The following is a 72,089-nucleotide window of genomic DNA, read 5'->3' on the forward strand; positions in this document are numbered from 1 at the left end:
CTGAAGATCCGATTCATCAAATCCATAAATACCGCAGGGGCATTAGTGAGCCCAAACGGCATCACTAAGAACTCGTAGTGGCCGTATCTCGTTCTGAAAGCAATTTTGGGTATATCCAAATCGCGAATTCGCAACTGATAATAACCCGATCTCAAATCTATCTTTGAAAACACTGAAGCTCCCTTTAGTTGATCAAACAAATCATCAATACGCAGTAACGGATATTTATTCTTTATCGTCATTTTATTCAGCTGACGATAGTCAATGCACAACCTCATGGTTCCGTCCTTCTTTTTCACAAACAATACTGGTGCACCCCAAGGTGAGAAACTTGGTCGAGCGAAACCTCTATCCGTCAACTCTTGCAACTGAGCTTTCAATTCTTTTAACTCGGTTGGTGCCATACGATACGGAGCTATCGAAATTGGCGTAGTTCCAGGTACAAGCTCAATACCAAACTCTACCTCCCGAACAGGTGGTAAACCCGGTAATTCTCCAGGAAAAACATCCGGGTATTCACAAACCACCGGCACAGATTCGGGTTTCTTTTCTAATTCTTTGTCATCAAGTACATACGCAAGGTATGCTTCGCACCTTTTTCTTACATATTTCTGGGCCAACATTGCTGATATTACAGCTGGCAACCCCTTTAAGTCCGTAGACTCAACTCGGATTATCTCGTTATTTGCGCACCTCAAATCAATAGTCTTGCTTTTGCAATTCACAACCGCTTCATGCGCGGTCAACCAATCCAAACCAAGAATAACATCAAATTCATCAAACAGAAAAAGCATCAAGTCCGCCGGAAAACAGGAATCTCGAATTACTAGGGGGCATTTCTTACACACTTTGTCGACAAGCACGTAACGACCCAAGGGATTTGACACCCGAATTACGAACTCAGTAGACTCAATAGGTAAAGTCTTACTGGATGCTAAGGTTTCGCATATATAAGAATGAGTAGAACCAGGGTCAATCAAAGCAATCACATTAGTATCGAAGAGAGTAAAAGTACCGGTAATAACATCTGGCGAGGAAGCATCCTCGCGTGCGCGTATAGCATAAGCCCTAGCAGGAGCACGAGCCTCAGATCTGGTCGCAGCATCTCTAGATCCTCTCTGACCACCACTAGCATTTCTCGTGTTTCTAGATGGTCTACCTCGAGCAGTGGTAGCACTCGGTTTCCCACTCTGATTTACATTCTGTTTAGACAATCTCGGGCAATCTTTGATAAAGTGGTCAACTGACCCGCACTTGTAGCAGGAGCGGTCATGGAATCTACAACTTCCAGAATACCATTTGCCACAATACTGGCACTCCGTTCTATCTCGACGATCATTTCCCACACTAGCGACCGAAGTGACTCGTGCACTCGAAAGGGGTCGATCGCGATCTCGTCTAGAAAAGCCCGAAGTGTCTCTAGACCGGCCTAAGCCATCTCTAAATTTCTTCGATGACTGTGGGAAGGGCTTCCCCGAAGACCTCTTACAAAACTCCCTTGCTCCCGCCTCAGCTTTTCTTTTCTCCATACTGAGCTCCTCGGCTTTGCAAGCTCGTTCGACAAGTGCCACAAATTCTCAGATTTCCAAAATGCCAACATACAGCTTTATATCATCATTCAATCCATCCTCGAAACGTTTACACATTACGGCTTCTGAGGAAATGTATTCTCGTGCGTACCGGCTAAGCCTTACAAACTTTCGTTCATAGTCGGTAACCGACATGGAACCTTGTTTAAGTTCAAGAAATTCCTTCCGTTTTTGGTCAATGAATCTCTGACTGATATACTTCTTTCGAAACTCGGTTTGGAAGAATTCCCAAGTTACTTGCTCTCTAGGCACAACAGAAGTCAATGTATTCCACCAATAGTAGGCAAAATCACGTAGCAAGGAGATAGTACACTTTAGGCACTCATCGGGTGTGCAAGATGGCTCGTCGAGTACCCGGATAGTGTTGTCCAACCAAAATTCAGCTTGCTCGGCATCATCGCTGTCCGTAGCTTTAAATTCAGTAGCCCCGTGTTTTCGGATTCTATCAACTGGGGGCTTATTTGACCTTATTTGGTCTGTTACCAGAGGTATTGTAGGTGCGGGAGTGGTATTTGTCGGGAATGGAGGTTGTGGAACAGCCGTATTAGTTCGAATGTATTGGTTGAACCAATCATTCATCACGCTATAGAAAGCTTGTCTAGCCTCATCATTCGGATTACTAGCATTAGGTTGAGAGTCCGCCGGCACTGTCCCTTGTGCGGGAGCAGGCGCTACACTCTCAAGATCATCAGCTATCGCTCGGTCGGGATCGGGATCCATTACTATATAAAAAAAATAGATTTGCAAATGTCAGAAATCACCAAACTATCAAATAATCACCTAAAATGGCATGTATAGCTAAACCCAACGCATTACGGTAGTCCAAGAATCGACTAAACCGTAGCTCTGATACTAATAAAATTGTAACACCCCGTACCCGAGTCCGTCGCCGGAGTCGGACACGAGGGGTTTGCAGACTTAAATCACTTCTTTGCACAATCCATTTTAAAATTTTCCAGGCAAGCTGGCTAACTGCATCACTGTCACCTTAAAAATCATATCTTGAGTTTCACAACTCGAAAATCAGTTTCGTGATTTTTCCCTGAAACTAGACTCATATATGAATCTACAAATTTTTTCTAGAATTTTTGATCAGGCCAATTAGTACAGTTTATTAGTCAAATTCTCCCCTGTTACAGGGATCCACTACACTGTCCTTTGCGCATTACGACTTGGATATATCCCTGTACAGGGCTTCAATACTGATGCCGTTTGTTTATATAGAAACTAGACTCAAAGAGGAATCTATACATATATGGCATGACTTCTAAATGTCTCTGGCTAATTTATAATGAATTTCTAAAGTCAGATCAGGGGATCCAGAAACCGTTCTGGCCCTGTCTCACGAGAACTTTAACATCTCATAATATACTATTCATATGAACGTTTCGTTACTTTCCTATGAAAATAGATTCATCAAGGTTCGATTACATAATTTATTCACTATTTAATTCCATTCCTACTATTTTTAGTGATTTTTCACATCCACATCACTACTGCTGCCAGCATCTATTTTTAAGGTAAACTTTACCTATTTCATGATCCTCCATGGATCAACTAGAGTTTGTCATACATATTCCAAAAATGATCATGAATAACCATTCCCATGGCTAACCGTTACCAACATTTCCATACCTCTCGACGGACAACATACAAAACGATTATAAAGCTATGATCAAAGTATATTTAAGTCATTTTCGCATGGCTATCCAAATTTACACAAAACCGAAGGGTACATGACCAACAACAAAAGGGTAGTCCTATACATGCCATTTCAAAGTTCAACCAAAAGTATACCAAAAGGAGCTTTGATAGTGTGGGCGACTTCGACTTCAAAATCCCGAGTCCGATAGCTGAAAAACCAAAATCTATAAAACAGAGAATCAAAGAAACGGAGTAAGCATTAAATGCTTAGTAAGTTTTGAGCAAAGAATTTAGACACAACCAAAGTATAGCATTCATGTAGCTAAACGGATAATTTCATATGCACAAATTTTCAATATCATACTTACTTCACATTACCAACCCTTTTATTCATACACAAAGATCAACTTAGCCAAAGGCCGGTAGCTCATTTATCAACTGAGCGAATACTTATTTGTAAGGGCTCAACTAATTCAAAGCACATACGAAACATACCTCAATGTTGGGATGTTACAAGCGTATTAACTGAAATTTTTACAGCAAGATCATTCATTCCCAAATCACGTACCTTCGGAATTTAACCGGATATAGCTACTCGTTCAAATGCCTTCGGGACATAGCCCGGTTATAGTAACTCGCACAAATGCCTTCGGGACTTAACCCGGATTTAGTAACTCGTACCAATGCCTTCGGGCTTAGCCCGAAATTAGTATCTCGCACAAATGCCTTCGGATCTTAGTCCGGATATGGTCACTTAGCACAAAGCCTTCGGGACTTAGCCCGGACATCATTCGAATAACCATGCACATTTAACAATAAATCATGACACATTCGTATTTCATTTTCATTAGCAAAACTCAAACACAAGACACTTATCACTCTTGCAATTTCGGCTCAATAGCCACACACAAAGAGCATGATTTTGATTTGCTTAAAACATGATCTAATCAAATCATAATTTAAGCTCTATTACTCAAGAACTTACCTCAGATGTGGTCGAACGTTTTCAGCGACTATTCGATAACTTTTTCCTTTCCCTTATCCAACTGTGGTCCTCTAAGCTCTTGAGCTAATTCAAACAAATTTAACTTTTTAAAGTCTCATTATGCTAGCTTATGGCCGAATATGACAAGGAGTTTGATTGGTCATATGGCCTCCTTCTAGCTCAACTACACAATGGTCATATGCATTTTTAATCACATCAAGCAATTTAATACAATTCATTCGAACATCAAAAGAAAACCTCAAGGTACTTAGCCCATATATACTTTAGGCATTAGAGTCACATATATATATGGAATCATGAATCAAACTGAACATTTTAGCTAATATTCCCCCTTGGCCGAATTTTCTAAGCCAAGACAAAAGCATCAATATGCTTGCCTCTAACCGAATACATGCAACACCAATCTTCTTCCTATGGCCGAATATGCATGTCTATGTTGAGGCTGATTATATACTTAATACCACGCATAAATGGCATACATTTTACTAACTAATGCATTACATATTATAACTCAATACGCATCCATCATTTAATCCATAACCGAAGCACCATCATGTGTAAGTATATACCTTGAGATAATATATAGGTCATACCAATACATCATGTGCAATCATATATATATATGTGCAAGAGCCGAATCACAAATTTGATTATAACCAAATTTAAACATATATCCAAAACATAAATCTTACCTACCATGCAATAAGCATAAATCACACTTATGGATATACCATGGCCGATACTTCCAACAACACCAAATAAAAATATACTTCATGGATCTAAGGTAGAACCAAGAAAGAAACTCATAATCATCAAGATGTAAGCAACTACCATTTTTCATCTAGATTTAGCATGAAACACAACCATCACCCTTATTAATCTCCATAGCCGAAAACCTTACTTATTCCAAAATCACAATTTCAACATGGGTTACCAACAATAACTTGATATCTCACTCAAAATCAACTAGGATTTCAAGAACTAGTATCAACTTCCTTACCTTAATATCGACCTAAGATGACCGATTGCTTCACTCCTTCCTTCCTCCTCTAAATCCGGCCAAGAAGAACCAAAGAACACAACTTGTTTCCTTTCTTCCTTAGAACATTCGGCCAAGAGAAATGAAAAAAAGATGGACACTTTTTTTTTTGTTTTCTTTCTTACATTCACGGCAATGGGGAGGGGGGAGAAACAATCACACACCTTCTTTCTTTTTTTCCATTTCTTTATTACTAACTTTATTTTATTGTTTCCTCCCATGATGCACCAACACAACATGTCTATGACATGTTTTGCCCATCACCCTTTGTCCATCCTAATATCATGGCCAGCAACTACTAGATGGGGGGAAAAATTGACATGCAAGTCCCCCGTTTTTCAACATGCACTAATAGGTCCTTATGTTTTGATCTATCACATTTCAAAAATGTCACACATAAGTCCTATTGACTAAATTCACATGCAACTTACTAAATCGAAGCTTAAAATTTTCACACATTTATTTTAGACAATAAATATCATATTCAAACAATTTGGTGACTCGGTTTAGCGGTCCCGAAACTGCTTTCCTACTAGGGTCGCTTTAGGGCTGTCACAGGAAGTGTGAGTAAATGGCATAATAATAACTAAGGCATGAATGTATGTAATGGAAATAAATTTGATATTTCATATTGCATGTGAATTTGGTAAGCTAGGTCTAAATAAAATATGAAGTCTTAAGTAAGTATAAGTTGACAAGAAGTTGATATGCATGAGCCTTGTTATGAATGTGTAAGTGCTCAATTATGCTATGTAGGATGTCATTGAGATGTGTAATTGTGCATGTGTTATTAATGGTGACAAAAGGCATGGAAAATAGCCTCAAAGTTGTCCACATGAGTAGGTACACGGGCATGCATCTAGACTATGTGTGACGCACAATTTGCCCATGAGGCGTGTGATCTGGCCGTGTGTCCCCTGCACTCTAATTAGGTAAAATAGAATGCCCTGTAGTAAACACATTGGTAGAGACACGGCCGTGTGTCTAAGCCGTGTGAAGGACACAGCTGCAAGACATGGGCGTGTGACTTGGCCATGTGACCTTAATTATGTTGATGACGTCATAAACAGAGAGTTACACAAGCTGAGGACATGGGCGTGTCCCAAGCCACACAGGCGTGTGCAACCACACGGCCTACTCACACGGGCATGTAACTCCCCAAATTAAGAAAATTTTCTAAGTGTTGTAAAAGTTCTGAAAGTTCTTGGTTTATTCTTGAACCAGACCCAATGTATGTTTTAGGCCTCGTGGGCCCGTATAAAGGATGATATGCTTGCGTATGAATGGTTTTAAATTGAATGAAATTTTATGGCCTTATTTTGTGTGAATGTTTATGTTTTAGTCCGATAACGCATTGAACCCTGTCCTGGCATCGGATAAGGGTAATGGGTGTTACATTGGAGGTGTTTAAGACTCAAAATAGACCCAAAAAGTGAAAACAAGCCAAACTAATGTAGTGGCTTGGATCTAGGGCACTTGGTGTTGCACAAGTCCCCAGTTTTGCCGATACAAGTCCCTTGAACTGTTTGATTTTGGTGCCCGGAGTGTAGTATATTCATTTGTAATTTTTTCAAATAGCTTGGTTAATAAAAAAAATTCATTGATTACATTGATGTACTTGTACAATTGCCCTTACATTGTTTTTGCACACAAAGCAAAACAGAAGTAAACATTGCTCTTTATTTGTCTAAATATTTAACTATTACTAAGCGATATTATATGGTTGAATCTTAGTATGGGAAGACAAGTTGTATTAGTAGACGGACTTAAACATGTCCTTAGTCTAATTGGAAAAGAGCAAACTGATTAAAAGACTAATGCGTTGTCTATCAAGTTCAATTGGGAAAATGTCTTGTCTTGGGCAATGGAGCGAATGACTCACAAAATATAGAGAGATAGATGTGACTGACTGGACTAATAGTACGTTGGACTAGACCTAAGCATAATAGATCCTGAATCCATTTACAGATTTATTCATTTGTGACGTTTATAGTGTGACATACCTAAATTTTGAGTGGATGGACGAGCTATGTATGCATGACTCTACACTTTGATGTAAGTAAAAGCTTGAGTTCAAATAGATAAGGAACTAAACGTTGATGCGTTGGGTGTACGACTTCTGTAGTCTATAGTGTCATTTACAACAGTGGAATTCATAACCCAAAACATGGGTAAATGATATGCTCTCATTGGCATTACATGGTTGATGAAAAGTAAATGTGGCCACCGGTTGTTCATCTTTGTAATAGATGAAGTGATCACTATTTGATAGTGATTGACTTTTCATGAATGAAGATGTAATGGTTACCATGAGATAAAAGAAGATCATGTTGAGAGAATGGATATTATCCTAAATAGATCAAGGATATCCTATAAGAGTAGCACACTTATGACAAGGTCATTGGATTAGCACTGAGTAGTTGTTTTCGTAATGCATGTCATTGGGGAGAGCTCAATCACGATACTGTAATGGAATGACTTAGTGACTAAATGAGATTATAAATTATTTAAGTCTCAACTACATATGTCCAATCTAGCAATGAATTGCATGGTTGAATAAAAATGAATGAAATGAATAGGAAAAAAGAAATGAGAAACATTTAGTAATGATTATGGATTTCTTAGAAATGGAGAATTGGAACCATTTGGAAATGAATGTATGTTTTCAAAAATGAAAATGGAAATGATATCGATTAGTTAAAAAATGATTGAAAGAATGAGTTTATATTTGTGGATTGGTTTGAAGCTCGAAAATGAAAATAAACCATTCAATCATAGTGAACATGTTGAGTTATGAAATATTGGACATACTTTCTTAAAATTTTACCAGGGGTAATAGGGAAAAGAAATTTGTTTTATATATAAATATTAAATTTTATTTTGGAGATAGAAAAACTAAATCTGGTTGGATCACTTTATAAAGTACTGGGTCAAAAAGGCCTAGGAAGTACTCGTAATTGAACTTAATGTGAAAGAGGCCCAAAAACCCATCATGGACATGATGGAGGCGGCAACCTTAGTAGGAATAATGGGGTGTGCCGTCCACTCTAGTCCTATTATAAGTAAGATGTTTTTTATTTGAAATAAACCACTACAACTAAACAAGGGTTTTCCTTTACTTCCTATAAATAGATGACACCGGTAGAGCTATTAACACAACTTTCAGATATTTTTATTCTACCAAAAAATAAAGAGAATTTATTCTCAACCGCTATATATATATTTTTAGAATAACAATTCTAATAGTTTTTATTAAGAAGAGAGAATTTTCATTTTCACTCCAAAATGAGAGAAAACTTTTTCTAGTTTTATGTTTCAATTCAATTGGTTCAAGCCCACCCTTGGAGCAGTTAGTGGTACAAGAATAACATAGAAGATCACTTGGTTGAAAGTTGGGAACAACAAATGCCCGTTAAGCTGAAAACACAGTACGAATTTGGTTAAGGTTTATTGTTATAAATATCACAAATTGGGTCGATTTTGAAAATTTTATTTTTCTGCTATACAAGAAAATCATTTTCAAAACAGGATTTTTCCAACAATTGGTATCAGAGTATTAGTCTATGCTATGTTTATGGTGTAAATCGAGATCGAATCTCTCTTTATCTTGTTTGATTAATATTTGATAAGATGTGGCATTCTTGTAATTATTCGCATGTTTAAGGGAATGTGTGTGAATGAATGCAATATTATATATATTTTTTATATAATTATTATTTTTTGCCAAAGTTGTGGTTATTAGGAAATAAAATGTGAACTATCATCTCCTATAGGATTAATTTTTATTTATAGAATTCTTGTGAATTGGAAACAGACATAGAACATAAATATAATTTTTCCAAAAAGGGGTCATGACGAGAAGAAGATGGAGCAATGACAGTCAAAGACACAAGGAATGCCTTGTAGTGAAAAACTATGTAATTTTTTTTGTTTTTCATTTATTTCCTAGAAATAGAACTGACAATTTTATTTTATTACTCATATCTTTATATATCCGTTTAATAATTATTTATGATATAATTGTGATATATATGTATAAGATGATTCACAATTGATCTATTAAAGATAAAAAAAAGGTGTGGTAACGAGAAAGTGTATGTTTAGGATTGGATTTGGCAGGAAAAGGTTTGGTTTTTAAGCGGTATAATACGACTCACCTCCCTTTCCTGGAAACCTACCTGGTGCATAGTTCAAATTCACTTCTTCAACTTTTCCCATAAAAGAAAAATTGTTCATAATCAAAATTGTTTAATTGACTATTGTAAATAATATAAAATTGTCATAGTATATCATACATATATAAGATAAGCATGCCATATAGTTTAAGAAAGAATGCCACATGTACTTGTCATGCATATATTGATCATACATGATTGAAATGAAAAATTATAAAAACCTTGCATGTTTTTTAAAATATTGAGTGGAAGAAGGTCCCTAAACAAGGCCTACTGTAACGCTCCAAATCCCGAAAACCCTGTTAAAATTAGTTTTGTGTGTTGTGTGCATAAATGGATGCTTGCTTTCGTGGTTGAGTGTCCTGAGGAGTGTTGGAGAGGTCGTGAGTTCAAGCTTTGGCTTGAATAAACCCTGTCTCTTGTCAGTAGGGATCTTAAATAAAAATGGTAAGAATATGTCATAAGAAGCCTGTTGATAGTGGCGTGTTACTAATGGTAAAGGGACTTGAGTTCAAGTCTTTCTACGCGCAAGGGGTGTCTTTTTGCTTCTGTGCCATGTAGGAGGTTGTTTGTCAGTAGGATTCTGATGCTCTTGGGGAGTATTGAGGGGAGTGGGGAGTGTGCAGCCAAATTCTAGGAGTGTTGTGGGGAGAAAAGTTAGGAGTTTTGAAGGGATATGGATAGTGTTTAGTTGGAGAGATTTAAGGAGTCAAGTGAGGAGTGTGTTTGTGCTGAATTTGGGACTCTCACTTTTGGCATTTTCGGCTTTTGAGCTAAAGCTGAGAGGTTGGTCATTTTTTATTTTTGACTTTTTTCTCCTTGGTGTGAATTTCAACATTTTTTTATCTTTCTGAGTTTGTTCTCTTTTAACGTTTTTGTCACCGATTTCTCTTGCTCCTTTTCTCTTTAATATATTTTTTTCTTCCTCTTCCTCACTCTAACATTTCCCCTTTTAACCGAATATACTTTTTTCCTTCACCCTTCTTATTTTCTTCTCTTTGGACTGAATATAACATCTCTTCTCTTTGACTTTCGAGTTCATCAAAGTTTCTTCCTGTTCATTTGGCTATTCAGACCGAATACACCATCTCTATCGGTTGCGGTTTGGGGTTGTTCTTCAACAAGTCGGTACGTACTCTTGCACTGGTAAAAGCCGAACACTTTTTCCCTTCTTGTCTATTCTTACCCTCATTTTCCTAGGTGTGGTGTTCCTTTCGGCATCTAAAGTTTCTTGGTGAGTGAAGGAGTTGCTAGTGAATACTGAGCTTTCGAACCTTTCTCTCTTTACTTGATCAAGGTAATTCTGATTACAATTATGGTATTCAATTGGTGCATAACTTGTTTAGGAAGGTGTTGGCCGATTGCCTATTTCCTTTTATCCTTGGGTTGTGCTTTCTATAAGCTGTATTTTAGTCTCACGTCATGTGCTTTTGTGTGATCATCATTAATGAGTTTCGCTATTAAAGCAGCTATTCGGTTAGGAGAGTAAACCAGCCTTCATTAACAGTTCTAGCAGGGCTAATCACTTTTAGGTCAAGGCAAGTATCAGATGTTATTTTAAGTTGGGAATAAAGAAGGGTGATTAACCCTAGTATTAATTGACTAACGGATTTTCGTGACTGAATGTAGGTTTGGGGAACTCTTGGGCTAGACGCACGTTGCGCAACAAGTGTGTAATCACATTATTATTAGCATAGATTAGCAAAAGCCAGAAATGTACGACTGTTGACTCTACACGAGCGTCCGCTCGCTCGTGTGGTGAGCCGAATGCAAAAAGCTCAGGCGTTTGACCGTAGAGGCCACCATGAGCGATCTCATGGGCTAGGGCCAATTTTGGTCACGTTGGGCCGAAGTGGGCATGTGGGCCCTACGAGTTCGTAGGCCCAGACGGGTAAAACCACACGGACTTGTGGAGATTATTGGGCCAGGCTATGTAGTCTGCACAGCCAAGGCCACTATTGGGCTTACTAGGCCACAAGAGTGTGTGGGCCCTCGTGGGCCGTGCTATGGGCTTTGGGCCTATTTTTACTATTTGACCATTAAGGTTGTATGGGTCTCTCGAGACTCCTGTGGACCAACTGTTGGGTCAGTAAGTACACTCAGACCTCTTACTGATGAAATGACTGATATACTGTATGCTATATTTGACTATATTCGAGCATGACATTTTACTGTATACACATATATATTATGTTGCATTGCATGGGATGGGATATTTGATATTGGAGGAAGTGTATTGAAAGGCTTTAAGCCTATTACTGCAGCTCTGCTGTAAATACTGCTTAAGTGTCGTAACCGGTACTATTTGGTGTGTAGGGATAGGTGGGTCGATTTTATCCCCACATGATTTGTAGGGTTGGTACAGAGATGGTGTGTAGAGGATGGATTGGGTAGGACTCTTTGTTTGCATACTAGACTGAAATGTTAAACGGGCTTCGTCCCAGACTGCTACTATTACTGAAATAGGCTAAGGCTTATCTGATATTGCATGGGCTAGGCCTAAATTATGTTTACTCTGGCTGTATGCTTTTATGGGATTTCGCATATTGAGTTTCGTAAACCCACCCATTTGCTAATTGTGCAGGAAATCTCGAGGCTTAGATGGATCAAGGCGACGGAGGACTCAGAGGTGGCCAATCGACGAAGTTTCTTTTAATATTATAATTAGGATTTTATTTTGGGTTTTCATTTTGTAATAAAGCCTCTTTAATTTTATTTTTATTTTAATTTAGGGATTTAATTTCTTAAATTTCAATTTGGTAGTAGATCTCGAATTTTTCAAGAAATTATAAAAAAATGTTTTTCTGGAAACACCTCGTGTACACAATACATTTTGAAAGCTTTCGCAACAAACATTATTTTAAAATTTAATAACAAACTAAGATAATTAATGTTTTGCTAAGATAACTTGAGTTTTCATGATGAACTAGACCCCCTAAACTTTGGTTAAGATCCTAAAGGAGTTTTATGAAGAACGAATTTTCACGCAATTTATGTTTTGGAAAAACACTTCAATGTGACATTATAGATTCAGCCATAATGTCTAGTCCAAGTTTAGGGTGTTACATTTAGTAGTATCAGAGCCAAGTTGCAAAATTCAGCTGTGGGTTTGGAAACATAGAAATTTCAACAACATTTTTTTAAAACTGGTTAAAAAAATGAATGATTTGAAAATGTTTTACTGAAAGAGTGGTACATCGAGTCTCTACGCCGATCCTGTATGTTTTCTGATTGTTTATTTTTGAAAGGATAATATTGAAATGTTATTACTAAGACTACTTTAGGTAGTATAACTATACAGAAATTCTTTAGTTAGAGTAAAACTACGAACCGTAGTAGGAATACGAACTGCGAAAACAAAACTCTGGGATAATATTGTTCATAAAATGTCGGCAATAAACACTGGAACAATAAATTGACTGACATAAAATTTTAATACAAATAAAAGTGTGATTGGATAATGAGCACTAGAGGTACTCGTGGTAGAGGCCGTGGCAGAGGCAGTGGGGGTGCTCGGGCTGGGTCTTTGTCTTCTGGACACCAGCCTAATGAGAAAGTTAGAGAGGCACCAGCTTCACCTATGGCTGAGACAGGGTCTCAAAATCGAGCAGCTGAGGACGACACACTATCCCAAGCAATGTTGAGGATTTTGGAAAGGGTCACTAGGCCTGGTGCTAGTAATGTGGGCCGTAGGTCGGTTAGGGAACGACTCAGGTCTAATGGGGTATTGTTGGAGTTGCCCCTAATATGGCAGAATATTGGGTTGAGGCCACAGAAAGGATCATGGATGACCTTGAGTGCACCCCTGATCAGAAGTTAAAAGGTGCGGTATCACTGCTGAGAGTCGAGGCATACTAGTGGTAGCTTACTATCAAAGAGGGCACTCAAGCCAATCAGTTGACCTGGGAGTTTTTCAAGACTACTTTCTAGGCTAAGTATGTGGGTGCTAGCTCAGTGGATGCCCGTAGGAGGGAATTCCTGAATTTAACGCACGGAGAAAGGATAGTGACTGAATATGGGGCTGAATTTTTACGATTGAGCCGCTATGCACGTGGGATGGTGACAACAGAATACGAGATGTGTGTTCATTTTGAGGATGACCTCAAGGATGGTTTAAGGGTTTTAATAGCTCCTTAGAGGGAGCAGGATTTTGTAGCACTGGTGGACAAGGTAAAAATCGCTGAGGATGTGACGCGTGCAAAGCGTCAGAACAGAGAAAAAGGCAGAGGTAAGAGGGATCCTGAGCCCTTAAATTCTTTTCAAAGCCTTAAGAAAAAGCCCAGAGTTATGGGCCAATCAGAGTCAGGGCTCCTGCTGCTACTACTGGACCACAGTTTTGTGATGGTTATGGAAAACGCCATCAGGGTGAATGTTAGAAAAAGATGGGTGCATGTCTGAGATGCGGATCATTGGAGCACCGTATCAAGGATTGTCCTCAAAGGCCCGAGCAGATGCAAGCTACTAGTTTTGGTAACATTCAGCGGGGTGGTTAGCAGCCATCGAGAAGCTGTAGTTAGGCCAAGGGTGGAAATGGTATGGGTCGTGGTTGTGGAGCACTAGGCAGAGGTGTTGGTCATTTTAAGGTAAAGTAGCTAGCGTTGGTTTATGCTGTACATCGCTGAGAGGATGGGGATGCTCCAAATGTTATTATAGGTACATTCTTTATCCATAATGTACCTTATACTGCATTGATTGATGTGGGGTCTACTTATTCATACATAGCATGCTCTGTGTCTAAGATATTGGGTTTTATGGCTGAAAGCACTATGAGTGAGATTACTGTTCTAAGCCCGTTGGGGTAGTCTGTTTGGATTAATAAGATGTTGAGAGATGTTCCTTTGGAAATGCAAGGAGTTGTCTTTCTTGTCGATCTTATGGAGATGCCTTTCAGAGAATTCAACCTAATACTGGGCAAGGATTGGTTAGTTAAACATTGGGTAAGCTTGGATTGTGCCACTAAATGGGTAGTACTAAGAACTGAGGCGGATGAGGAGGTAGTGGTAATTGGAGGATGACAGAACTACTTGAGTAATGTAATTTCAGTAGTAAGGGTTGAGAAATTTGTTCGCAAGGGTTGTGAGGCGTTCTTGGCCTACGTCAGTGTTTCAGATGACGAGGACTCTTCGCCAAAGGATATCAGGACTGTTAGGGATTTTTAGACGTCTTTCTGGAAGAGTTACCGGGGTTACCTCCAGAATATGAGGTGGACTTTGGGATTGAGCTTCTTCCTGGTACAGCTCCGGTGTCCATCGCCCTTATTGAATGGCGTCGAAAGAGCTTGTAGAGCTTAAGGCCCAAATACTACTGAACCATAGGTTTATCAGACCTAGTGTGTCTCCGTGGGGAGCACCAGTCTTATTTGTAAAAAAGAAGGATGGATCCATGCGTATGTTCATCGACTACAGGCAACTGAATAAGCTGACCAATAGGAACAAATGCCTTTTGCCAAGGATTGATGATTTGTTCGACCAATTGCAGGGAGCATCATTTTTTTGTAAGATTGACCTCCGATTGGGGTACCACCAACTAATTTTTAGGAGACTGATGTTTACAAGACAGCATTTAGGACTCGATACGGTCATTACGAGTTCTTAGTGATGCCGTTTGGACTGACAAATGCACCAATGACTTTTATGGATTTGATGAACCGAGTGTTCTAGCCTATCTGGATCAGTTCGTGGTGGTGTTTATAGATGACATTTTGGTGTATTTGAGGACTGAGGATGAGCATGATGCACATCTCTGAATTTTTCTGCAGATTTTGAGAGAGAAACAACTATATGCTAAATTCAGCAAATGTGAATTCTAGCTGTGAAAAGTAACTTTTCTGGGTCATGTGGTAACTGTTGAGGGGATTAGAGTTGATCCTTGAAAAATTGAGGCTGTTCTAGATTGGAAGCAGCTTAAGACTGTGTCAGAAATTCATAGTTTTCTGGGATTGGCTGGGTACTACCGAAGACCTGTAGAAAGGTTTTCCCTGATTGTCGCGCCCTAAACTAAGCTGCTACGTAAGAACATCCCCTTTAATTGGACTGATGCTCAGCAAGAGAGTTTTGAAAAGCTCAAGAAAGTTCTGACTGAGGCCCCTATCTTGATTCAACCAGAGTCTGGGAAAAAAATTGTTGTTTATAGCGATGCATCACATATTGGTTTGGGTTGTGTGTTGATGCAAGAGGGTAAGGTAGTAGCTTATGCTTCTCGCTAGCTTAAGACTCATGAGGCGAATTACCCAATGCATGACTTAGAGTTGGCCGTAGTGGTATTTGCCTTGAAAATTTAGGGGCATTACTTGTACGGTGAGAAGTGTATCATTTACACGGATCACAAGAGCCTCAAATATCTTCTCACTCAGAAGGAGTTAAACCTTAGGCAGCGTAGATGGATCGAGCTACTTAAGGACTATGACTGTTTAATTGAATACCACCCTAGAAAGGCAATGTGGTGGCCGACGCACTAAGCCGTAGGGCTATGGGTGATCTAAGAGTGATGTTTGCTCATTTTAGCTTATTTGATAATGGTAGCTTTTTGGCTTAACTCCAAATTAAATCAGTGTGGATTGAGCAGATTAAGAGTAAATAGTTGGAAGATGAAAAATTGGGTCTTCGATTCCGTCAGATCGAGAATGGTAATACTATGGATTTTGGGTTGAATAGCAAAGGGGTACTCTGTTTCTGAGGCAGAATTTGTGTACCTAAGGATACTGATTTGAGGCAGACTTTACTGTGAGAGGCGCATAATAGCCCCTATGCTATGCACCTAGGTGGAAATAAGATGTATAGAGATCTCTGTAAGACATATTGGTAGTTGGGTCTTAAGCACGAGATTACCAACTTTGTGGGGAAATGTCTGACTTGCCAACAGGTTAAAGGGAAACACCAGTTGCCTTCTGGGTTGCTTCAGCCAGTTAAGATTCTGCTGTGGAAGTGGGAAAGGGTAACTATGGGCTTTGCGAGTGGGCTACCCCTAACGCCTTCCAAGAAAGACTCAGTGTAGATCATCATGGATCAATTGACCAAATTTGCCCATTTCATACCAGTTCGCGCGGATTGTTCGTTACAGAAACCAGCTAAGTTGTATGTATCTGAGATAGTGAGACTGCATGGGGTACCAGTTTCCATAATATCTGACAGAGATCCCCGCTTCACGTCTCGGCTCTCGAAAAAGTTATATGAAGCTCTGGGTACACGATTGGACTTCAGTATTGCATTTCATCCCCAGACAGATGGTCAGTCAGAGAGGGTGATTCAGATACTGAAGACATGTTAAGGAGTTATGTAATTCACTTCTGAGGCAGTTGGGAATATTATTTGCCGCTAGTGGAATTTGCTTACAAAAATAGCTACTAGTCTAGCATACATATGGCACCTTACGAAACACTATATGGTTGTAGGTGTCGCACTCCATCATGTTGGATTGAGTTGGGTGAGCGGCATGCTGTGGGTCCTGAATTGATTTCTGATACTAAAGATAAAATTAGATTGATTCGGGATTGACTGAAAGCAGCATCCAACAGGCAGAAGTCTTATGCAGATCTGAAGCGTAAGGAGATTGAGTATTCTGTGGGGGACTTGGTGTTTCTTAAGGTCTCGCCATGGAAGAAGATACTAAGGTTTGGTTAGAAGGGTAAGTTAAGCCCAAGGTTCATTGGGCATTACTGTGTACTAAAACGTGTGGGAACGGTTGCCTATCAGCTTGAGTTACCACCAGAGTTGGACTGGATTCATGATGTGTTCCAAGTCTCTATGTTGAGGCGATATAGCTCTGATCTTGCGCACATCGTCTCGACTGAGGAGGTTGAGGTTAGACCAGATCTGACTTTTGAGGAGGAGCCAGTTCAGATTTTAGATATTGATGTGAAAGTTCTGAGGAAGAAGTTTGTTCAATTGATTAAAGTTCTTTGGCGGAAGCACAGTTCTGAGGAGGCTACGTGAGAACCCGAGGAGGCAATGCGACAACAAAACCCTCACCTTTTCTAACCAGGTAAATTTCAAGGCCAAAATTTTCTTTAAGGAGGGTAGAATTGTAATGCCCCAAATCCAAAAAACCCTGTTAAAATTATTTTTGTTTGTTGTGTGTGTAATTGTATGCTTGCTTCCATGGTTAAGTGTCCTGAGGAGTGCTGGAGAGTTCGTGAGTTCGAGCTTTGGCTTGTACATAATTTTGATCTTGGCTTGAATAAACCCTGTCTCTTGTCAGTAGGGCTCTTAAATAAAAATGGTGAGAATATGTCATAAGAAGCCTATTGGTCTAAGGGATAGTTGCGTGTTACTAATGGTAAAGGGACTTGAGTTCGAGTCCTTTTATGCACAAGGGGTGTCTTTTTGTTGCTGTACCATGTAGGAGGTTGTTTGTCAGTAGGATTCTGATGCTCTTGGACAGTTGAGAGTATTGAGGGGAGTGGGGAGTGTGTAGCTGAATTCTAGGAGTGTTGTGAGGAGAAAAGTTAAGAGTTTTGATGGGATATGGATAGTGTTTAGCTGGAGAGATTTAAGGAGTCAAGTGAGGATTGTGTTTGTGGCAAATTTGGGACTCTCACTTTTGGCATTTTCAGCTTTTGAGCAAAAGTTAGGAGGTTGGTCATCGTTTCTTTTCGGATCTTTTCTCTTTGGTGTGAATTTCAACATTTTTTGTCTTTCTCGGTTTGTTCTCTTTTAATGTTTTGGTCATCAATTTCCCTTGCTCCTCTTCTCTCTAGTATCAAATTATTTGGCCGAATATCCTTCTTTCTTCCTCTCCCTCACTCCAACATTTCCCCTCTTGATCGAATACACTTTCTTCCTTCACCCTTCCTCTTTTCTTCTCCCTTGACCGAATATAACATCTCTTCTTTTTGACTCTCAAGTTCATCAAAGTTTCTTCATGTCCATCTGGCTATTGAGACCGAATACTCCATCCTTGTTGGCTGCGGTTTGGGGTTGTTCTTCAACAAGTCAGTAATTACTCTTGCATTGCTAAAAGCCAAATATTTTTTCCCTTCTTGTCGATTCTTACCCTCCTTTTCCTAGGTGTGGTGTTCTTTTTGGTTTCTAAAGTTTCTTGGTGAGTGAAGGATTTGCTAGTTAATACTGAGCTTTCGAAGCTTTCCTTCTTTACTCGATCAAGGTAATTCTGTTTACAATTATGGTATTCAATAGGTGCATGACTTGTTTAGGAAGGTGTTGGCCGATTGCCTATTTCCTCTTATCCTAGGGTCGTGTTTTCTATAAGCTATATTTTAGTCTCACATCATGTGTTTTTATGTGATCATCATTAATGCGTTTCGCTGTCAACGCAGCTATTCGGTTAGCAGAGTAAACCAGCATTCATCAACGGTTCTAGCAGGGCTAATCACTCTTACGATCAAGGCAAGTATTAGATGTTATTTTATGTTGGGAATAAAGAAGGGTGATTACCCCTAGTATTAATCGACTAACAGATTATCGTGACTGAATGTAGGTTTGGGAAACTCTTGGGCTAGACGCACGTTTCGCAATAGGTGTGTAATCACACTGTTATTAGCATAGATCGACAAAAGTTGGAAATGTATGACTATTGACTCTACACGAGCGTACGCTAGCTCGTGTAGTGAGCCAAATGCACAAAAATGTAGGCGTTCGATCATAGAGGCCACCATGAGCGATCTAATAGGCTAAGGCCATTTTGGTCACGTTGGGCCAAAATGGGCGTGCTGGCCCCACGAGTTCCCAGGCCCGGTCGTGTAAACCCACATGAACGTGTGGAGATTGTTAGGCCAGGCTGTGTAGTTTGCACGGCTAAGGCCACTATTGAGCTTACTGGGCCACTCGAGTGTGTGGGCCCTCGTGGGTCGCGCTATGGGATTCAGGCCCATTTTCACTGTTTGACCATTAAGGCTGCGCGGGTCGCCCGAGACAACTATAGACCTACAGTTGGATCGGTAAGTACACTCAAACCCCTTACTGATGAAATGACTGTTATACCCTATGCTATATTTGACTGTATTCGAGCATGACATTGTATTGTATACACATATATATTATGTTGCATTGCATGGGATAGGATATTTGATATTGGAGGAAGTGTACTGAAAGACTATAAGCCTATTACTGGCAGCTCTGCTGCAAATACTGCTTAAGTACCGTAACCGGTACTATTTGGTGTGTAAGGATGGATGGGTCGATTTTATCCCTACATGGTATGTAGGGTTGGTACGGAGATGGTGTGTAGAGGATGGATTGGGTAGGACTCTTTCTTTGCATACTATACTGAAATGTTAAATGGGCTTAGGCCTAGACTGCTACTGTTACTGGAACGGGCTCAGGCCCAGACTGTTACTATTACCGAAATAGGCTAAGGCCTATCTGATATTGCATGTGCTTAGGACCAAATTGTGTTTACTTTGGTTGTATGCTTTTGTGGGATTTCACACACTAAGTTTCGTAAACTCACCCATCTGCTAACTGTGCAGGAAATCCCTAGGCTTTGATGGATTGAGGCGACAGAGGACTCAGAGGTGGCCACTCAACGAAATTTCTTTTAATATTATAATTAAGATTTTATTTTGGGTTTTTATTTTGTAATAAGGCCTCTTTAATTTTTTTATTTTTATTTAGGGATTTAATTACTTAAATTTCAATCTGGTAGTAGTAGGTCTCAGATTTTTCAAGAAATTATAAACAAACGTTTTTCTAGAAACACCATGTGTACGCAACACATTTTGAAAGCTTCCGCAAAAAACACTGTTTTAAATTTTAATAACAAACTAAGATAATTAATGTTTTGCTAGGATAACTTGAGTTTTCATGATGAACTGGACACCCTTACTTTGGTTAAGATCCTAAAGGAGTTTCATGAAGAACAAATTTTCACGCAATTTATGTTTTGGAAAAACACTTCAATGTGACATCACAAATTCGGCCATAACGTCTGGGCCGGGTTTGGGGTGTTACACCTACGATCTCCATCAATGGTCCCTTGTGATGGCATGGGAAGTGCACTACCCTACAGTAGGATTGCTATGTGGATTTCTGTAACGCTAGGGTTTGTGCAAGTGTACACAGTCATTATCAAGTAATAAGTAAGTATCGAGTTATCGTCACCATAGGGATTGTATTTGTGCTAAGTCAATTAATTTGTAAAATTATATTAACAATTTGATAAATAAAAACAATATAATTGAGAAGTGATGATTAAAATACATTAAACTAAATGCAATGATCCCTGATGTGATTTATCCTAACATGTAACTATATGAATGAAATAGATTTTAGCAAAATTAACACAATAAACAACAATTATAACATAAATAAGCTAAGACAATTACTTTAGTTAAACTCAAATTATTATCAACATGCTTTTCAATATTCGGAAAAACATTCCATACCAACTCGATCTTTCATGAGTTTGGAAACCACATTAGGTCCTTTCGGAAAGCTTTACTTAGTAAATACGCATTTTACTGATCCTTATTTACTAAGGGTTTCTTATTATTCATGCGAGGTAACAGGGACGTGTTAGGTTTGAAACTGTTCAATCACACAAATCTACAAACTATGCAGATAACAGAGCCTGGTTAGGGTTGTTATGTAACCTGCAATTTAATTGGGTTAGGATCTAAATTGAGCATGCACATTTCAATTATGTGTCCATTAGCCGTCGTCTGGTTAGGATCGCTTAGCTAATTCAGGTGCATTTCAATCACGTATGAATGAAATAAAGACTTGATTTTAATTGAAAACATGATCGATTAAGGCACAAACATTAAAGCATCAATCAAATAAATATTATTCAATCAAAATAATCATCCTAGCTTAAATAAAATTAAGCTATCATTGCTGTAAATAAGAATAGTAAACACATAGCAAAAATTCCTGAATTAAGTTAAAGAAAAGAAAGATTAAACCCAATTCAAAGTGGCTATCACCTAAGACTCTGACTGACGAGGGCTCCTTCGTTCCTTTGCTTCACTCATTTGCTGATCGCTCTCCGAGATGGCTAACCAAGGGCTCTTTAAGAGGCTAATTTGCTAAAAATCTTTATGCAAAGATAATGATAGGGGTGAGGGCTAAGAGAGTTGAGAGAGGAGAGAAGATGAACGAGTGAGGGATGATTGAGGGATGAGGGATGTTTACAAAAGTGAGAAATGGGGTCTTATTTATAAGTGAGGCAAGGGAGCTAGTTTGCTAAAAATAGGAGTGTCTACCTTTTGCAAATTCATCCAAGGGTGGCGGGCCATGATTTGTGGAAATGTGGCTGATTTTTGCTTGATTTAAGTGCCATAACATCATCAGGATCAGGACTCGGTCAATTGCAAATCTCCGGGTAAATCTCTGATTTCTTCAACTCTTCAAGGACCTTGTGTAATTAAACCAAAATTTGGTTTATGAACATCCAAATGCAGCCAAATTTTGGGTTGACATGGTCCTCCATTTGGATGGTTTTGTAATCAACATAAAGTCAGACTTGTCCAGCAATAGTAGATAATTTAGAGGACCAAAGAATGTAATTTAACCACTTTAATTAATCAATTTACTTAATTAATTAAAACCCAATTTATTAATGAAACATTTAAAATAAATTATTAAATATAACTTTATATTTTATTATTTAATTTAATCATGCATGATGGCCCACTTTATAGCTTGAAAATATAATATGCTCAAATTAATATAAAAGAAGCCATTTTTTTGCATGAAAACTATATAATAAAGCATAAAATCACATTTTAATAATTTACATGTCCCAATTTCATATTTTCATATATTTCAGTAATTTATTAAGCAACTACTTTGTTTTAACAACAAATTTAAGTAAAAAAGGTGATGAATTATATAAGAAAAATCCTATATATTTTTCAGTTTACACACTCCGAAACTTAAATAATTGCTCGTCCCAAGTAATGTTTATGCACAGCACAAGGTTTCCCTAAAGCAAAATTACTAAAAGTGTAAGCAGCATCAATCCTTGCCCCATAATCATGTATTAATAAATTCATGCTCATTGATCTTCTTTATTAACAAGTAAATCATACGCAAACATTTTTGGAAATTTTATACTAAGTTTCAAGATATGCCAACATAAATCATAGTATGTATTTATGTCATAGCCATAGATAACATTCTTCATTCAACATAATTTCTCCTCAATAAGAAAAATAATCATAAAGCTTATTTATGATCTTCATATGTTGAAATTAGAACTCCCTCTCCACTAATATAGGCGACATAATCATCAAATCTGTAGGCCTTTTATAAGGTTGTAATGGGGCTCGGGTAAAGGTAGGGATTTTAAGAGATGAGACATTTCAGTTTCAAAATCTTAACCTTTAACTTTGTCTTGGATTTCTCAAAATTCAACCTTTTTCTTTAAGTGATCGTTTGGAATACCCCCAAACTTATTTTGAACTCATGCTCATATGTTTTTCTTTGTGGAAACTGAGCAAACTTTTCTTCGCTCTTTCTTTTTTCTTTTCTTTTTTTTAGCATGAACATGTACATCCTTTGAAAATTTCCTCAAATGTCATTTACCAAGACAACTTTAGTTAAGACGGGTGCACAAAATTAGGATAACATCAAAAGATGGATATATGGCTTGTAATGTAGGTTTATTACAATAAACAGGCCTTTTAAGCTCAAAATTATAGTTTCAAGGTGGGCTTGAAAAGCCTCAAACGATCCAAAGAAATAGTGCTTATATCATTTTAGATTTTTATGTCTCTTAGGATTTCACCTTAAGAAAGTTACTAAGTCAATTCTAAAGATATAAACCTTCATGCATGTCTAATCTCAAAAGAAACTAAGTTTTCATGGAAAACATTACCTAAGACTAAGATTATACAATCATTCCATTCTTCATGATAACATACAATCACTCAGATAAAATCATCATTCATGCTCGCATACAAGCTATCTCATTAACAAAGAATTTCTCTAAACATTCATTTATTAAAACAAACTCATGAAAGAAATGATTGAAACGTACTTAAAAATTTTAAAGATTTTGAGCAATTATTTGCCTTACCCCCATTTAAAAAGAAGCAATGTCCTTATTGCAAGAACAAAGTAATGAATGAAAACTAAACACCAGGTAGGGTTAAAAAGAAAAAGAAGTGAGTAATTAAAACTGCTTAAATACCAAGTCTTTCCTCATAATCCAATCCTAGACATGTTTATTGCCATTACCACATCACTTAGTCTTTTTCTTTTTAAAGAAGCATTTATTCATGCTTGTTATGTTTTATTTTGTAGAAATTAGATTCTAGTGACTAAAGAAACAAATTCCTAAAGACCTAAAATAAATAAATAAAAAGACAAGAATCCTCCCTTTTTATTTTTCTGACTTATTCCCCTTGTCTTCTTTAGCTCCTTCTCTGCTTGTATAATTAGTATCTTCTGTCCATGTCTCAAAGATGGCATCTGGGAACTCAGGAACAAAAATGTTAGAGATATTCTTAAAAGTATTTTGAATCGAATCATCTCTAACTTTTGCATATTTCTAATAAGTTTGTTGTTGTTTGTGCATGAACTTGCACATATCCATCAACATTGAAAAATCTGATTTCCTTGAAGTACTTGCAAAATTTGGCATGGGAGTTGTATATTCAGGTTCAACACTTAGCTTGACTGGTTTTTTTACTGGCTCAACCCTTAGTTCAGGGTTTTCAAATCCTTCAACTAGTTTAGGACTGTTTGGATCCTTCTTAGATTCTTCTTCTTCAGTGGTTGTAACTGATTTAGTTTCAGTTTCATTTGTTGACTCCTCAGTATCTAGCTTAGTTGGTTTTTCTTGCTCATTTTGATTCAGCTTATGCACCTTCTCTACTAACCTTTCAATATCATGACTTGTAATGCACCCTTGGACATATTGCCCTTAAAATTTGCTTGTGTTTTAACACAGGCCCTTAAGCAAAGTGAAGTGATTAATGATGGGAAATAAGCACTTCCTGTCTTGTTTTTATCAAAGTCATAAATCTCCTTGAGAATAATTTTCCCAACATTAATGGACTTTTCTATCAAGATGGCATATAACAAGAGCATTCGTTCCATCGAGATGGTGGAACTATGTGAGATAGGCATACAACAGCAGCGAACAAACTAAAACCATACCTTTGCTACTAGTTTTAGGTATTCCCTTCGGCAAGAATGGCTTCCATACTTTCTTATAATCCATTGGGATCCTAGATTTGTCACAACATCAAGTACTTATGTGACAGCCCTAATTTGACCCTAGTCTGAAAGTGGTTTCAAGATCACAAAACCGAGTCACAAAAATAATTAAATGTTATATTATGTGATTATAACATGTGAAAGTGCATGTGTGAAAATCTCATGCTTTGATTTTGCCATTTGTGAGTGAAATTATGAAATAGGACCTATGTGAAAATTTTTGAAAATGCTATAGGCAAATTTGTAATGGCCAAATAAATGGTAGTACAAAATAGGAGGATTTGCATGTCAAACTCCCTATTTTTTTGTGTAGTGGTCGGCCATGATGTTAATGGTAGACAACATGTGAAATTTTTTTTATTGAAGTTATGGCATAGGTATGGCACAAATTAATATATGCCATTTTGTGTCATAAAATGTTTAGGAATAAAGAATAATAAGAATACCAAAATGAAAAATAACGGGGAAGGTTTGTTCATTCTTGTTCTTCATAGCCGAAATTTAGAGAAAAAGAGAGGAGGAAGCTCTTGAAAAATTAGATCACTAAGGAGGGAGAAGATGCAAGCTCAAGAGCATAGAGGGGCAAATTCGAATAAGGAAAAAAGAGAAAGTAATCGAATAGCTGTTGTAATCGTTCGACAACATTCAAGGTAAGTTCTTAAGTGTTTAAGCTTGATTCCCTTTTAAATGCCTAAGAGTTAAATTAATATGGTAAGGAGAATGTAAATTTTATTTAGTTAATGTGCCGAATATGTAATGATTTAAGGCTATAAGCCGATTATGACTATTATGCTTAAGTTGAATTGGATTTGGAAATTTGATGCACTAAATGAGTGTTACAATGAATGAACTATGCCGTATATGTGTTGGTACAGATATTACGATTTGTGATTATTAAATATCTAAAGGAAACCATGATGTTTATAAAATTATTATTAGTCCTTTGTGGTAGCCGAGTATGGCTCGGCACTGAAGTGATTAAATGTGAACTTCGTTGAGGTAAACTGTTAAGAGTGTGGTGCTATAAGACTATGGGCTAATACGATATGTGGATTCGTTCCGTAAAGTAAATTATTCAGGTACGAACAACCTAATTAAGTACATGTGAATTAAATGAATTTGATGATTGATGTGAATCGAACATATAAGAAATGGTTTAATGGTTACGTTCAACTATGAGACCTTGTGTTAAATCGACAATCGATTTCGTTCAATACGTTAAGTTGGTTAGGTATGCGATATATACTTATGCATATTAAATCGGTTGGAATTGAATCATGAATGTGAATTGAGAAGCATAGGTAAAAATGCCTATGTCATATATGTGAGTAAGGGTAAAACCATCGTAAATCATCGATAAGGATGGGCTATGTGCGGAACCATCTTATAATTACTAATTTGAAAGGTTGTGTGCGAATTAGTGAGCAATATGTATATATTAGACGAATTGTGACCTTTTGGTTCTACTTGAATTAAGTTATGCGATAAATAATTTATGTATATGACTTATAGTCGAATGGTCACTATGGGTTAAGTTTGAATGGTGAAATGGATATGTGATATTTATGTATAAACTTTGAACCGAAATGTAAATGATGGTGTTCATATGGAGCTTATATCCGAATGTAGCAAATGACTACTAATGTGATATGTTGAATGAGATATGTTAATATATGATTAAATATGCATGATATTTGATGTGAATTCGGGCTTAAAGACCTGCAGGCTTCGTGCTGGTAATATATCCGGGTTAAAGACCTGCAGGCTTTGTGCTGGTAATATATCCGGGATAAATCTCGCAGGCCTAGTGCTGGTATTATATTCGGGCCTTCGTGCCTAGCAGGCTTCGTGCCGGTGATGTGTATTCGGGCCTTCGTGCCTAGGAGGCTTCGTGCCGGTGATGTGTATTCCGGCCTTCGTGCCTAGCAGGCTTCATGCCGGTGGTGTGTATTCGGGTCTTCGTGCCTAACAGGCTTCGTGCTGATGATGTGTATTCGGGCCTTCGTGCCTAGCAGGCGTAATGCCGGTGAAATGATATGTTACGTGAATTCGGCGTTCCTTGTAAGATAAGGGTTTAGCCGAATGTTAAAGATGAAATGATAGTGTATTGTATCATGCTTATATGGCCTAATGGCAAGTATAACATGTTGGTAAATATGCAATGTGCTTTTATAATCGAACGATAAGTTTGAAATGAATGTGAGTGAAATGTTATGCATAAGCTATCAAATGCTAAGTGTGAAAATGAGATGAAAGAAAAGTGTTTGAGATGTATAATTACATACGTTCGAATGATGTTAGTACTTAATTGATATGAATATGTTATATGGAACTTGTTGATTTCATTATTCGAGCCTTTGAGCTTAGCAGACTATAATGTCGGTGAGATACTAATCGGGCTTTCGAGCCTAGCAGACTATAATGCCGGTGAAATGATATCGGGCCTCGAGCCTAGCAGGCGAAATACCGGTGATTTGAGAAAAGCCTATGACTAAGGTACCTCATGTTAGATTGTCAAATGAATACATTTAATACGTTAAGTGGGCCAGGTACACAGTAGGTACTCATATGTGAGTTTGATTTGAAGTGAATCATAAGTGAGTAATATGATACGTACGTGAATAAATGTTAAAACTATACCTATGATCATGATACACCAGGTCAGGGTGTGAAAGTATGTGAAAGTATTTGATTTAATTATGTTATATGAATTCAGATTAAGTGTGATAAGAATGCTAAATGTGCATTATGTGCTTGTGTATATTCGGCCAGATGGCAATATCCCTAGAATTTGGCCTCTTAAGAAATTGAATAATCAAAGTATAATTGCGTTTATTTGTTTGCATTGCTTAAGACTTACTAAGCTTATGAAAGCTTACTCCGTTGTTACATTCCTCTGTTTTATAGATTGTTGACTTCAGTTACCTGCTCGGGTTGGAGTTCGGCGGAGATATTATCACACTGTCGAGCTCACGCTATTGGTGTAAGTAAATCCTAGTATTTTGAGTTTATGGCATGTATAGGGTTTTAATATTGAGTATGTGATATTATAATTTAGCCAAAGGTGTTGGCTAGTGATGTTTGGGCCTCGTAAGCCCATATATGAGACAGATTGCATGTGAAAAGAAAAGTTTTAAATTGATTAAATTTTTTTTTGGCACGGTTTTTGTGTGATTGACTGAGTTTAAGTCGAGTAACGCCTCGAACCCTATTCCGGCGAGGGATACGGGCGAGGGGTGTTACAACTTATTGAAGAAAATCTCAATTTATGTTGTTCATCACAGGGTAGTACTCATCTTCTTCAACATCATAAGTTAAACAAATCATTGATGGACTTAGAATTAAGAGGTACCTTTTCCTTCCGAACGATGACCTCAGTAGCATCTTGTGTGGTCAAACTTGCATAGAACTCTCGAACTAGTTCATCATCGGGAAGCGAATGAGTATCACAAAATCGTTCCCATTTAAGAGCATTGATTGTCTTTCTAATTGGAACAGGGACAACCATCAAATCATTACTCTTCAAGTTAAAACATTTTTCCAGTATCATAGGTTGATGCTTGAAAATTGAATCAAATCTCTCTTTCACTTCTTCATCGATCACAATCGGGTTTTTAGGAGTAGTCTTCGATGATCTAGCTCTTTTGCGAGACATGGTATTTTTCCAAAAATTCAGCAAAGTTCTGCTTACAAGGGAAGAAGAGAAATAGGCAAGTAGGTAGGAACTGCTTCGGCAAACCTTACAACGGCGAAGAAGTTGCGGCGGTGAAGGCAGCATGCGACAGCGACATTGATGCTCCGGTGATCTATTTACGATGGTTATAGGAGATTTCAAAAAAATGGAAGGAGAACTAGGGTTTCTTTCTGGATTTGAGGTTGACGGCACAAGAGAAAAGTTTAAGGATTTTTGGGGTTTAAGCAAATAGCTTTGAGTGATATGAAAAATAGTAGAATGGAGAGGGGTTTATATAAGGAAAAAATAGGGCAACATATAGCAAAAAATTAGCTAGATTAGGGTTACTTGGGAGGCAAGCAATTGAAGTGGTGGCAATAGGTGTGGAGTTTTCCTTCAATTTTGCCGTCTTGGGCCTCAAATTCATACTGTATCTTACTAAAAAAATTGTTTAGTAGTTGGGCCAAATTTGACCCCCTTTTTTAACATAAAAATTAAAAATTAAAAAAAACAAATGAAACTAAAAAATTTTAAATCTTAATTAGAAAATTTCTTCTCAATAAATCACATTAAATTAATTCCTAGAAAAGGTTGGAGGGGTCACAGTGGTCCCGCTTAAGTTCCAGTCTCCTTAGATAGAATTAATTAAATGTACTAAATTAAGAAAATAAATCCTAATTATTTATTTATTTACAAAACAAGTCTATGAAAAATCAAGTCTGTTAATTTGAACGAGGATTCAACTCGCTCAACGTCACCATCCCAATAATGTTTGAGACGTTGACTATTGACTTTAAACGTACCTTCGTAATTGTTTTATAATTCAACAGCTCCATAAGAATAAACTCAATAGATGGTATAAGGTCCTTTTCGTCGGGATTTCAGCTTCCCAGGGAATAACTACAACCTTGAATTAAACAATAAAACCTTCTGACCTTCTTTAAACTCACGAGGTCGTATATGACTATCATGCCGTCTTTTTTTATCTTTCTTTATACATTTTGGCATTCTCATAGGAAAACAACCTCAGCTATTCCAACTCATCCAATTGTAACATCCTTCTCTCACCGGCTTGCTGAATATCAAAATTCAACTTCTTCAAAGCCTAGTGAGCTCTATTCTCCAACTCTAATGGCAAATGACATGCCTTCCCAAAAACCAACCAATAAAGAGTCATTCCTAACGGTGTCTTAAATGTTGTTCGATAGGCCCATAATGCATCATCGAGCCTTCGAGACCAATCTTTTCTACTGAGGCATACTACCTTTTCCAAGATACCTTTTATTTCACGGTTCACTTTTTAAACTTGCTTATTGGACTGAGGGTGATAAGCAGTAGTAATCTTGTGTTTGACCTCATATTTGTCAAGCAACCACTTAGGCCACTTGTTTACAAAATGAGAACCTTCATCACTAATAATAGCTCTTGGTGTCCTAAATCATGTAAACACATGCTTATGTAGGAATCACATGACTATCTTAGCATCATTTGTAGGGTATGCTTCAGCTTCAACCCACTTGGATACATAGTCCACAGCAACTAAGATGTATTTGTTCCCATACGAAGAAGGAAACGGGCCTAAAAAGGCAATGCCCCATACATCGAATAATTCAATCTCCAAAATATTTGTTAAGGGCATTTCATTCCTCCTTGATATGTTTCTGCTCCTTTGGCATCTATCATAGTTTTTCACATAGGCATAAGCATCTTTAAATAGTGTAGGCCAAAAGAAACTACTTGCAAAACCTTAGCTACAGTATGTGCACCACCAAAGTGTCTGCCACTTGGAGATGAACGGAAATGATATAAGATCTCAGCAATCTCAATTTCAGCTACACACTTTCGGATTATATTATCTGCACCCTATTTAAAAAAGAACGGGTCTTCACAGAAATAATACCGACTATCATAAAGGAATTTCTTCCTTTGTTGGTATGTCATTTCTTGGGGAATTATTCCACATACAAGATAATTGGCAAAATCAGCAAACCAAGGTGTTTCATGAATTCGACTCACCTCAAATAAGTATTCATCTGGGAAATTCTCGTTGATAGGAACATGTGATCGAGTTACTTCATTTGCTCCAACCTCGACAGATGATCAGCTACTTTATTTTCAACACCTTTTCTATCTTGGATCTCAAGGTCAAATTCTTGGAGTAAAAGTATCCAACGAATTAGTCTCGATTTTGCATCTTTCTTCGTGAGCAAGTATTTAATGGTGGCATGATCAGTAAATATTGTAACTTTGGTACCTATAAGATATGAGCGGAATTTGTCAGAAGCAAATAATATAGCAAATAGTTCCTTTTCAGTTACAGTATAATTGAGTTGGGCTCCGTCAAGGTTCTACTTACATAGTAAATAGGGTGGAACACTTTATTTTTTCTTTGACCCATCACAACTCCAACAGCATAAGCACTTGCATCGCATATCAACTCAAAAGGTGTGCTCCAATCGGGTGATGATTATTGGGGCTGAGATTAACCATTTTTTTAGCTCTTCAAAAGCTTCTAAACATGCTTTGTTAAAATCAAACACTGCATCTTTCTTTAACAACAAACACAACAGTTTATAAAATTTCAAAAAATCTTTGATAAACCTTCGGTAAAAACCGGTATGGCCTAAGAACCTTTGACTCCTTTCACATTCATTGGGGCTGGTAATCTTTCAATTACGTCCACCTTTGCTTTGTTGACTTCAACTCCTTTCTTTGAAATTTTATGCCCTAAGATAATCCCTTCCTTAACCATAAAATGACATTTCTCCCAATTAAGGACAAGATTCATCTCTTCGTATCTCTTCAGTACCTTAGCAAAATTACTCAAACAAATATCATAAGTGTTACCAAAAACAGAAAAATCATCCATGAAGACCTCAACAAAATTTTCAACCATATCAGCGAATATTGCCATCATGCATCGGTGAAAGGTTGCATGTGCATTGCATAAACCAAAAGGCATTCGCATTAAAGAAAATGTACCATACGGACAAGTAAAGGTTGTTTTAAGTTGGTCATTTGGGGCTACAACTATTTGGTTATATCCTGAATAACCATCTAAAAAATAATAGAATTCACTACCTGCCAGTCAATCTAACATCTAATCCATAAAAGGCAACGAAAAATGGTCCTTCCGAGTGGTTTTATTTAGCTTTCTATAGTCAACACAAATTCTCTAACCAGTAATAGTTCTTGTTAGGATCAATTCGTTACACTCATTCTCAACAATCGTAATTCCACCTTTCTTCGGCACACACTGCACCAGACTTACCCACAAACTATCTGAAATAGGATAGATGATTCCTACATCTAACCATTTGATCACTTCCTTTCTCACAACTTCTTTCATAATAGGATTGAGCCTCCTTTGCCCATCAATTCGAGCTTTTTCACCTTCCTCTAGAATAATTTTGTGCTTGCAAAATGAAGGGCTTATACCTTGAATATCAGCTATTGTCCAACCAATTGCTTTCTTAAATTTCTTTAGAACAGCAATTAGTTGCTTCTCTTGATCTTTTGTCAGTTTGCTGAAATAATCACAAGCAAAGTGGAACAATCACCGAAATAAACATATTTCAAATGGGAAGGAAGTACCTTTAGTTCGAGCGTAGGTGTTTCTTCGATTGACAATTTGTGCTGCACAAATTCTCTGACTTCTAACTCCAACGGTTGAAACCATGTGGATTGAATAAAATTTCTTGGATTGGCTTCTACCAGAACCATGTTTTCTTCACTTTCTTCATCCTCCAAAGGGTCAAACCCTAAAGCTTTCTCCAATGGATCTTCCTTAAAATTGTTTTCCATAGAAATCAAGGTTTCTAACTTTTCCACAAATGAACACTCTTATGTCGGATCGGGAAATTTCATCGCTTTAAGAAGGTTAAAAGTTACCTGATCATCTTGAACTCTCATGGTGAGTTTGCCTTTCTGCACATCAATTAATGTTCTTCCCGTTGCTAGGAAAGGTCTCCCAAGGATAATTTGCACTTCCTTATATGCTTCAGAATCTAGAATAATGAAATCAACAGGAAAAATAAATTTATCGACTCTTACCAAAACATCCTTGATCTTTCCTTCAGGATATGCTAAAGATCAACCCGCTAGTTAGAGTGTCACAGTTGCAGGTCTTACTTCTTCTATCCCTAGCATCTTGAAAATAGACTTAGGCATCAAGCTGATACTTTCTCCTAAATCACACAAAGCTTTACCATAGTAAGATTCACCAATGTTACAGGGTATCGTAAAGCTTCCTGGGTCTTTCAATTTTGGTGGCAATTTGTTCTGTAGGAACGCAATGCACTCCTTTGTCAAGGTGACAGTCTCATACTCACTCAGTCGTTTCTTCTTGGATAGTACATCCTTCATAAACTTCACGTAATTCAGCATTTGTTCTAAAGCCTCCACCAATGGAATATTGATGTGTAATTGCTTCAGAACATCCAAAAACTTCTTGAATTGAACCTTCTGTTTCTACTTGTGTTGTTGCAATCTTTGCGGATATGGAGGTAATGGAACTTTCGGTTGAATCAAAGAACTCTTCTGAGTAGGTAAATCTACATCTAGAGAAGATGTTAAAGTATCTAAATTCACTAAGTTAGGGTTTACCTTGTCAGTCTTTGCAGATTCTGATTCCTTTGGTGCAGGAATTTCAACAACTGGCTGACTTTCTTCCTTTTCAACAAGCTTATCTTTGACAGCAATCAATTGGGGTTCCAGAATTTTACCACTTCGCAATGCCACTACCTTGATATGCTCTTTACCCAAGTTTATTGGATTCTCAGTATTGCTCAGCAAGGTTCCGTGCGGTCTATTACGAAGCTCCATAGCTAAATGGCCCATTTGGTTTTCCAAATTTTTCAGTGTTGCTGCTTGGCTCTGGATCAAAGTGTTATTCTTTGACATATACGCTTTCAACAAGTTCTCCAAACTGTTTGATGCCTCAGCTTGAGGTGGTTTTGGAGCCTGCTGATTAAACCCTTGAGATTGGTTTGGTTTATGCTGCATAAAGTTGTTGTTTGGTCCATTTCCTTGGTTCCTCCAAGATACGTTTGGATGATTATGCCATAAAGGATTATAGAAATTGGACTGGGGTCCTTGTCCACTCTTATTTTGATTTTGGTTACCCACATAGTACACTGACTTGGGATTCAATGGGCAATTCTCGAAAGAATGACCTTCCCCACAATACACATAGGAAACTACTTGACTTGGTAGCTGAGTTGCAAAATTATTAGCACTATTAGCGGTAAACTATTTTAACGTAAAGGAAATAGACGATACCTGAGCTGATAACGAAGTGAGAGCATCAACTTCATGAACTCCAGCTATACGTCTTCCTGAAGCTGTTTGATTTGTTGGCCATTGATAGTTATTACTCGCGATCGTCTCGATGATCTCATAAGGCTCACTATAAGACTTAGACAAAATTGCACCATTCGCAGAAGCATCTACCATCAATCTTGTATGTGCATTGAGACCATTATAGAATGTCTTCAGCTGAATACAATGAGGAATCACATGATGAGAACACTTAGGAAGTAACTCCTTGAATCGCTTCCAAGCCTTATACAAAGACTCGTCACCCAATTGTTGGAAGTTGTGATCTCGTTCCTCAACTTAGCGTTCTTGCTAGGCGGGAAATACTTAACCAAAAATTTCTCTTCTAATTCTTGCCATGTAGATATGGAACTTAGTGGCAATGAATTGAGCTATGCTCGTGCTCGATCTCACAATGAGTACGGAAATAACTTCAACCTTAGTGCGTCTTCAGTCACACCAGCTATCTTGAATGAATCACTTACCTCCATAAACATTTGAAGGTGGAGATGTGGATCTTTCATGGGCATACCACTAAATTGGCCCACCGTTTGTAGCATTTGAAACATCACTGTTTCAATTCGAATTGGGTTGCCTCAATATCTGGCCTTCTAATTCCTAGATTTAACTCACTGAAAAGTCGCACAACATATTGTCTGATGCATTGATCCCTATCATCAGCAATGGGGATGGGATTTCATACATGATTGGCTTCATTACCTTAGTTTTGATTCTGATTTCCAAGGTCTATTTTGTTCTGTCTTTGAGCTATTCATTCACATCTTCTTTGTCTGAAAGTTCACTCAATTTCAAGGTCTACTGAGAGTAAATCGATAATCTAATCTATGCTCATAAACACCTAGAAAAAGAATCACAAAATTAAAAAAAAAAGTTAGTAATGTTAGAAATAACCAAATTGAAAATAAATAATTTCACAAAAAATGACTATGGCAACAGTTGACAATCCCCAACAATGGGGCCAAAAACTTGTAATGCCCGGGTTTGTGCAAGTGTACACAGTCGTTATCAAGTAATAAGTAAGTATCGAGTTATCGTCTACACATCGATTGTATTTGTGGTAAGTCAATTAATTTGTAAAATTATATTAACAATTTGATAAATAAAAACAATATAATTGAGAAGTGATAATTAAAATATATTAAACTAAATGCAATGATCCCTGATGTTATTTATCCTAACATGCAACTATATGAATGAAATAGATTTTAGTAGAATTAACATAATAAGCAACAATTATAACATAAATAATCTAGGACAATTACTTTAATTAAACTCAAATTATTATCAACATGCTTATCAATATTCGGTAAAACATTCTATGGCAACTCGATCTTTCATGAGTTTGGAAACCAGATTAGGCCCTTTCAGAATCCTTTACTTAGTAAATACACATTTTACTGATCCTTATTTACTAAGGGTTTCTTAGTATACGTGCGAGGTAACAGGGACGTGTTAGGTTTGAAACTATTTAATCACACAAATCTAAAAACTATGCAGATAATAGAGCCTGGTTAGGGTTGTTATGTAACCTACAATTTAATCGAGTTAGGATCTAAATTGAGCATGCACATTTCAATTATGTGTCCATTAGCCATCGTCTGGTTAGGATCACTCAGCTAATTTAGGTGAATTTCAATCACATATGATCGAAATATGGACTTGATTTTAATTGAAAACATGATCGATTGTGGCACAAACATTATAAGCATGAATCAAATAAATATTATTCAATCAAAATAATCATCCTAGCTTAAATAAAATTAAGCTATCATTGTTGTAAATAAGAACAATAAACACATAGCAAAAATTCTTGAATTAAGTTAATGAAAAGAAAGATTAAACCCAATTCAAAGTGGCTATCACCTAAGACTCTGACTGACGAGGGCTCTTTCTTTCCTTTGCTTTTCTCCTTTGCTGGTGGCTTTCCAATGAGGCTGACCAAGGGCTCTTTAAGAGGCTAATTTACTAAAAATATTTATGCAAAGATGATGATAGGCGTGAGGGCTAAGAGAGTTGAGAGAGGAGAGAAGGATGAACGAGTGAGGGATGATTGAGGGATGAGGGATGTTTAGAAAAGTAAGAAATAGGGTCTTATTTATAGGTGAGGCAAGGGAGCTAGTTTGCTAAAAATAGGAGTGTCCACCTTTTGCAAATTCATCCAAGGGTGGCGGGCCATGATTTGTGGAAATGTGGCTGATTTTGGCTTGATTTAAGTGCCACAACATCATCAGGATCAGGACCCTGTCAATCGCAAATCTCCAGGTAAATCTCTGATTTATTCAACTCTTCAAGGACCTTGTGCAATTAAACCAAAATTTGATTTATGAACATCCACATGCAGCTGAATTTTGGGTTGACTTGGGCCTCCATTTGGATGGTTCTGTAATCAACATAGAGCTCTCAGACCTGTCCAGCAATAGTATATAATTTAAAGGACCAAAAAATGTAATTTAACCACTTTAATTACTCAATTTACTTAATTAATTAAAATCCAATTTATTAATGAAACATATTAAAATAAATTATTAAATATAACTTTATATTTTATTATTTAATTTAATCATGCATGACCCACTTTATAGCTTGAAAATATAATATGCTCAAATTAATATAAATGAAGCCATTTTTTGCATGAAAACTATATAATAAAGCATAAAATCACATTTTAATAATTTCCATGTCCCAATTTCATATTTTCATATATTTCATTAATTTATTAAGAAATTACTTGGTTTTAACAACAATTTAAGTAAAAAGGTGACGAATTATATAGGAAAAATCCTATATATTTTTTAGTTTACAATTTCACTGAGGAGATTTCCTGAAAGTAAGAATAATTCTCTTATGATCAAATGATAATTGAAATGACCCTTGTGGTAGGCATTATCATGATCATGCAATAGGTCAAGAAATTCTATCTTCAAAAGAGGACAACTAGTCAAAGCATGCTACTCGGTAAGATTTCCCACAATGACTGATTTGTAGTGCATGATGCGATAGGTGTTGAGTTGATGATTATACACTCAAGATCTTGTAGTTAAGTAACTCCCCATGGAGCTTTACTTAAGTTAGAATGATGGAAAAATGTTATATGATTATTAGTACGTATGAATGCCTAAGAAATTAGGTTCACATACTAATTGGATGGAAACCCATTTTCTTACTTGTTCATCTTGATCACCCTACGGTGGCTTGATTCAACAAGTGTAGGAATTGTCGTTGCAATAACTTTAAAATGTTTTCAAGGTTTAATGTAAGACACGTGCATCATCTTAATGCATATCAAAATGTGTTTTTAAAACATTTTAAAACATTTTCTTAATACAAATATATTAATATATGAATGTTTTTTATTTTCAGTTTAAAAATGACACCACCTCCCTTATTGAACATACTCACTAAAATCAAACTGAATGGAAATAACTATAAGAAATAGAAAAGGAACTTCATAATTGTCCTCTACTGTGAGAAACTTAAAGTAGTTCTTGATACTAAATGCCCTCCGGCCACTCAAGCTAAGGCTTGAAAATATTGGGAAGAGTTTGATGAGATAGCTTATTGTTATATGCTGGCAAGCGTGACCAACACTCTATATAAGCAATTGAAGAGCTGTAAGATTGCTAAAATGATTCTAGATAAGCTAGAAGACATGTTCGGAGGCCAAGCTGCCTTGGATTGACAACATGCTATAACTAGCTTAATGAATGTCGAGCAAAAACCTGACACTCTAATTAAATGCCATATGATCACTCTTATGGGCTACTTTGTCGAGGCCATGGAAAATAAGGCCAATTTGGACCAAAACACCTAAATAGAGATGGTATTCAAAATTTTGTCCTAGGATTTTGTTGGTTTTTGGGTCGCATATAACCTTGGGCAACAAAAACCTGATGTTTACACAACTTATGAAGGAGTTACAATCATATAAGTTGATGTTGTAACAGCTCGTTTTTTAGTGGTGTCAGAAACAGCAGTTTCTGGGCAACCAAATCTGATGAGTAAGTTCGTAGATATTATTATTTAATATTTAAGAGTCAAATGTGGTTTTAAAAAGGTTTTTGATTTAGTTGATTTTGTTATAAATGATTTATTAAGTTCAAGTGGTAAGACCCTAAGGTCAAGTGGTTTTAGAAAATAAGGTATTGGGACCTCGTTTTTAGAAACCGAGCTGTAAATATTTGTATAAATACTTATAGAGTGTCATTAAAGGTGGTATTAAAGTTTCATTGAAAAATTTTAATGTTTCGATAGTTAATTAATTAAAAAGGACTAAATTGTAAAATATGTAAAATTTGATCACTATTTTATATGAGTGATTAAATTGTTAATTGAATGAAAAAAAAGGGACTTACATGGTAATTAGACCATTCATGGAGTTAGTGGACAATTATGGGCATGAAATTGATGTTGAGATGAAGCTTTCCGCCATGGAAAATTTTCTTGCATGGTATGGGATTTTGGCTCCATTTTTAATTATTTTATGTTTTTGAGATCATTGGAATTAGGTCCAGCTAGCTTGTACCTTTGTTTTTGAAACTGTTAAAGATTGTGAGTTTTGCCATTGCTGAACTTTGTGATTTTTAGATGTTAAATGATAAATTTGAGATATTATCTATTATTTAAAAGTATTTTATTAATTGATTTTTGAAGAATTTATTGATTAAGGACTAAATTATTGAAATAGTAAAATACAAGGATTTGATATCAAATTTTTTCAACGATTGGCTATATTGGATGCCCTAAGTATTCGACTAGGTTCAATTTTGGATAAAAATGATTAGTTTGCATGTTTTAAGTTCAGGGACTAAATTGAATAAAAGTAAAACATTAGGGGTAATTTTGTAAAATTTTCAAAAATAATTAAATTGCATAAAATACATTGTTTTATTGTCTAAATTAATAGTTTGAATAAAATTATTAATTTAGATCAAGATCGGGTGGAAAATCGAGGAGAATAGAAAGTTACCAAAATGCCCCTGTACTTTGACATTTCTTCAATTTTGCCAGGTAAGTTCATTATACGATTATTATTAATTGTATTGAATATTTCATACTATTTCATTATTGGTTAAATGTTGAATGTCATTTAGTTATGTTTTAAGAAATAGAAACGTAACGTTACTTGGGCTCTATGTCTAGCAGGGTTCATGCTGGTGTATTATATTAGGCTTTGTGCCTAGCAGGCTTCGTGCTAGTGTATTATATCAGGCTTCGAGCTTGGCATTTTTTGTGCCAATGTATTGTATCAAGTAAGTTGTACTGGAAATATTATTTTCATTGTTTGATGTTATTTCATTTCATTCAACGGGTATAAAAAGGAAGGGATCGGTAAATATTCAAAAGACTTATGTCATGAATCTATAAAAAGGAATAAAAAGGTAATGTTCAATGGAAATATGTTTATGTTCATGAAATTGATGATTTCAAGTGATGTTATTCATGTATATGACTTACCTTATGATATTTCGAGTGAATCATGAGTATGTGCACTAACTTGTGTATTGATGATGATATATAGACTTCTGTAATTGGTCGATGTTTACGTTATGTCTTGTGTTATGCAAATGATACGAGTAAGGAAATGTAATAAAACGGTAAGTTCATAATTGAGATGTAATGTGATAATGTGTTTAAGTGTTCACTTATATGTGAGAAATTTACTTAAGTTATGGATGAATTTAGCTAGGTTGTGGATAAATACACTAACTTGTGAGTTGATAATGTCATTTAAGCTAAAGTAAGTAAATGGAATGGAAAGCAAGTAAATGGAAGGTTTCAAAGTCTTATGAAAAGGGTTAATGATTGTGTAAAATGTTTTATAAATCTTACTATGTTAGGGATGATAAATATATGTGGTGTTGATGGACTTACTCATTTGTGTGTCGATGATTTGGGTTCGATAAATCTTGTGGCACTGGTTAGGTTTATGTTTACCTTATAAAGTTCATTATTGAAATGGAAGGTTATGTTTAAAATTTATACAAGCTTACTAAGAATTTATTGCTTATGTGGTTATTTTCCTTTAGTTTTCAGATTATCTGAAGCTCGACCGATTTTGAAGCTTGTCGGAGATCTATCACACTATCCAACGATTATAGCGGTAGTTTTTAATATTTTAGCAAAGGTTATAATGACATGTATAAGTGGACTTGTAACAACCTGATTTTCAATGGTGTCAAAAAAAAAGGTTCAAGTCCGCTAAATTCGACGAGTAAGCTCATAAATTTTATTATTTAGTATTTATGAGTCAATTGTGGTTTTAGAAAGATTTTTGAATTGGCAATTTAAGTTTTATAATGAATTATTAGGTTCGAATAGTAAAATTCTAGGTCAAGTGGTTTTAGAAAATGAGGTTTGATACTCGATTCTATAAATCGAGCAGTAAATATTTATAAAAATATTTACGGACTGTCATTAATGTAGTATTAAAATTTTGTTAGAAAATTTTAATGTTTTGATAGTTATTAATTAAAAAAAAACTAAATTGAAAATGGTGCAAAACTTGTGAATTATAAGAAATAGTGATTAAATGGCTTAAATGGTAAATAAAGGAAGACTTAAAGAGTAATTAAGCCTAAATGAGGTGGTTAAGGCGGCATAAGCAAAGAAAAATAATAAAATAATGTAATTTAAGGGAAAAATTGTAAATAAAATGAAAAAAACCCAAATTGGATTTTAATGGTTTCTAGACAATTTCTTCTCCAGTTTTCTATCAAAAAACACCATCGAAGAGCTCTTAAAGTTGGTTTTCATATTTTAGCTCCATATCAAGATCCTATAGATACTCGTGAAAAAGAAAAATTAGCAAAATAGTCCCTGATCTCTTGCAAATATTACAAATTAACCCAGCTAAGTTCGTACGGTTAAACTTTAATATTTATATTGAATTGATGAATGGTATTATGTATTTATTCTATTGCTGAAAATAAAATAATGTTAAAGTTATAAATTTGAATTGAATATTCGGATTAAATGGAACGTGAGATTTGAGTACATTCGACATTCGGCGAATTGACGGCATTAGAGGAAAATGACAACAAATTACCAAAGTAAACTAAGGTTCAACATTTGTTGTGGACTTTCCAGTTTACTTTCTGTTTAGCTCTCATGACCTTCTATTTAACTCATAAGAGTTTCCGTTCTGTAACACCCTTTACCTGTGTCCGATGCTGGAACAAGGTACAAGACATTACTAGACTTAATAGTTCACAACATGCAAAAAGCGGGCTACAAAGTTTCTTTTAATTCAAAACTTTTCATACACATGCATAATGTCCCATACACAGGCCTACGAAGCCCGAAACATGCATTGAAGGTAGTTTGGGACTAAACTGAGAAACTTAGAAAGTTCTGGGAAAACTTAGAAATTTTTTTCCATGCAACAGGATCACACGCCCCTGTAAACATAGAGACACGCCCGTGTCCTCAGGCCGTGTAACTCTTTGTTTATGACGTCAGCATGCAAATCGTACCACACGGTCGGGCCACATGCCCGTGTCTCCAGGCCGTTTCCTTTACATGGTTGAGACACACGACCGTGTCTCAGCCCATGTAGTCAACACTTAGGCTATTTTCCTAGTCTTCATGTTACCCATAAACCCTTACAACCTTATACATATTAAAACCACAATTCATGGCATCATTTTAGTGATTAAACACTCTTTATTAAGACATATTCATAACATTAACATGTCCTCTTACAAGAAATGCATCTACTCATGCAATACCAAGTCTAGATTCCTTAATTCACATTCATAAGACTTGTCATTTTGATGATCTCTTTTACCATTATACTATGGTTACCAACTTATCCATTAAGAACTCATGTCCAACCATTATCGCGTTGTTTTTATAACATGCAATTACTACATGGCTATGACCACCTCAATTGGTCATAGAGCATACATCCAACACACATGTCATATTACCAACCATGCATGGAAAACAAACATAATCGCATCATAAACATTAGAAATGACATGAATAGCTAAGTTTACAAGCCATAATCAATATAAGCCACATCTCATGGCCATATATGTATAACTCAATATAAGCCAATACATTTGGCCAAAGCATAATAATACATGTCAATAAACTAGATCCCCATACAGGCCACTCACTTGAAATTTCTAATATATGCTTCATTATTCCAATTGTAGTGACTTGATAGTGTGATGCTGCCTCCGATGATCTCCAACCCCGAGCTAACCTGACAAAGCTAAAAGAAATGGAAAGGAGGGAGTAAGCTTCATGCTTAGTAAGTCCATATGAAAATAATAAGCAACTTATCAACATGCTTCCACCAATTCTCACAACATGCTCTCAAAGTAATACTATCATAATTGCCTTTTTACCTATGTTCAGGTTAAGTTGTTTTCTCGAGTCATAGTCACTAAATTATTTATATTTGGAGTTACAAAACTCAAAATTAAGATCCGTTAATTTTACCAGAAACTTGACTCACATATCTTCTTACCGTAAAATTTTTAGAATTTTTGGCTTATCCAATTAGTACATTTTATTCCTTAAATTTATCCTTTTTTTGCTATCTGACAATTGTGACCCCTCTTCACTAAAAATTAATTATATTATAATACGAGACTCGGATAATGTTCCTGTCTATTTCTATTGAAAATAGACTAATTCCTAATTCTAGGAATATAAATTATAACCCATAAATATTTTTTTTATAATTTTCAATGATTTTCTCAAATCAAAATAGGGGATTTCAAAATTCATCCTGACTCCATCTCACAACAATTTAAATATCTCGTAATATGAAATTCTTTTGCTCATATCGTTTCCTTTATAAGAAACTAGACTTGATAAGATTCAATTCAATATTTAATTCAATCTCTAACTCACTTTTTACTATTTTTGGTGGATTTTCAAACTTGAACTATTGTTGCTGTCAAAAACTATTTTAATGCAATATAATGATCACTAAGTTAATAACACCTTTACAAATCTTTTCTACCATCATGGTAAAAATACATATTTATACATAAGCATGAATCCATAATCTCAAGGTCATCGTAACATGACATAATAAACATGAATTTTCATGTCACTCAAGCCTCCTTAACTTACTCTTTACATATTCTCATTCTTGCCAAAAACATGTATCAAGGCCATTACACATGAGTTTAATGTACATACCTGTACGACATGAAATGTAACTTACAACTATTCTCACCATTAACTTACCTCAATGGGACCATCATCAAATCATACCTCGAATTACCTATTGAACACTCGGAATACTATTGGATACATGGAAATGTTATACATAAGTGTCATATACGCAGCTAGAATCAACTCATAGCGCACCAAGTATGTAGCCAAAGCTACCACATATTATGTAATGCCTGCATTTGAGCTAATCATGGGTTTGTACACAGAGACAACACCTGGACCCCAAAGCATTATCATATAATGCCCGCTCATTGAGCTACTCACGGGACTAATCACAAAATCAGTACCTGGACCCACGTACATATATCACTTATCATGAACTAAAACCACAATTCATGAGTTCAGATCACATTGTTTCACATGACATATCACATGTATCCTAGACTATTCCTAAGGTTCAAATGGGATTTCTTGCTTAACACATTTTCATCGCACTTACTTGTAATGTCATTTACACTACCAACATACATTTCATACTTTCATAATAATCAAATAAGTATATATGTATATTCTTAATAACAATAAAACATCTCAATACTTATATTATCAAAACAGTAACGTTTGCAATCACTTTTTCATACATAATATCACCAACATATAACTCAATTCAATCTTAGAAAGATAAGTTTCAAATATATTAGCAATAATATGGATATCATGTTTAAATTTGTCACACGGACTTACCTTGAATGCAATTTCGGCTAATTACGCCATTTTAGTCCATAACCTTGTACTTTCCTATTTAAGCCCAAATCTCGATTTTCTTGATCTATCATGATAAAATTCACAATTTTTCAAAATGATCGTTTTGCCCTTAGAGTTTACAAAAATTATGATTTTGCCCTTAGGCTCGTAAATCATTTTTTATTGAATTTCCTCCTTTACCAAGCCTAGCCGAATTCTTTTTATAACTATAGCAACTCATAATTTCAATTATTACACACATTACTCTCTATTGTACAACCTTTATAAAATGGTACTTTTAGGTGTTTTCATGCTAACACATTTCACAAAAGTTGTTTATTTCACAACTAAGATTCATTTTCTTCCATAAAAGTGCAGAAAATAACATGAATATTTTCATGGTAAAACCCTAGACTTTCAACCATTTGCAAAATAATCCCCCCATTATCTAAATTAAGCTACAAGGGTTCCAAAAATTCAAAAATTATCAAAAATAAGCATCTAAATCACTTACTTACAAGGGATAATAATGGCTGATATTTTTTGAGTCTTCAAAACCTCTTCTTTGCTGGAAATTTCGGTGGGGATAAAATGAGGAAAAAGATGATATCTTTTTCTCTCTCTTTTATTTCTATTTTATTTAATTTTAAGTCACCAACCAACCTAACATTGACAACTTGGTCAAAACTTGTCCCTATGGCCAGCCAAGCTTCTTTTAAGGACCTATTTGCACTTTAAACACCTCCAATTTTGGTTCCCTGGCAATCAACACCTTTGGCCAGTAAAACAAAACTTTTTCCCTTTATGCGATTTAGTCCTTTTTCAAAATTAAGCTCATAAGCGCTAAAATTATTTCACCAAAATTTTCATGCACTCATATAATCATGCTAGACCACATAAAATAATATTAAAAATAAGTTCTCTAGCCTCAGAATAGTGATTTTGAAACCACTTTTCAAATTAGACCCAAAATTGGGATGTTACACGTTCAGCTCTATTGAGCTTTTGTTTAACCCTTATGGGTTTTTGTTCAGCTCTTAAGAGCTTCCATTCAACCCTTATGGGTTTCTGTTTAGTTCTCATGAGCTTCTGTTCAACCTTCAGGCTTTTGAAAATGATGTACTCTTATCCGTAAATAGTTCTCCGATTTGGGAAGATTTGGTAGTGATTTATGAAATTGAAATTGAAAGATATATTGTTTGTTATTAGTATTGATCTAAAATAAGTGTATTCATCAATTGAAGTTTGTGATTGGTAGGGAGTTTACATTGAATGAATTAATTTAAATCGATGTGTTATAGTAGGTTTGGTCAGATTTATGTTTAACCCATCGAACTTACTAAGCTTCATTAAGTTTACTCGTGTTGTTTAATGTCTTTGTAGATTTTCAAGAGGTCAGAAGATCAGATCAGCACATGAAGTCACATTATCCAGCTTATTCCGGTAGTTTTTGAAATGTTTAATATGATTTATATGACAGGTATAGGGATTGATGTGGATTAGATTAAAGTTGACATATATAGTTGTTATCAATGATGTTTTGTTTACATATTCAACCTAGATATATATTTTGGTTTGGAAATAAAGTAAATTGTGATATGGTAATGGTGGATATATGCTTATAGGTATTTAATTAGTAGTAAACCTTAGTAAAATTTGTTAAATAGACTAAATAGGTAGTTTGAGTATTTAAGGTATAAGTGATGATATATTGTATATAATACATGAATTTGGCTTGTTTTGAATGCTTTGTTGCGGTATATTGATGTGTTAAAATGTTGTGATCAGGTTGATACCTAATGGGTGAGAAATGTGGACTTGAAATGGCCCTCTTTCATTCACACGGAAAGAGACACGGGCGTGTGTCTTTGCCGTGTGTAACACACGGCCTAGCACATGGGCGTGTGGTTTGGCCATGTGTCCCCTGCATCTTTAAATTTGAGAAACAGAATGCTCAAAATATTTACACGGCCTCACACTTGAGCTAGGACATGGTCGTGTGCCCCTATTTTGAATGCCCACACAGCCCAAGACACGGGCTTGTCTCCTGACCGTGTGAGCCACACCGGTGTGTGTCCCCTACACCTTTTGAAATTTTTTGATGTTTTCGAAAAGTTTTCTAAATACCCGATTTAGTCCTGATTTATTTCTAATGTGTAATTTGGGCCTCGAGGGCTCATATAAGGGACTTTATGAATGATTTAAGATATGTTTTCTAGAGAATATTAAATGTCTATTATTCAATTTGTAAATTTGGTAATGCTCCGTAACCCTGTTTCGGTTACGGACACAGGTTAGGGGTGTTACATTTAGTGGTATTGTAGCTACAATTTAGTCGATTCTCAGACTAAACGTAGTGTGTGAAATGTCTAGAAATATTTTCCATATAAATTGTGATTGTGTGATGTGTATGATCCGATCTAACCTTTGTTTTCTTATAGATTGTAAAGATGTCAGACGGATCAGAATGTGCTGATAATGATGAGGTTAATAATAGAGCACAAACTTCTGAACATGGGACGAGTAGTAATGTCCTGATTCCTTTGGCTCAAGAACAAGAACTTAGAAAGTATGGGCCTGAAGAATTTTGGGGTAGGTCAGGGGATAAAGTTGAGTACTGGCTTCAAAATACAATAAGAGTTTTTGAAGAAATGGCTTGTTCCCTTGATGATTATCTTAGATGTGTCGTTTCATTATTGAAAGAAGAAGCATATAACTGGTGGTCAACAGTAATGGCTATAGTTGTAACACCCCAAACTCAGCTTGGACGTAATGGTCGAATCTGGCAATGTCACATTGAAGTATTTTTCGTAAAATGTGATCTCGTTCGAAAATTCCTATCTTTATATAGCCCCTTTATGTGATCTAAAAGATGATTTTAAAACTTGCGTCATTATCAAAAAAAGTATTTACTTGGAAACGTTAATAATTTTAAAACAGTTACGTACTTGCGTTTACTTTGTAAAAATGTTGTTTCTTTTTAATACTCGAGTTCCTAGTACTAGCAGTAATAACCAAACCAAACTAAAACCCTAAATTATAAATAAAATCCAAAGAGGCCTTATTACATAAAAAATACCCAAACTAAAATTACTTATAATTTAAAAATTAAATACGAAAGTACGTGTGGTTGTGTGGCCACCATCGAGTCCCTCCCAGCACCGATCTGCCTAAGGATTACCTACACAATTAAATAGAAGGGTGAGTTTACGAAAACTCAATGTGTAGTCCCTTAAAACCAGACAGTCAAATATATAGTGGGGAAATACAGTCTGGGCCTAAGCCCTTTGTAGTAACAGTGGGAATATCAGTTTGGGCTTTAGCCCATATCAATACAAAAACAATCATATGTTTGGGCCTTGGCCCATTGCAATAATAGTAAACAGTGCAGTAACAGAAAACAGTATGCAAGTCCTACCTATCCAGCCTCTAGACTCCATCTCCGTCCAACCCTACACTCCATGTGGGGATATAATCAACCCACCCATCCCTACACTCCAGAATTAGCAATGGTTGCAGCACTAAATAGTATTTACAGCAGAGCTACCAGTATAATAGGCTTAGAGCCATTAGTGATTTGCAGCAGAGTTGCCAGTACAGTACATTTCCTTCAATCATATAAAAATCCACCCCTATGCAATGCATCATGCCACATGTCATGTCATATCATAATATTATACATATACTCGACACAGTTACAATAACATGTTAAAAAATAAACATATATCACATAGGGCCAAAACAGTTATTTTACCACATAAGGGCAAAATAGTAATTTTATCACATAAGGGTAAAGCATTCATCTTACCACATGAGAGAAAAACACTTATTTTGCCACGTAAGGGCAAAATAGTCATTTTACCACATAAGGGCAAAACAGTCATTTTACCACATGAGGGCAAAATAGTCATTTTACCATATAAAGGCAAAATAGTCATCTTATCACATAAGGGGCTTTAGTCTACTTACCGACCCCACAGTAGGTCCACAGTCATCTTGGTTGACCTGTGCAAACTACAATAGTCAAATAGTGAAAATGGGCCTAAGTCCCATATTGCGGACCCACACGCCCGTGTGGCCCACAAAGCCCAAAAATGGCCTTGGCTGTGTGGATCACATAGCCTGACCCAGTATTATTCACATATCAGCATGGTTTACCCGTGTGGGGCCAAAAGAAAGGAAGTTGTTTAGTCCTAGAAGAAAGAAGAGAAGAGCAGAGAACATTCGGCTAAGGAGATAAGTGAGAACCAAAAAGAATAATCAAGGATGAAAGCTACTGCCAAACTCCCTAGCACTATTCGCCTCTAAAGAAAAAGATAAGAACCAAGATAGGTCAACACGAAAAGATCCCAAATTGGTGATAGCAATATTCGACCACCCAAAATCCAGAGCGAAAGAAACCCCATACAATTGATAGAAACCGAAAATGAGGAGAGAGAGCAACCAAAGTCGAATTCTTGTGTGCCTACAGTTGAATTTTGGCACAACTCTACTTCTCCCCTCAACTCCCCACGTTTTTCTCCTATAATCTCTCCTAAAATCCCTCCATCCGAGGACTATCCACATTCCAACATTCCCCCCTACAATCCCTCCATGACCAATTCAAACTCCACTCCACTCCACTCAGTAGTGTTTCAGTCAAACTCTACTACCCACACACAAGTGTAGCAAAATAAAACACTACACTGCTCAAAGTAGGATTTGAACCTTAGACCTTAAGTAACCATAGCACGCCACTTATCCCTTAGACCAGCAGGCCCTTTCTGTCATGTTTTACCCACATTTAATTAAAAGCCTACTACTGCCTAGAGACAGTGCTTATTCCTTTAAAAAACAAAACTTTTTGCTCCTGCCTAGGCTTGAACCCCAAGACTTCTTAGACTCTCCCAGAACACATAACCACTAAATTAGATACAAAATTGTGTCACTTTCTTGCACAACTAAATATTTATGTGCAACTTCCTAACTGTTCCCATGCTCAAGACCTAATACTTCTAGGCCCACAATTCGGGGCGTTACAGTAGTGCCAAAGGAGAAACTTTAATTGTAATTTTTATAAATTGAATTTAAGAGGAAATATGTTGGTAACAAGTATTTAGACAAGAAAAAGAGAATTTTTTGAGTTGCGTCAAGGAAATAGATCAGTAGTTAAGTATGAGACAAAATTTGTATACCTTAGTAAATATGCCCAGGAATTGTGCCAACTGAAGAAGAAATGTGCATTTAGTTTGAACATGGTTTGAATGATGAAATTTGAATAATGATCGGAGGAAATAAAATACGAGAATTTATTGTTTTGTTTGATCGTGCACAAAAAATGGAAAAGGTGTACAACTGAAAAATGCAACAGGATAGACGAAATCGAGAACTTCACAAAAGAGGCTCTTCTAAGTTATTTGTGGCATCTCCGACTGAAAAGACTAAAGATTATTTTAGTCGAGCTACCTTATTGTCTAATGTTTGAATAAAAACAAGATGATTCAACATGAATTCGAGGTATCTACTAGACCTGCTATTAGTATGGTAGTGTGCAAAAGACTCCTAAGCCTAAATGCAGAAATTGTGGGAAATATCACCCTGGCGAGTGTAGAAGTAAAGTGGGGGCTTGTTATAAATGTGGATCAACTGATCATTTTATCCGTAATTGTCTTCAATTGCAAAAAGAAGAGGAAGAGCAGAAAGAAAAGCAATTACCTACTTCACAGGGATGTAGATGTTCGGGTCAAAATAGTGCCCCTAGAACTACTCATTAGGGAATGAAAAATACTGCTGCTCGGTCAAAGGCTAGAGCATCTGCACGTACCTATGCCATTCGAGCTAGAGAGGAAGCTATATTCTACCTCTTCGGTGTAACTCTGTATGTATTGATTGACCTTGGGTCCACCCATTCTTTTATTTGTACTGCATTAGTAGTGAAAAAGAAGTTACCTGTTGAATCTACTGATTATGATATTTAAGTTACTAATCCATTAGGTCAAAGTGTGATAGTTAATTTGGTATGTCATAATTGTCCACTGAAAGTGAAAAGCTGTGAATTCCCTGCTAATTTGATGTTGTTACCCTTTTGGGAATTTGATGTTATTCTTGGAATAGATTGGTTATGTTTACATGATGCTATAGTAAATTGCAGACAGAAACGGATTGATTTGAAATTTCAGATAGGAGAGATGATTTCAGTTGAGTTTGAGAATCTGAAAGATATTGTTCGAATCATTTCAGCCATTTGTGCTCAGAGATTGATGCAAAAAGGGAATGAAGCATTTTTAGCATTCATCCTTGATACTCGAGATTTAGAATAGAAGCTAGATCAATTACCAGTTGTTAGTGAGTTTGTTGATGTATTTCCTGAAGAATTGTCAAGATTACCACCTGATCGTGAAGTTGAGTTTGTAATTGATGTGATTCCTGGAACTGCTTTGACATCAGTCACACCATACCGTATGGCACCAGCTAAATTAAAGGAATTAAAGGCACAGTTATAAGAGTTATTAGATTGAGGGTTTATCAGACCAAGTATGTCTCCTTGGGTGTACCTATTTTACTTGTGAAAAAGAAAGACGGTTCTTTGAGATTGTACATAGACTGCAAACAGTTGAACAAAGTCACAATTAAAAACAAATACCCTTTGCCACGTATCAATGATTTATTTGATCAATTGAAAGGTGCCGCAATGTTCTCGAAGATAGACCTCAGATTCGGGTATTATCAATTGAAGGTTAAAGAATGTGATGTGCCAAAGACTACTTTCAGAATGCATTACGGTCACTATAAGTTTCTGGTAATGCCATTTGGTTTGACTAATGCTCCTGCTGCTTTTATGAATTTAATAAATCGAATTTTTCAACCTTATTTGGATAGATTTGTGGTTGTGTTACTAATCTATTCCAAGACAGAATCCGAGCATTGCGACTTAGCTATTATGCTCGTGGGATGGTGGCAACAGAATATGAGCGTTGTGTTCCCTTTGAGGATGGCCTCAGAAATGATCTACGAGTTTTGATAGCTCCACAGAGGGAGCGAGATTTTGTTGTGCTGGTGGAACAGACAAAAATCGCCGAGGATGTGAAGCGCTCTGAGATCTTGAATCGTGAGACGGATAAGGGTAGGATCAAAAGGGTTTGGGAGCCCTCAAGTTCAGTTGTGAGGCCTAAGAAAAAGGCAAGAGTTGATGGGCCAGTCAGAGTTGGGCCCCCTATTGCTGCTTATGGGTCGCAGCCGTGTGTTGTTTGTGGGAGACACCTTCAGGGCGAGTGTTAGAAACAAATAGAGGCATGTTTGAGGTGCAGATCATTGGAGCATCACATTAGAGATTGTCCATAGAGGCCTGATCAGATGCAAGCTACTGGTATGGGTGCTGTTCAGCCGTCGAGAGGTGTCTAGCAGCCACCGAGAGGTAGTGATCAGGCCAGAGGTGGAAATAGTATGGGTCGTGGTCGTGGAGTATCGGGCAGAGGTGTTGGTCATACCGAGGAGAGCCATTTGACACTAGTTTATACTACACGTCGCCGAGAGGATGGAGACGCCCCAGATGTTATTACGGGTACGCTCTTTATCCATAATGTACCTTATACTGCATTGATTGATGTTGGATCTACGCACTCTTACATAGCATGCACTGTATCCGAAACTTTGGGTGTGATGGTTGAAAACACTACGAGTGAGGTTACCGTGTTGAGTCCATTAGGGCAGTCAATGAGAGTGAATAAACTATTTAAGGATGTACCCTTGGAGGTTCAAGGAGTGATCTTTTTAGCGGATTTGGTGGAACTTCCTTTTGGATAATTCAACTTGATATTGGGCATGGACTGGCTGGTCAAGCATCAGGTGAATTTGGATTGTGCTGCAAAGCTGGTGGTACTGAAAACCGTGGAGGGTGATAAAGTAGTTGTGATTGGAGAATGTCGAAATTATCTTTCAAATGTGGTTTCTGCACTTAGGGCTGGGAAGATGGTTCGTAAGGGTTGTGAGGCGTATTTAGCTTACGTTACTACTTCTGGTTTTGAGGCTTCGTCTGTTAAGGATATCAGAACAATTAAGGATTTTTTGAATGTCTTTCTTGATGAGTTACCTGGGTTACCTTTAAGCCGTGAAGTTGAGTTTGGGATTGAGCTCCTGCCGGTTATAGCTCCAATGTCCATCAGCCCTTACAAGATGGCACTGAAGGAGCTTGAGGAGCTTAAAGCTCAGATTCAAGAGTTATATGATTGAGGGTTCATTCACCCTAGCGTGTCTCTGTAAGGAGCATCGATGTTATTCTTAAAAAAGAAGGATGGATCCATACGTATGTGCATCGACTACCGACAATTGAATAAATTGACTGTTAAGAATAAGTACCCCTTATCGAGGATTAATCTATTTGATCAGTTTGTGGAGCTTCAGTTTTCTCTAAGATAGATCTTCGATTTGGGTACCATCAACTGAAGGTCAAAGAGACTGATGTTTACAAGACAGTGCTTAGGACTCGTTATGGTCATTACAAGTTCCTAGTGATGTCGTTTGGACTAACGAATGCACCAGCATCTTTTATGGATCTCATGAACTGAGTGTTCCAGCCCTATCTAGGTCGGTTCATAGTGGTGTTTATAGATGACATTCTGGTACATTCGAAAGCTGAGGGTGAACATGATGCACATCTCCGACTGGTTCTGCAAATTCTGAGGGAAAAATAATTGTACGCTAAACTTAGCAAGTGTCAATTCTGGCTACAAGAGGTAATTTTCTGGGTCATGTGGTATTTGCTGAAGGGATTAGGGTTGATCTTCGGAAAATTGAAGCTATTCTAGATTGGAAGCAGCCTAAATCAATATCTGAAATTAGAAGCTTTCTAGGTCTGGCAGGGTATTATAGACGGTTTGTGGAAGGGTTTTTGTTAATTGCTGCACCTTTGACTAAGTTGTTGCATAAAGGGGTACCGTTTAACTGGACTGATAAGCAGTAGGAATTTTTTGAGAAGCTTAAGAAAGTTCTAACTGGGGCTCCTATTTTGATTCAGCCAGAGTCTGTGTAACATCCCGGAATAGGGCCTAGTCGAAACACTGGTTTAAGAACCACAAATCCAATGTTGAAATGTTTATTTTATGATTTTTATGAGGTCTAGAATATGAAAATATGCATGTGTTAAAGTTTCATGGAGAAATTCTATGAGTAAGGTATCCAATTGGAAAATGAGGACCAAATTGAATAAATTGCAAAACTTGGATTCTAGAAGCAATTTGAATGAAATTGCTTTAGATTATTAATTAGAAGTCCTTCAAGAGCAATTTACCCAATTTCTAAGTTTTTGGACAAAAATGGGCATGTATGGATAAAATTTGAAAGAAAGGGCTTAAGGGCATTTTGGTCATTTGGCTAATTAATGAAATAAAATGGAAAAATAAGCCAAAAATTAGCTCATCTTCTCCACCTTGCTGCCAAAATTTGAGAGCCACCATAGCTAGGGTTTCTTCACTTTTTAAGCTCAATAATAAGTGCTCCCTAACCCCGTTTTTAATGTTCTTCGTATTTTTTAAATCCCGGTAGCTTACTCTCTCCATTTCTACCCATATTTTGAGTTAGGGTTCATGTTTGCAAAGTGAATCATGTGTGACATGTTTATTCTTTGATGTTTTATGGAGGAATATGAAATTTGGATGTGTTAAACATATTTTTCTAGGTGATTTTCATAAAAAACTCCTAAAATGACCTTTTTGCAAACGGTACAAAATATGTGGCAGAAATGTGGAATAATGGAAAATGTGGGCTTCCATAAGAGGAAAGAGTGTTCTATTAGGCTTGGGTAATGTAGGAAATTCATGCATTTCATCATACGAGCCTAGGAACTAAATCGTAAATAATGTGAAAGGTTAGGGGCAAAACGGTCATTTTTTCTAGGGATGAAATTTAGACACGAAAAGTATAATGTGAGGTACTAATAATTCATTTTTATTGTTATAGACCCGAGGAACAAATTTCAGAGGTCGATCGAGGGAAACGAAAGGTTTCGAAATAACTGAAACGTGGAACCGAAACGAATACCAGGTAAGTTCGAATAACTTTAAGTGAACTATTAATATGTCTAATTGCATGTTTGATGAATGTACGATAATTTGTTATAGTGATGGCATGAAAATCCATGAAATGTGTTAATAATAATGATATGATAATAAATGTCCCGTTTGAAGTCAAAAGGGAAATTCGATGGATAAACCATGGCTTACATGACTTGAGATACTGCATGGGTTGCAGAAAAGGATTTAGCCTAGATGGGTAATACGTTGATCTCAAATATAAAAAGGATCTAGCTCGGACGAGTGTTTCTTGAGTGATTGAACCTCTAGAAGAGTATGTGTGCATAATGGATTTAGCCCGGACGGGTAATCCGACTAGGGTCTGAATTTAGCCTGGATTTGCAATTTAGATCCGAGCTCATTAAATGTGTTTCTCACTATAAGGGGATGTAGCCTGGACTAGTAATCCCGCTGTAAGATGTGAGGTTCGCGAGAGTGCATACTTGAGATGATCGCTCTTATGACTTGACGGTAAATGGATAATCCATCGAGACTTCTAAGAAACTCAACGGGATTAACATGAGATGTAAAGATGAAAATGTTGAATGATGAGCTCTCTAAGACAAATTTATATGATGTATTATTATGGGACTAACTTGTTGATTGAGTGCATGTGATAAGGAAACTATTTCATGTTTTTTGGTTTTATTTCCTAATATGGATGTATGCTAATTAATCAGTACGTTTACTTTCCAGTTATTTGGGGCTTACTAAGCATGTAAATGCTTACCCCTCTCTTTTCCCTATCTTACAAAGCTCGTGGACTTGCGAAGGTTGGAAGACGGTTGGAGAATCAACACACTATCATCTTGTCTAGCTTTGGTATATAGATACTCTTATTTTGTTCAATGGCATGTATAGGGCTTTTTTTATTTTGTTATATGTGTCATTTGATTAGCCAATATGAAGGCTTATAAAGGTATACGTGTTCACTTGTATATGGCCAGGGAAATTGGCTCATTTTGATGTCAGTTATGACCTACAAATTTGTGCATGTTTATGTCCAAATGTTATTGTTATAAGTAAATATGGCATATCACAATTAAGTATATGTAATGTGATCAAATCACAAGGGACGGTTAGGTTATAATTGCCAATGAGTTATGATAATGAGCCAATCCTAATTGTGTTATAAGACATAGAAACCCTTAATACAAAAGGGAATAACCTAGCATGTATAAAATCAATGAGATGAGGTTTACATGCAATGAGATATATCAAGGTCATTTGGGATGTATAATTAGGCCTTGTTATGTATTATGGTAATCTATAAGAGTATGGGGATGATAGAGGGTGACCAAAGGCTTGGAAAATAGCCTAACAAGGTTCACACGGGTAGCCACACGGGCGTGTGTCTAGGCCGTGTGTGACACACGGACCGCCACATGGGCGTGTGATATGGCCGTGTGTCCCCTACACCTAAAACTTTTAAGTCGAAATGCATGGTAGTAAACACACGGGTAGAGACACGGTCGTGTGTCTCAACTGTGTCGAGGGCATGGCCTAGCACACGAGCGTATTTCTTGGCCGTGTGCCCCTAAATGCATGCTGATGTCATAAACAAAATGCTTGAGTTTTCGGACACACAGGCGTGTCAAGGTCATGTGAAGGACACGGGCCAGAGACACAAGCGTGTGCTTGGCCGTGTGAAAACCCCTATAGGTTCTATATGAGAAATAAATTCAATAAATTCCGCACGGGTAGGGGACACGGCCGTGTGCATTGCCTCCACACAGGCGTGTGAGGCTTAACCTAGCGAATTTCTAGGAACTTTCTTAAGTCTCAGTTTAGTCCCAGACCATTTTCAATGTATGTTTTGGGCCTCGTAGGCCTATAATAGGGACACTAAGATGTTGCTTAATTGGGTTCAAATTGGAACGAAATTTTATAACCCATATTTCCAAAAAATGTTAGAGTACATGTCTGGTAACGCTTTGTAACTGGTCTCGATTTTGGGTGCGGGTAAGGGGTGTTATATTTAATGGTATCAGAGCTACGATTTAGTCGATTCTAGGACTACCGTAGAGTGTATTGAGTTTAGCTATACATGCCATTATACGAACGTTGATAGTGTGATATCTCCTAACTGTTTAATTATCATTGAATATAGTAAATGTCTTCCAATCAAGCACAAGATGAGTCTGAGGGAGCCGAGAGTCATGCTCCAGCTTCCGTACAACGAGCTGTTGCTAGTAGTAGTAGAAGGCCTATATCTGAAGGCCAGGAAGAGGCCAAAGTCTTCTTCTTTGACATGATGGATGAGTTGTTTGGGGATTATTTGAGAAATCGCCCCAACATACGACGACCTCCCCCGCCCCCTAGCCAACCTGATGAGGAAGTGCCACGAGGTATGGCACCTGTAAGAATTGGTAAAGCCCTATTGGACAAGCTTAGAAAGTATGGGGTTGGTGAATTTAGGGCTAAGATTGATGATGATGCTGAACGAGCTGAGTTTTGGCTTGAGAATACTACACGAGTGTTGGATGAATTATCGTGCACACCTGAGAAGTATTTAAAGTGTGTTGTATCTCTCCTAATGGATATTGCATACCACTAGTGGAAGACCGTAACTTCAGTGGTACCAAAGGAAAACATTACTTGGGAATTTTTCCAAGCGGAGTTTAAGAAGAAATAAGAAATACATCAGTCAAAGGTTCATGGATTCAAAGAGAAATGAGTTCTTGGAACTCAAACAAGGAAATAAGGCTATAGTAGAATAAGAAAGTGAGTTTGTAAGGTTAAGTCAGTATGCGATTGAATGGGTTTAAACTGAGTCAAAAATGTGCAAACGCTTCGAGGAAGGTCTGAAAAAGGAAATCAAGCTGTTGATTGGGATCCTTTAGATACGAGATTTTTCTGCATTAGCTAATCGGGCCAAGAAAGCGAATGAGCTCAATAATGAAAGGAAGCAAGCTAAGAGAGGAGCTCAAGTTTCCAGCAAGAGATCCAGTGGTATGACGCTCTCATTTTCCACAAAGTGATCAAGAAGCTAGCATGAACGCTCTACTTCATCGATAGGATATTCGGGTAGAGGGAGAAGCTCCAAACGGCGTAGTTTTCTTCCTCGATGGGGACTAGTGTGGGGAGTGTAGATGACCAAAAGTCAAAGTGTGAAAGCTATAATAAATTTCACTTCGGAGAGTGCCGGAAGAAGAGTGGCGCGTGCTTTAGATGTGGTTCTCTTGACCACTTACTCAAAGATTGCCCAGAGCGAACCGATAAAGAGGTGGAAGCAGCCCCAAAATCGAGTGCTCCTATTTCATGAGGTAGACCTCTGAGATAACCTGGAAGTACTAGTAGCAGTCAGGATACAACCAAAGGCACTACGAAATTAGAGGCTCGATCCCTAGGAAGAACTTATGCAATACGCGCTCTGGAGGAAGCCTCTGCTCCTGACGTCATCACGGGTACTTTTCTATTTTTAATACTTGTGTTGTTGCCTTAATTGATCTGGGATCGACGCATTCATACATTTTCATGAGATTGGTGTCTAGTATGAATATATCCATTGAACCTACAGAATTTATAATTAGAGTGTCGAACCCTTTAGGCAGATCAGTCCTGGTTGACAAAGTCCGTAAGAATTGTCCCTTAACGATTAAGGGTCATTGTTTTCCGGCTAATCTTATGTTATTGCCATTTGATGAGTTTGATGTAATACTTGGCATGGATTGGTTATCCTTGCATGATGTAATTGTAAATTGTGGTAGCAAGTATATTGAATTAAAGTGCCCAGATGGCGAGATTCTACGGGTTGATTCAAGAGAATTGGATACACCGCCGGTTGTAATCACAGCAATGGCTGCTCAAAGATATATGAGAAAAGGGTACGAAAGCTACCTTGATTTTGTATTGAACACTAAGGAAATGGGGTTGAAGATTGAGTCCGTACCAATAGTATGTGAATATTGAGATGTGTTCCTGGAGGAATTACTCGGGTTACCTCCCGATAGAGAGGTAGAGTTTGGTATTGAATGGGTGCTAGGGACAGCTCCTATTTCTATTGCTCCGTACAGGATGGCACCAACCGAGTTGAAAGAATTAAAAGCACAGTGGCAAGAACTGACAGATAAAGGGTTTCCAAGGCTCAGATTTTAGCCTTGGGGTGCTCGCGTATTATTTGTAAGGAAGAAATATGGTTCAATGAGGCTATGTATAGATTATCGGCAACTGAATAAGGTAACTATTAAGAATAAGTATCCTTTACCAAGGATCAATGATTTGTTTGACCAGTTGAGGGGAGGCACTGTATTCTCTAGGATAGACCTGAGATTCGGCTACTATTAGTTGCGAGTTAAAGAATTGGATGTGCCTAAGATAACTTTCAGGACGAGGTATGGTCATTATGAATTCCCTGTCATGCCATTTGGGTTAACGAATGCACCGACCGTATTTATAGACCTAATGAATAGGATATTTCGGCCATATTTGGACAAGTTCATCGTTGTGTTCATTGATGACATTTTGATTTATTCTAAGGATGAGATAGAGCATGCGAAGTATCTGAGAACTGTGTTGCAAACCTTACGGGAAAAGCAATTGTATGCTAAGTTTAGCAAGAGTGAGTTTTGGCTCTAAGAAGTAGGGTTTTTGGGTCATATTGTTTCAGGTGATGGCATCCGAGTTGATTCAAGTAAGATCTCTACCATCGTTGAATGGAAACCACCTAAAAATGTAACCGAGGTTAGAAGCTTTTTGGGCTTAACCGGTTACTACCGAAGATTTGTGAAAGGATTTTCCATAATAGGGACTCCAATTATGAGGTTGCTATAGAAAAACGTTAAGTAAGGATGGACAGAAAAGGGTCAGCAGAGTTTTAAGAAGTTGAAGACATTGCTGACTGAAGCTCCAGCTCTAGTATTACCCAAGTCAGGAAAAGAGTTTGTGGTCTATAGTGATGCGTCCTTAAATGGACTGGGTTGTGTACTTATGCAAGATGGCAAGGTAATAGCCTATGCTTCACGGCAGTTGAAGCCACACGAGAAGAATTATCTGACGCATGACTTAGAGCTTGCCTCCATTGTTTTTGCCTTAAAAATCTGGAGGCATTACTTATATGGTGAGACTTGTCGTATATTCACAGACCACAAGAGTTTTAGGTATTTGATGACTCAAAAAGAATGCAATCTGAGATAGCGGAAATGGTTATAATTAATTAAAGACTACGAGCTGATCATTGATTATCATCCGGGAAAAGTGAATGTGGTCGCCGACGCATTAAGTAGAAAATATTTGTTTATATTGAGGGCCATGTACGCTCGATATTTGATGATGGTTCGGTTTTGGTAGAGCTAAGGACTAGGCCGACATTTCTTCAAGAAATTTATGATACTTAGACTAATGATAGTGACCTGCAAGCCAAAAGAACTTAATGTGAGGCGGGTATCAAATCAAACTTTTAGATTGGTCCTGATGGATGGTTGATATTCAAAGACAGAGTTTGTGTGCCGAGGAATGATGAAATTATTCAAAAAATCTTGCAAGAGGCACATGATAGCTGTTTGTCTATTCATCCTGGAAGTACCAAAATATACAATGATTTGAAGAAAATGTACTGGTGGAATGACATGAAAAGAGACATCGTTGAATTTGTATCGAAATGCTTATTATGTCAGCAAGTCAAAGCTGAACATCAAGTGCCTTCCAGTTTACTACAGCCTGTGATGGTCCCCGAATGGAAGTGGGACAAAATTACTATGCACTTCGTGACTGGATTACTATTGACCCTGAAAAAGAAAGATGCTATATGGGTTGTGGTGGATAAGTTGACGAAGTCGACTCATTTTATTCCGGTAAGGGCGGATTATTCTCTTGACAAGTTGGCCGACTTGTATATATCTAAGATTGTGAGATTACACAGGGTACCGCTATCGATTATTTCAGACGGAGACCCGAGACTCACTTTGAGATTTTGGAAGAAGTTACAATAAGCCTTGGGTAAAAATTTCAGCTTTAGTACAACTTTTCACCCACAGACCGATAGTCAGTCTAAGCGGATGATTCAAATTCTTGAGGATATGTCGCGATGTTGTATCCTCAAATTTTAGGATAGCTGCGAAAAATACTTGCCATTGGTAGAGTTTGCCTACAACAACAGTTTTCAAACGAGTTTGAAGATGGCGCCTTATGAGGCCTTCTATGACAAAAAGTGACGAACTCCATTGTATTAGAAAAGACTCAAGGAGAATCAGATTCACAAAGTTGATCTAATCAAGGAAACTGAAGAAAAGCTTAAAGTGATACGTGATTGCATAAAAGCGACATCGAATAGACGAAAGTCATATACTGATCTGAAAAGAAAAGAGATTGAGTTCCAAGTCAGAGATAAAGTATTCCTGAAAGCATCTCCATGGAAAAAGGTATTGAGAATTGGCCAGAAAGGGGAAATGAGTCCATGATTTATTGGACCATATGAGGTTATTGAATGAGTTAGACCTTTGGCATATCGGTTAGCATTGCCACCAGAACTGGAAAAGATTCATGACGTGTTCCATGTATGTATGTTAAGGCGATATTGATAAGACCCCTCTCATGTGATTTCACCAACGGAGATTGAAATTAGACCAGACATGACTTACGGTGAGGAACAGGTCAAGATTTTGGCTCGTGAGGTTAAACAGCTGAGAAATAAAGATGTGGCCTTGGTAAAAGTATTATGGCATCAACCTAGTGTGGAAGAGACGACATGGGAGCCGGAAGAAACCATGAGAAGCCAATATCCGAACCTGTTTACTGGTAAGACTTTCGAGGAAAAAAGTCCTTAAGGGGAGAAATATAACATCTCGAAATAGGGCCTAGTCAGAACAGTGGTTTTGGGACCACAAATTTGATGTTGAAATATTTATTTTATGATTATTATGAGGTCTAAAATATGAAAATATGCATGGGTTAAAGTTTCATGAAGAAATTCTATGGTAAGGTATCCAATTGTAAAATGAGGATCGAATTGAATAAATTGCAAAACTTGGATTCTAGAAGCAATTTGCATGAAATTGCTTTAGATTATTAATTAGAATTCGTTAAAGAGCAATTTTCCCAATTTCTAAATTTTTGGACAAAAATGGGCATGTATGGATAAAATTTGAAAAAAAGGCTTATGAGCATTTTGGTCATTTGGCTAATTAATGAAATAAAATGGGAAAATAAGCCAAAAATCAGCTCATCTTCTCCACCTTGCTGCCGAAATTTGAGAGCCACCATAGCTAGGGTTTCTTCACTTTTCAAGTTCAATAGTAAGTGCTCCCTAGCCCCGTTTTTAATGTTCTTCCTATTTTTGAAATCTTGGTAGCTTACTCTCTCCATTTCTACCCATATTTTGAGTTAGGATTCATGTTTGAAAAGTGACCCATGTGTGACATGTTTATTCTTTGATGTTTTATGGAGGAATATGAAAGTTGGATGTGTGTTAAATATCTTTTTCTAGGCGATTTTCATGAAAAACCCCTAAAAGGACCTTTTGCAAAAGGTAAAAATATGTGGTAGAAATGTGAAATAATGGAAAATGTGGGCTACCATAAGAGGAAATAATATTCGGTTAGGCTTGGGTAGTGTAGAAAATTCATGCATTTCATCATACAAGCCTAGGAACTAAACCGTAAATAATGTGAAACGCTAGGGGCAAAACGATCATTTTGTCTGGGGGTAAAATTTAGACTCGAAAAGTATCATGTGAACTATTAATAATTCATTTTTATTGTTAGAGACCCCGAGGAACAAATTTCAGAGGTTGATCAAGGGAAACAAAAGGTTTCTAACGAATATCAGGTAAGTTCGAGTAACTTTAAGTAAACTATTAATATGTCTAATTGCATGTTTTATGCATGTATGATAATTGGTTATAGTGATGGCATTAAAATCCATGAAATGTGTTAATAAAAATGATTGATACGTGAAATTTGCGACAGGCTTTAAAGATTTATGAAAGAAATGTTCTTGAGACTAACTTATTATCACGATTAAGGCAAGTGTACCGATCGAACAGTAGTATAGTTCAGCAAGACCAGATTATCGAACCTAGAGGAACTACAACTAGTAGTATTTACTTCCTTTTTATTATCTAGCCTAAAAATTAAGGGGTTTAGTTATCTAAACTAATTACTAACTAAGAATGCACAGAAAGAAAATTTGGGAAAATACTTTTGGGAAAATTCGATTGATTAAAACAATACCTAAGGAAAAATCCACCTACACTTCACTTGTTATTTGACTCTGAATCAGATGATTTATTCATTTGACTTGATCCGCAGAAATCCCTAAGTTATAGTATTATCTCTCTCGAGACTAGTAACGTTTAACCCTTGGTTGAATAATTGAAATCTCTTTCTAATTAACACCCTAGAATTGCATGAACTTGATCTATGGATTCCCTTATTAGGTTTCACCCTAATTCGGCAAAATCTTATCACCTTATCTCTAGGCTTGCAATCAACTTCGCTCAATTATAACAAATTTACTCTTAGACAGGGTCTATTCCTCCTCTGAATGAGAGCTTAACTTGAATCAATATCCTAGAATATCAAAACAAGAATTAAGAACACATAATTAAGAACAAGTTAAAATTTATCATACAATTCAGATAATAATAACAAGATCCATCTTAGGTTTCATTCCCCTTAGGTATTTAGGGGGTTTAGTTCATACTTATGAAAGAAAACATCTCAAAAGCATAAAGATAACAAAACATAAGAAAACTCAAAACTCCTGAAGGAACATGAAGGGAGATCGTCAGTCTTAATGATGAATCTGACTTCTGAGATGGATTAATCGGGTTTCCTTGAGTAATTCCTTGTTTTCTACTCTGCATCCCCCTTCTAAGTGCCTCCTTAGGTGTTTAAATAGGCTTTAGAATGCCTAAGAGCCCCCAAAATTGGCCTTTTACGAATAGGGTTATACTTGGGCTCAGCAGGGACACGCCCGTGTGACATACCCATGTACGATTACTGTAGCCCGTGGTCAATGCTGTTGAATAGGCACGGGCGTGTAGTATACTTGTGTAAGTCATGCTTCAATCCTACGAAAGGGACACGGGCGTGTGAGAAAGTCCAGGCCGTGTTGATTTCCCATGTGGGTCTATTTTCTCTGTTTTCGGCCCGTTTCTCGCTCTTTTTGCTCTCCTATGCTCTCCTAAGTGTAAAACATGAAATTAAAGGATTAGGAGCATCGAATTCACCAAATCTAAGGAGAAACCATTCATAAATAGGCTAAGCATGAGATAAAAATAGTATATATTACGGTTTATCAAATACCCCCACTCTTAAGCATTTACTTGTCCTCAAGAAAAAATCCCCAACTCATAATCAAAATAATTTTTTCTCAATTTATAATCCTTATCAATAATATCTCAAAATAATCCATAAGTACTCATACATTGAAAATTCAACTAAAAGTACATCAAATTTTCAAACATTCCAAGTTGAGCATTTTATCACGAAAACAAATGTGTCTCCCCTCATCTAAGTGATTACCTTTGATCAAAATATCATAGAGTTTAACATCCTCACTAAAGATTCACTCAAATCACTCAAGGTGTTTAACGACATCAATAAAATCACTCATTAGTCAATATGAAAAGTTATTACCATAGGCTTGCTTGAAAATCAAATCTCCACCGTTATATATTGAGCTGATATATCAATCAAAAAGGTCTTTTTAGAGGGTTGTAACGTGTCTTTGGTTAAGGGGTGTGGTCACAAGCTTGAAAGTAGATGTTAGAATCGAGATTGAATTGAAAAATTACCTAGCTAGAAAAATAACTAGTCATCAGTTGAATACAAGTGAGCTTCTTCTTAGAATATGGAATTAACTTTCAAGCTAAAAAATGACGAATTAATACTAATATGTATGTAAGTATTGTTTTTTTTAAGAACAAGTCAAATATTTAGAAGAATAAAACATAACTAAGTAATTTGTTCAAATCAAATCTCGACAAAAATAGGGATCAAATTTGGGGATTTCAACAATAATGGGTTATGGGCTAATATTGAGGGTAAATCAATTAATGGCTTTGTTAGGCATTGCCCTCAATGTACAAAGAAAGATATATTGACAAAGGTAGATTTAAAGATTTAAAATCATAAGATAGGGAGAGAAGTGAAACTTCCTGAAAGAAGAATGAACTCCTTGAATTGGAGTTATGGAGAATAATCGGCCAAGGCAATGATGAGAGTGGAGGAGGATACTCTAGTGGTGGTACAGGTTCATTAGTCCATAAGTCCTGCGCCGTTGTAGTTTTTAGTTCCTTTTTAATAATGAGCTTTGGAGCTCTTTATGACTGTGATAAAATCAGGAACTCTTTAGGAAATATAATGAAGCATATTTACTCGTAGTCAAATAGCTGAAAATAAAAAGTGTAAAACTAAAGATAAAATAGTATCAACAAGAAATAAAAAGTAATTTCAAAATATAAAGATAAAGCTAAAATAAATAGTAGGTGTTTATAGAGAAATTGGGACACACGGCCGTAGGGCACCCCCGTGTGCCTTCGTTTCAGCACGTGCATTTTGTGGTTTAAGAAATTGGGTGCATTGGCGTACACGGCCATGTTGTACGGTCGTGTCAATCTTCGATCGCTTCTCCTATGCCCGTGTATGCAGGCACACGCCCGTGTTATTGTGACAGTGTCGACCACAGAGCTGGGCATGGGCATGTCGAACGCCCGTGCTAAATTGACAGGTTTGCCCACAGTTTCAAAACACGGGCGTGTCACACGCCCATGTTATTTTGGCAGTTTCACCCACGACCGTGGCAACTTATCACATCCAGTGTTGGGGAAAAAAATTTGGCCCTATTTTCACATAGCTGCATCGCACGGTCGTGTTTCATCCCATGGTATGTGCATGGCCTACGGCATGCCCGTGTGCCTGGTCGTGTGGTTTTGAAAATCCTGTGTTCAGTGATTCGGTTAGTGTATTTAATGTTAAAGACTAAAATTTAAAGAAGTTAGCACCGTTAGTTCTCGGGGTGCCTCCCGAGAAGCACTTGTTTAGAGTCTAAGCTCAACTTTCCTCTCTTCTGTATGGTCAAGGTGGTGCGAGGAGTTTACACTCGTCATCCCTGCTATCAACTTTATCAACATAAGGTTTAAGACGGGTACTATTTACCTTAAGTGTGTGGAATTTGGGATGAATTACCTCGACTGTACCATATGGGAAAATACTGAGTACCGTAAGAGGAATTTCTTCATTAGGTTTAGGAGTGGCAATGTGAGGATCTACTGCATCTAGTAGTACTTTGTCTCCAACCTTAAGTTGATCTGATGAGGTATTGAGCTTGTCCTGGCTCGATTTCGGTTTATCGGGTGTTCTCGGTTTCTGTGTCTGCCATTCATCTAGCTGCTCGATTTGTAACCTTTTTTCTTCATAGATAGGTCATCTAGCTCCTCGATTTGTAACCTTTGTTCTTCATAGATAGGTCATTTATTGTTGTTTGAACACGACTCATATGTATTCTTCAAAACTATTTTCTGCATAGAGGGTTTCACCACATGATCAGTACTAGTAGAATGATTTATACCACCACCTTTAATTTTTGATGTGTTACTCGAATTACGAGCTTGAAGGGTGATTGTTTCGTTTCCCACACGAAGTGTGAGTTGACCTATACCAACATCAATAATGGTTCTAGCAGTTGCTAAAAAGGGCGTCCTAAAATCAAAGGTGAGCTAGTATCCTCTTCCATGTCTAGCATAACAAAGTCTACTGGGTATATAAATTTATCGATCTTAACAAGAACACCTTCAATGATACCCCTAGGAAATCTAATGGTTTTATCTGCCAATTGAATGCTCATCCTAGCTTGTTTGGGTTTCCCAAGACCTGGCTATTTAAACATTTTGTAAGACATAACATTAATGCTTGCCCCTAAGTCAGCCAATGCATGATGAACATTTAAACTACCAATTAAACAAGGAATCGTAAAACTCCCTGGATCCTTCAATTTTTTGGGTAGCTTATTCTGTAATATGGCTGAGCAAACTGCATTCAACTTCACATGCGACGCATCATCCAACTTTCGTTTATTTGTTAAAAGCTCCATGAAAAACTTGACTGCATTTGACATCAGTGAAAGGGCTTCAATAAACGGTAAGTTAATATGTATTTCTTTAACAGTTTAAGGAATTTACCAAATTGTTCATCTGATCGGTCTTTTCTTGTCGCATTGGGGTATGGCACACGAGGTTTATATTCTATACTTATCGACTTTGGGTCATTTTGGCCTACCTTATTCTTACCTTTGCTTACCACCGTTTTTGGCCCTGGTTTTGCAACTAACCCTTCCTCATCTTGACTGGCAATCGCGTTGAGTTGCTCCCTTGGGCTAGATTCAGCGTTGCTTGGCAGGCTACCTTGTGGTCGTTCGGAAATCAACTTGGCGAGCTGTCCAATCTGAGTTTTGAGCCCCTGGATTGTACTTGTTGATTTTTTAGTACCGCCTCGGTATTCTAAAAATGAGTTTCTAACACCGAGATGAATTTGGTTAGCATCTCCTCAAGGTTTGGCTTTTTCTCCTGCTGGTACTGTGGTTGCTGAAAGCCTAGAGCGGGTAGTGGTCTCTGATTTCCTTGGCCTCCCCATGAAAAATTTGGATGGTTCCTCCAACCTACATTGTAAGTATTGCTATAAGGATTGATTTGAGATCGAGGATTGTTACCCATGTAATTTAACTGCTCATTCTCCATGTTGTGGCCATAAGGTGGGTATTCTAAACTGCTTGATCCATCTCTACTTGCTTCGCACTGCATTACTGGGTGAACCTGTTTTCTTATTCAAGAGTTCTTCCTGATTAGAGAGCATGGTGACCGAATTGACGTTATAAACGCTGGCTATTTCTGTTGGCTTTGTTCTCATGACTTGCCACTGATAGTTATTCAGTGACATCTTCTCTATAAATTTTTAGGCATCTTCAGGTGTCTTATTATTGATGCTTCTACCAGCAGATGCGTCAACCATCTGCCGAGTCAAAGGATTCAGGCCATTATGAAAGGTTTGAACCTGTAACCAGAGTGGTAACCCATGGTGAGAGCATCTTCTCAAGAGGTCTTTGTATCTCTCCCATGCATCGTAGAGTGTTTTTAAATCCATCTGCATAAAAGAAGAGATATCATTACATAATTTGGCTGTTTTAGCGGGCAGAAAATATTTTAATAAAAACTTTTCGGTCATTTGTTCCCAAGTAGTGATTGATCCTCGTGGTAACGAGTTCAACCACTATTTAGCTTTATTCCTCAATAAAGCTACAAATCGAGGAACTAGATGAATGGCGGATATAGAAATTGAGAGGACACAATAGACTAAAACCACGCCATGACGAGCTCAATGTTTCAACAAATCAACTTAAGGTTGGAGACAAAGTACTAATAGTTGCAGTAGACCCTCATATTTCTACTTCTGAAACTAATGGAGCAATCCTTCTTACGGTACTCAACATTTTTCCATATGGGACAGTTGAGGTAATTCAACCTAAATTCAGCACCTTTAAAGTAAATAGTACTCGTATAAAACCTTATTTTGATGAGATTGATAGTAGGAATGAGGAGTATAAACTCCTTCCACCACCATGACCACGCAACAAAGAGGTAAGTCAAGCTTAGACTATAAATAAGTGCTTCTCGAGAGGCAACCTGAGCACTAACGATGTTAACTTTTTTGAATTTTAGTTTTTAACATCTAATTCACTAACTGATTCCTTGAACACAGGTTGTCCAAATCCACACGGCCAGACACACAGGCGTGCCTTCGGCTGTGCTCAGACCATGGGCATCGACAGGGCCGTGTGATACGGCCGTGTGAAAACAAAGTGAAAGTTCTTCCTAACACGGGATTCGATATGTTTCCATGACTGTGCAACATGGCCAAGGATGAAATAGTCAAAACAACACGGGTGTGCACCACGCCCATGTCTAGAAGCCGTGGTTGAGACTGAGAAATTAACACTGATGTGCGAGACGCCCGTCCCCACCATCTGTGCTCGAGACTGTGAAATCAACACGGGCATGTGCATCCATACAAGGGCATGGGAGAAGTGAACGAAGTAGGACACGACCGTGCGACACGGCTGTGTGTACCAACACTGCCAAAGAACACGGGCGTGGGCTGAATTTTAGACGCGCCCAAATTTGAAAATCACGAAACACACTGGCTAAAATAAGGGCACACGGGCGTGCCCTACGGCTGTGTGCCCCAACATCTATATAAATCCCTCACTATTCATCATCCCCTTCCCCAAAAACCCTAACCCTAGCCGCCGAAGAAAATTCTTCGTTCTTCATGGATGGGCCCTTTGTTGTTACTTGAACAAGGCTCATGTATGCTTCTCAAACGTATTTCATCTAAGCTACCAATTAAACAAGGAATCGTAAAACTCCCTGGATCTTTCAATATGTTGGCCAGCTTATTCTGCAGAATTGCTGAGCAAACTACATTCATCTCCACATGCGACGCCTCATCCAACTTTCGCTTATTTGTTAAAAGTTCCTTTAAAAATTTAACTGCGTTTGGCATCTACGTAGAGCTTCAATAAACGGTAAGTTAATATGCAATTTCATTAATAGTTTAAGGAATTTACCAAATTGTTCATCTGTACGGTCTTTCCTTGTCGCATTGAGGTATGGCACCCGTGGTTTGTACTCTTTACTTATCAGTTTCCGTTCACTGTGGTCTACCTCACCTTTACCTTTACTTACCACAATTCCTTGCCTCGGTTCTGGTTCAGGTTCAACTAAGCCTTCTTTATCTTGAATGGTAATTGCATTGAGCTGTTCCCTTGGGTTAGATTCAGTGTTATTTGGCAAGCTACCTTGTGGTCGTTCAGAAATTAGTTGGGCGAGCTGCCCTATCTGAGTTTCGAGCCCTTGGATCGATGCTTGTTGATTCTTAAGTTCTATTTCGGTATTTTGAAAGAGAGTCGCTGACACCGAGATAAACTTTGTCAGCATCTCCTCAAGGTTCGACTTCTTTTCCTGTTGGTAAGGTGGTTATTGAAAACCCGGAGGATGTTGTGGCCTTTGATTCCCTTGACCACCCCATGAGAAATATGGATGGTTCCTCCAACCTGCACTATATGTGTTACTATATGGGTTATTTTGATATCTAGAATTATTGTTACCCATGTATTGGACTTGTTCCTCCTCGATGCTAGGTTGAAAAATTGATATTCTGTGTGTACTCCTCTTCTATTAGAATCGCACCTCATTACGGGATATACCTGAGTAGAACCACATAAACCCTCAATCTTTTTATTTAAAAGTTCTACCTAGTTAGATAACATAGTAACCGCATCGAGGTTTAAAACACCGGCTGCTTTTGTCGGCTTTGTTCTCATGACTTGCCACTGATAGTTATTCAGTGACATCTCTTCAATAAATTTGTAAGCCACTTCAGGTGTTTTGTTATTGATAGTCCCACCAGCAGCTGCGTTGATAAGTTGCCTTGTTGAGTGGTTCACACCGTTGTAAAACATTTAAACCTGCAACCATAAATGTAAGCCATGGTGAGGGAACCTTCTCAATAGATCCTTGTATCTCTCCCATGCATCATAGAGTGTTTCTAGATCCATCTGCACAAAAGAAGAGATATCATTCCTCAACTTAACTGTTTTAGCCAGCGGAAAATATTTAAGTAAAAATTTTTCAGTCATTTGTCCCCAAGTTGTGATTGACCCTCGTGGTAACGAGTTCAACCACTATTTAGCTTTGTTCCTCAACGAAAAGGGAAATAACCAAAGGCGAATGGCATCATCAGAAATGTCATTGATCTTAAAAGTGTCGCAAAACTCCAAGAAATTTGCCAAATGAGCATTTGGGTCCTCATCCTGCAAACCATCAAACTAAACAAACTGTTGGATCATTTTAATTGTGTTAGGTTTTAGTTCAAAATTATTTGCAGCAACAGCAGGCCTAACTATACTTCACTCAGTTACTATTAAAGTAGGTTTAGCATAATCATACATAATGCGTGGAACATGATTCTGATTTACTGGATCAGCAGCAATTGCAGGAGGCAGCGGGTTTTCCTAATTTTCAGCCATCTCCCTGGTTGTGGTGGAAATATCATCCTCTTGCTCTTCCTCTATGTATCTTAGGCTTCGCCTTATTTCTCTTCTGTTTCTGTGAGCTGTGCGATCGATCTCACTATCAAAAAGTAATTGTCCCATCGGGTTTCTTCTAGTCATAAACTATAAAAACCTGCCAGAAGGAAAAAAGAAAATTTAATAACAAAAATAAAAATAAAATTTAAATTGCAATAAAATAAATGGCTAAAGTAATAAAAATTAAGTGTTCCTAATATCTTAGTTCCCCGAAAATGGCACCAAAAACTTGATGTGATGTGAATCGCGACAAGTTTTATAATTTATGAATGTCCGTTCTTAAAAACTAACTATTATCACGACAAAGGCAAGTGCACCTTATCGAGCAGCAGTATAGCTTATGGCAAGACCGGGATGTCGAACCCAAAGGAACTAAAAGTACTAGTATTAACTTTCTTTTTATTATCTAGCCTAAAAATAAAAGGGGTTTGTTTTATGTAAACTAATTACTAAACTCAGAATGCACAGAAAGTAAATTGGGGAAATAACTTTTCGTAAAACTGAATGATTTCAACAATACCCAAGGGAAAAATCCACCTAGACTTCACTTTTTATTTGACTCTGAATCAGATGATGTATTCACTTGACTTGATCCGTAGAAATCCCTAAGTTATATTATTATCTCTCTCGAGACTAACAACATCTAACCTTAGGTTGATTAATTGAAATCTCTTTCTAATTAGAACCCCTAGTGCTGTATTAACTCGATCCATGGATTCCTTTATTAGGTTTCAGCCTAATCCGGCAAAATTATGTCACCCTATGTCTAGGCGTGTTATCAACTCCGCTTAATTATGCTAGATCTACTCTTAGAAAGGGACTTTTGCTCCTCTAAATAAGCACATCAATACTTGAATCGATATCCTGGAATATTAAAGCAAGAATTAGGAACTCATAATTAAGAACAAGTCAAATATTTATCATATAATTCAGAAAATAATAACAAGATCCGTCTTAGGTTTCATTCCCCTTAGGTATTTAGGGGATTTAGTTCATAAGTGTAAAAGAAAACATCTCAGAAGAATAATGATAACAAAACATAAAGAAAACTAAAAACTCCTGAAGGAAATTGAAGGGAGATCTTCAGTCTTGAAGGATAATCCAGGTTCTGAGATGGATTAATCGACTTTCTTTGAGTAATTCCTTGCCTCCTAATCCGTGTCTGTTCTAGGTACCTCCTAGGGTGTTTATATAGGCTTTAGAATGCTTCAAAGCCCTCAAGAGTGGCCTTTTCCGAATAGGACTAGACTTGGGGTCGCCAGGGACACGCCCGTGTGACACGCCCATGTGCGATTGCTTCAAACCGTGTTCGAGTTTGTTGAATGGACACGGGCGTGTGAACTATCCATGTGAGGAAGTCCAGGCCGTGTTGATTTCCCACGTTGACCCATTTTCTCTATTTTTGGCTCGTTTCTCGCTATTTTTACTCTCCTATACTCACCTAAGTATAAAACATGAAATTAAAGGATTAGGAGCATTGAATTCACCAATTCTAAGGATAATTCATCCAAAAATATGTTAAGCATGGGATAAAAATATGTATAATTTACGGTTTATCACTCATATTCTAAACATTATCTTTTTCAGCTAACTCTGGGCAATCATTTATAAAATGATCTAGTGAACCACAACTGTAACAAGCTCGGTTATTACTTTTTCCCCAACAATCTCCAAAATATGTCTTCCACATTGTTTACACTCAGGCTTTACATCCTTTACGTTACCAACACTCGATACTGAGGTAGTTTGAGTTTTAGAGTTGGTATATTGCTTTCCACAATCTTTATTCTGAAATACTATTGAAGTTATCAATTGATCAATAAAATCTCTAAATTTCTTTGACGAGGAATGATAAGTTTTATTCATTGATCTTTTTCTCGAATCTCTAGCCTTTAAATCAGCTTTCCTATTTTCTTTGCTGAAATCCTTGGCTTTACAGGCCCTCTCAACCAATACTACGAATTCTTTCAGTTCAAGTATCCCGACTAACAGTTTTATGTCTTCGTTCAATCCATCAACAAATCTTTTACACATGATCTCTTCGGTAGACACGTATTCTCGAGCATACTTGCTTAAACGTACAAATTCTCTTTCGTATATTCTTACAGCCATCCAGCCCTGTTTCAACTCCAAAAACTCTTTATTTTTCTGATCGAGGAATCCTTGGCTTATATAAAATGTAACACCCCTATCCCGTATCCGTCGCCGGAATAGGTAAAGGGGCATTACCGGACTTGAAACTCATATCAGAACAGTATAAATTTCAAATATTTTTTTTCTTTTAATAAAGAACATTCCTTTAGGTAAATACTAAAGACAGTCAGGGATACAATTTAACTTCTATAAGTACACATTCAAAAGATGCCATTTTCGCATGGCTTATATACATTAACCAAAATATTCTTCGGCCACTGGTCTATTCTTTACATGCCATAAATTAATTCAAAACATAACAGTAACAAGCAGTGGATAGTGATAGTGTGACTACTTGCTGAC

General features: G+C 37.1%; 3 non-coding genes across 3 annotated transcripts; all 3 read left to right on the forward strand.

The window, feature by feature from the left end:
* Nucleotides 1-33,760: 33,760 nt before the first annotated feature.
* On the forward strand, nucleotides 33,761-33,866 carry LOC121225353 (small nucleolar RNA R71). Its single transcript, XR_005923219.1, has one exon. It is a non-coding gene; the product is annotated as a small nucleolar RNA R71 (small nucleolar RNA).
* A 32,649-nt stretch (nucleotides 33,867-66,515) lies between these two features.
* LOC121225198 (small nucleolar RNA R71) lies at nucleotides 66,516-66,622 on the forward strand. Its single transcript, XR_005923117.1, has one exon. It is a non-coding gene; the product is annotated as a small nucleolar RNA R71 (small nucleolar RNA).
* Nucleotides 66,623-68,988: 2,366 nt separating this feature from the next.
* LOC121225199 (small nucleolar RNA R71) lies at nucleotides 68,989-69,095 on the forward strand. The gene has a single exon (XR_005923118.1). It is a non-coding gene; the product is annotated as a small nucleolar RNA R71 (small nucleolar RNA).
* The last annotated feature ends 2,994 nt before the right edge of the window (nucleotides 69,096-72,089 follow it).

The sequence above is a fragment of the Gossypium hirsutum genome, chromosome A03 (genome assembly GCF_007990345.1).
Source record: "Gossypium hirsutum isolate 1008001.06 chromosome A03, Gossypium_hirsutum_v2.1, whole genome shotgun sequence".
NCBI classification, from domain to species: Eukaryota; Viridiplantae; Streptophyta; class Magnoliopsida; order Malvales; family Malvaceae; genus Gossypium; species Gossypium hirsutum.